We start from the raw sequence: 72,089 nt of genomic DNA on the forward strand, positions 1-72,089 counted from the left end.
AACAGGTGGGTCTCTTGTAAGATCCCTAGGTAGGCAGGACTGCTCCAGGACTATGACTAAAAGGGTCTGGAGATGTATCATAACCTACTTCAGGGTCCACAGTTGGGACTAAGTTTCAATGGCCTCTTACCTAAAGCAGGGGAGTGTCGGGTTCCTCCGGGGTCACTTGGTGAATGGTGCTGGAAGTAGGACCATTGCTAAGAGGGCTGTAGCTGAGTCCACAGGAGGATGGAGCTGTTGTCAGATCTGTTGTCAGGACCATGGCTGGCAAGCCTCTTCTCAGAATTGCCCTCTTCAGTCTTGGGTTCCACTGGGGTTTTGAAACCTCCTTCCTGGATCCTAAAGCTCCTACAAAGGCAATTTTGTCCATTAATTGCTGCCAAATTATTGTTTCTTTGTGGAGATATGAATGAGAAATCTTCTATTCTATCATCTTGCTGATGTCTGGTGACAGCTTTCTAAATACAACACAAAAGGTACAATTCATGAAAAAAAAAGAATTGATAAATTGGACTTCATTAAAATTAAAAATTTCTGCCCTATGAAAGACACTATCAAGAGAATGTAAACACAAGCCACGGGTTGAGAGAAAATAGTTTCAAAAGACATATCAGATAAGAACTGTTATACAAAATATACAAAGAGCTCTTAAAATTCAACAATAAGAACCCAATTGAAAAATGGGCAAAAAGTCTGAGAGACACCTTACCAAAGAAGATATACAGATGGTAAATACATATGTGAAAAGATATTCAATATCATACATTATTAGGAATTGCAAATTTAACCAACAATGAAATATTGATACGCAACTGTAGAATGGCTAAATTTTAAAAACATTGACAACACCAAATGTTGGCAAGATGTGGAACAAGAAGAACTCTCATCCATTGCTTGTGGGAATGGGTATGGCCAGTTTGAAAAACAGTGTGGCAGTTTTTAAAAAACTAAATATAGCTTTACTATAAAATCCAGCAATCGCACTCCTTGGTATTAGCTGAATTAGTTGAAAACTTACGTCACACGAAAACCTGCACATGAACTTTTGTTGCAGCTTCATGCATAATGGATAAAGCTTGAAAGCAACCAAGATATCCCTCAGTAGGTGAATAGATAAATAAACCCTGGTACTATTATACAATGGAATCTTATTCAGTACTAAAAAGAAATTACCTCTTTAGTCATTAAAAGGCACACAGGAAACTTTAATGTGTATTACTAAGTGAAAGAAGCCAATCTGAAAAGACATATATTGTATGATTCCAAAAATATACCACATTCAGGAAAAGCAAAAACTATAGAGAGAGTAAAAGGATCAGTGGTTGTCAAGCATTTGAGGGAGGGAGGAATGAATAAGTATAGCTCAGGGGATGTGATTTTTAAGGTAGTAAAATTATTCTGTATAATGCTACAAAGGTTGATGCATGTTAGTATACATTTTTCAGAATCCATAGAATGTAGAACACAAAGAGCAACCCAAATGTAAACTGTCCTCTTTTGTTAATAATGATGTGCCAATGATGATTCATCAATTGTAAAAAATGTACCACTCTGGTATGGGATGTTGATGGTGGGAGAGCCAATGTGTGAGTGTGGGAAGGAGTATGTGGGAACTCTCTGTGCTTTCTATTTAATCTGCCATGAACTCAAAACTGCTCTAAAAATAAGGTCTATTAATTTAAAAAAATCACAGTCTAATCCACAACTCAAGCCAAGCCAAAGTTTGCATTACTTTGTGACTGTGGAGGACTTCACACTGATGCTCTCCTGTCCATCTATTTGGTCAGCAATGGGAAATCTCTTCAACGGGAGAAGTCACTGAACTGGGAGTGGGGAAACCTGGACTCTAACATAACGTCTTGAACAGATGCATTGGTGACACTTCACTTCACTGTCATAAATTTTTCATTTCTAAAATTAAAGATTAGACTAACTGACCTCAGAGATATCTTCTATCTCCAAATTATCTATTATTCTTTCATTCTAGTAAAGAAAAGGCCAGGAAGGACCCTGAGGAGAAGGAAGGAGGAGCAGGGAAGACATACTTGTCTCTCTGGGAGTAAAAAAATTAAAGAGAGAGACTGAACTTATCTTATCTAAAATAAGCTGGTGAATATCTCTTAGAGTTTACATCCAAGTGAGTCAAGCAGCAAATTACTGCTTCTCTTTGTCATATATACAAGGTTCACAGAGACCTGGACTCACTCAAGTTCTAAAGGTTACAAAACTAAACTTTTCTGAACCCCATTTTAATCAACAGTTGCTGTAATCATTAACCAAATTAATGTTTATTTTTAACGTCACTTTTCAGGGTGAATCATGGAATATTGAGTCAGAGTACACACTCAGTAAATTTGGAGAACTTACTTGAACTCAATGTTTTTCTTGGACGTAGCATGCAGGACTCAGGGGATGTGAGGTCTGAGCTCTACCACCCGCAGTCTGTGTACCTAGTCAAGATGCTGAAACTCCAAGGTCAGCTTCCTCATCATTAAAATGGGAATAATTTTGCCTTAGGCAAAGATAATTTAGAGAACTGAAAGGATTATGATGGGTGCGAAAACTTCTATTTGTCAGCCTCCCTGTAAACATGAGAACTAAAACAGTTTGTAACAGAGGTCTTGACACATTTTAATTTTTCCCTTCCTAAAAGAGGTTAGAAATAACTGCTCTAATCAATTTGGAACACTACAATGATATCTTTACAGAGCATGTCTTTGTTCAAGCTTTCCCATTAGTTATCTACTAACGTATATCATTACAGTAATATTTAGATCCTCACCACCACTAAATGTCATCTCTTATCAGGTCTGCACGTTGTGGTGGTTCTGTGCTGTGGGTCTGTTTAATGAAGTCCCTGCCTTTCATCCTTCACTGAAGCCACACCACACCTATTGTTCTGTCTACAATCTCCATCTGCTTACTACATACTACAGTATTTCATTATTTCTGACAATGACAGGCCAAAAAAGCACAGAAGCAGCTGTCTCTGGAGGCAACTGGGAGATGGAGGGAGCCATAGTTCTCAAGCTCTCCTTGCCTAAATTCTCTGAGATTCACTCTTCCCTCAGTTACACTGAGCAAGTTTCACCTCTGTAGTGACAGAGAGAGTGGAGAACCTATGGTCTTTTTATCCTTGGAATCAAATAAGGGACATCTATTTAATGTGAATCCTGTTATTTCATGAACAGGGTCAATGGGGTGTAAATTCAGAGTAAATACTATTTTGTTTTGTTTTGTTTTTCTAAAATTGTTCTTGAGGCAGAGTAGTGTAAGCAATAGTGCACCACAGTGGTCATCAGAAGTCTCAGTTCTAATCTCAGTCCTCCCACCTGTGACCTGTCTGATCCCGGTGTCTCCCTTTATCCATTTTAAAAATAAAAGATAACAAACTCTATTTTTCTGTGATTTTTAGGGGGGTTAATAGTAAAAGATGTGTATATTTACTTAGCACTTTACTTGATATATATATATATATATATATATAGTTATACAAGATGTGAGTTATGGTAGCTATTTTATGTTTAGGTGTCTATAATGTTAGTACAGTACAGTAAAATATTTAAAAGGCTTACATTTTTAAGGAGAAAGTATCTTAATGTTTGATAAAACATTACAAGATAAATATTTTTTATATTTAAGAAATAGGATTCACTGATTTCCCCTAAAGTCATAAATTCTCAACTGGTCATCAATCTGAGAATCCAGAATATTGCACAATATTTTGGACCAAATCGCTTACTTCAGTGGTTCTTTATCTCGGCTGCACTTGAAACTACGTGAGGGTTTTTGTTTATTTGTTTTTTAATTGCTACTTCTTGGCCCATTCCAGGCAAACTAAACCTGAATCTCAAGGATAAGAGATCGGAAAGAAGAAGAGCAAGACCAAAGAACACCTTATTTCCATCTTTATCGGTGGGTCAAAAGTCCACTCAAAAGAGAATATAAAGAGGATTTAACTGGTTAGTCTTTTTATACGTCAGAGGGGGCACTTGCTGAATTAACAGAGAGTGTCATAAAAGATTTGGATTTCAGGCTCACAGCTGTCTAAGCAAGAAGAGACAATGGATCCAGTTGTGGTCCTGGGGCTCTGTCTCTCCTGTTTGCTTTTCCTTTCACTCTGGAAACAAAGCTCCAGGAAAGGGAAGCTGCCACCTGGTCCCACTCCTCTCCCTATTATTGGAAATATCCTGCGGTTAGATGTTAAGGACATAAGCAAATCCTTACTCAATGTAAGTATGTTTTGTGCTCCTTCTGTGGCTTGCAAAGGGTAAGCAAATTAACCTTTACTTTTAAATAAAATGCATTCCTAGTGGCAAATGATTAAAATAGATCATTGTACAGAAAATACTGCACACGTCGATGTTTCCATTGATTTTTTTCTTTGTCATTGTCAGATAGTGGAATGAAGTAATGCATTTTGGAAGAAGAGAAAAATTTAAGTAATCCTAAAATAGGATCAAAATAATAAAGTGGCAAAAGTCTGGAATGCCACTGGTCTAAATTGTTTTATAGTCATTTGTTGAGATATTTTGCCTGAAGGAGAAAAAGATTAGAGAGTCTATTCAAGAAGTTACCTTCTTTATGAGCTATGGGTTTTGTTCAGATTAGTCATGAAAATTAAAGTTCTCTGAAGAAGCAAATTATGTCTAATCTCAAGAAATAGCTATGGGCTCATAATCAGCAAAATTGAGTGAAAGAAATAATCATTCAGGATCCATTGGGTGGTAAGAGTGCTCTTTTGGATTCTGCACAAAGCTGCTGTCTATGCCCTATGAGTGATGCAGGATAGAAGAAATTGTTCTTCCATGAGATGCTATATGTTCATGCATTGCCTCTGTGATGCTTCCTCTCTTTCCGTGTTAGTAATACCAGTGCTTTCAAAGTGGAGTAGGTGTTAGATCATCTGTGCTCATTTTTAAAAATATAGATTTCTAGTATTCATTACAGGCTACTAAAACAGAATTCCCATGAGAAGTTCCACAGGTGATACTGAAGCAATTAGCCTCATATTGTTCCAAAGATGGGAGACATTGGGGACTGAGAAATTGCTCAAGCATCAGAAGTTGACAAAACGTAAGTTCAAATTTGGATCTTCTATTTATTAGCCAATGTGCACTGCAAAAGAATTTGTACTTCTCTGACATTAATTTCTTTATTTGTGAAACACAGCAAATAAACTTGCTGAATGCGTTGATGTGAGGATTATATGTAAGTTGTGTACCAATTGCCCAGATCATGGCACAACATAGGCCTTCCATATGTGGCAGCTATAATAATCAACATGTTTAGGAATAAAATTCAGAAGTATTTAAAGCTGTGATGGCAGAATAAACATATAAAATACAAGATGATAATATCATGTACAAAATGTAGACCAATTTGTGACTTCTTTTGTTATTACTGGTATTATCTTTCCATTTCCAGCTTTCAAAAGTCTATGGTCCTGTGTTCACTCTGTATTTGGGCTTGGAGCCCACTGTGGTGCTGCATGGATATGAAGCAGTGAAGGAAGCCCTGATTGATCAGGGAGAGGAGTTTTCTGGAAGAGGCAGTTTCCCAATAATTGAAAGAACTAATAATAAAAGACATGGTAGGTGTGTGTGTGCATGTTCAGCAGTGGTAATGGGAATGAGAAAATAGAAAACAGAGACTTGAAAATCTCCTCAGCAGAGTTTGGCCCATCCACAAGGGTGCCAAGTGTCAGCTTCCTTTTCCTTGTAGAGAACCTCCCTTCCAGTTTCTGTTTCCCCTCTGATAGGAATAGTGCTCAGCAATGGGAAGAGATGGAAGGAGATGCGGCGCTTTTCCCTCATGACCTTGAGGAATTTTGGCATGGGAAAGAGGAGCATTGAAGATCATGTTCAACAGGAAGCCAGCTGCCTTGTGGAGGAGTTGAGAAAAACTGGTGGTGAGTGATTTCATACTCTCTACCTCTGACCTTAACAGACAGCTAGCTCTCTTTTCTAATAACGTCCTTGAAAATTTTTCAGGGGAAGGAAAATCTTTCATTATGGGTAGTGGCTATGAGGTCTCAGATGGAAGAAGGAGAGTGTAAAGCAGAGAGCCAAGGGAGATTTTGTGTATGTCTGCTTGTTGTGAGTGTACTCTCATGATTGTGCATACAGTGTGGGCATAAAAGGTCATTTAATCCTGTCCTGTCCCAGCTTTGTTTGTTTATTTTCAAATCATTAGATTGTAAAAGTAGAAGGTTTTGAGTCATTTTTTAAAAGTTAAAGAGCATTGTTTTTCCCATAGCATAATCGTGAGTTACCTATTCCAGAACATCTCACTAGGGAACACTTGTCAAGTGTGAATAAAATTTCACACCCTTATGTTGCTGAACCAACTGACATGTGCTCTCATTTAATTGGACTGTGTTTGTATGGTCATCCTCACTGATGTGTCTGATGGTTTTTTCCAACGTACCTTCCTCCAGTCCCACCAGAAATAATGCTATATATGGTTTATGATTTAATTATATGGTTTTAATTGCTTTGGCATATCTTTGTGGAATTCTCACCAATTATAATTTTCATATAAACAAAGCATGATTTAAAAACTATCAGCATGAATTATTTCATATTAGCCACCACTTACTATATTGTCTTGAGTTACATGTTTCATGAATGTATATGCTACAGCATAATTCTGCAAAATATACAAATACCAAGTATTATAAGGATTCATTTAACTAAACTTCAACTGCTACTAATCCCTCTCCCTAACTATAATTGGTTCTGTTTTCAATGTTACTTATTTTCCCCCCTCTTTATTGGATTTTGGATTAGAATTAAATGGTAATTATTTACCTTCCTCTGCCAACTCTACAAACCTATCACATGCTTTTCACAATGACTGATTTTCTGCTTTGATTCCAATTTGCCCTATTTTAAAATGTATCTCCCAAAAGAAGTGAAAGGAAAAACTACAAATCTGATTTTACCTGTGAATCTCTCTCACATACACACATCCCTTAGTTGTTGCAAATTATTGTCCACCTTCTTAGCTAAAATAAAACTTTTTTTGAAATTTCAGAACCCTAGAATGTGTAAAGGAGCCTGGCATAGAAGCAGATAACTCAACAGGTTTCCTAGTATTCAATGCCCTATTGTTTCTTTATATCATTTATTATTCAAGTTACCTTTAAGTAAAGCTATAAAAGTTAATTTGGGAGCATTTTGCATATAAAGTTTATTGGTCATTTGATTATGATTTCATTTTAAAGTTCCCCACCAAAAAGAAAACCTTTCCTCTACTTTAATTTCTTCACCTATAAAATGATAGAATTGACAAAATGATGGTCAAATTTTAAAATTTATTAAAATACACTGTACTGTTGATGACTATGCAGAATAATATCCCACAGGTCTACAAAGGGTAGTTTTACCCAAATAAATTAAATTTAGGGGCTAATTAGTGATGGTGGAGGACTGTATTTCCTAATTGCAGAAAACTGCTTTTGTTTTCTATATATGAAATGAGGAAGTAAAAGGACTCCATTTATCAACTTTAACTTTTTTGTTTGCCTTACCCTGGATTCAGTTTGAAATAAAAATTTCTCATTTTACTTTTATTTTAGATAAACAAATCTACCTTCTTATTTTTTAATTATTTTATTGAGGTCTTAATGGCTTATAACATTGTGTAAATATCAGGTGTACATTTCAGTTACTGTATGGAGTGAAATGTTCACTACCAATCATCTGGTTGTTATCCATCACATACAAATGTGCCCCTTTACCTCTTTTACCCTGCCCCAACCCACTTCTCCTCTGGTAACTAGCAATCTGTTCTCCTTATCCACATGTGTGTTTGTTTATCTTCCACATATGAGTGAATTCATATGGCATCTGTCTTTCTCTGATTTATTTTGCTTATCATAATACCCTCAAAGTCCATCCATGTTGTCACAAATGACACCCTTTTGTCTTTTTCTGTGGCTCAGTAGTCTTCCATTGCTTATATCTACCACGTCTTCTTTATCCATTCATCCATCGATGGTCACTTGGCTTGCCTCGAAGTCTTGGCTATTGTGAATAATGCTACAACAAACATAAGGATGTGTAAATCTCTTTGAATTGTTGATTCCCTGTTCTTTGGATAAATACTTCATAGTAGGATAGCTGGGTCATATGGTATTTCCATTTTTAATTTTTCAAGACCCCTCCATACTCTTTTTCCATAGTGGCTTCACCAGTTCCCAATCCTACCAGCAGTGCATGATGGTTCCCTTTCCTCTACATCCTCTCCAACACTTGTTATTTCTTGTCTTGTTAATTATTGCCATTCTGACCAGTGTAAGTTGATATTTCGCTGGAGTTTTGATTAGCATTTTCCTAATAATTAGTGATGTTGAACATTTTTTCATGTACCTTTTGGACATCCGTATATCTTTTTTAAAAAGAATTTTATATGCTTTATCCAGAATTCTTTTGCCATACAAAATATGTCTGTGTTTTATAAAGTTCTTTTGAGGAAAGCAAATGTAAGATGCAAGAAAGTATACAATTTTAATATACTCAATAAGGGTATTGTAAATTTCCAGTCTATTTTGCATAATATCTACTGTGATAATTAGTAGTGGTCAAATAACGTTATGATGTAAAATGTTTACTCTTCAATGATTCCTTAAAAATGAAATTGTCTTGTTTTCATTGTCCATTCTTTTCTTTTGATTAAGGAATTTTATTTTATTTTTAATTTGGCTAACTCTTTTATTGAGGTAACATTGGTTTATAACATTATATAAATTCACATATACATCATTATATTTTGATTTCTGTGTACACTACATCCTCTTCACCACCCAAAGACCAATTATCATCCATCACTATATACACATACCTTGTCACTCCTTTTGCCTTCCTCTCCCCTTCTCCTCTGGTAACCACCAATCTAATTTCTGTATCTATGTGTTTGTTTATTGTTGTTGATTTTATCTTCTACTTATGAGTGAGATTATAACAAATTTGACTTTCTGCATCTGACTTATTTCACTTAGCATAATACCCTCAAGTTCCGTCCATGTAGTTGCAAATGGCAAGAATTCACCCTTTTTATAGCTCAGTAGTATTCTGTTGTAGATATATACACCACATTTTCTTTATCCGTCCATCTCTTGATGGACACTAAGCTTGTTTCGAAGTCTTGACTATTGTGAAAAATGAGGCAATGAACATAAGGGTGAATATATCTTTACACATTAATGTTTTGTATATCTTCTTTGGAAAAATGTCTGTCTATATCCTTTGCCATTTTTTGATTAGATTGTTCATTTTTTGTTGTTGAGTTGTCTGAGTTCGTAATAAATTTTGGAAATTAATGCCTCATCGAATATATGATTTGCACATATTTTCTCCCAGTTGGTGGGTTGTCTTTTTGTTTTGTTGATGGTTTTGTTTGCCTCACAGAAGCTTTTCAGTCTGATGTAGTCCAATTTGTTTGTTTTTTCTTTTGTTTCCCTTCACTGAGTAGAAATGGAACTCAAAAAGATACTGCTAAGACCATTGACAAAGAGTATACTGCCCATATTTTCTTCTAGGAGTTTTATGATTTCAAGTCTTACATTCAAGGCTTTAATACACTTTCAGTTAATTTTTGTGTATAGTGTAAGGTGGTGTCTACTTTCGATCGTTTGCACCTAGTTGTCCAATTCTCCCAACAGCAATTATTTAAGAGATTTCCTTTCTCCGTTGTATGCCCCTGGCTCCTTTGTCAAAAAATAACTAAGTATAAATGCGTGATTTTCTTTCTAGGCTCTCAATTCTGTTCCACTGATTTATGTGTCTGTTTTTCTGCCAGTACCATGCTGTTTTGATTGCTATAGCTTTGTGGTATAATTTAATTCAGGGAATGTTATACCTCCAACTTTGTTATTTCTTCTCAGGATTGCTTTGGCTATTTGGGGTCTTTTGTTGTTCCATATGAATTTTAAGATTCTTTTTTCTATTTCTATGAAGAATGTCATTGGGATTCTGATTGGGATTGCATTGAATCTGTAGATTTCTTTAGACAATATAGACAGTTTAACTATATTTATTCTTCCTATCCATGAGCATGGAATATCTTTCCATTTATTTATGTCTTATTCAATTTATTTCAATAATATCTTAGGGATTTCTGTGTTTAGGACTTTCACTTTCTTGGTTAAATTTATTCCTAAGTATTTTATTCTTTTTTATGAGTGTAAATGGGATTGTATTCCTGATTTCTCTTTCTGTTAGTTTGTTATTAGTGTATAGAAATGCAACTGATTTTGTATGTTGATTTTGTACCCTGCAACTGCACTGCATTGGTGGATTATTTCTAATAATTTTTGGTGGATTCTTTAGGGTTTTCTATATATAGAATCATGTCATCTGCAAATTGTCACAGTTTTACTTCTTCCTTTTCAATTTGGATCACATTTAATTTTTTCCTTGTATTATTGCTCTGGCTGCAACTTCTAGTACGATGTTGAATAAGAGTGGATGGAGTGGGCTTCCATGTCTTGTTTCTGTTCTCAGAGAAACAGCTGTCAGTTTTTTACCATTGAGTATGATGTTTGCTGCAGTTTTGGCATAAATGGCCATTATTATGTTAAAGTACTTTCCTTCCATACCATTTTATTGAGAGTTTTTATCATAAATGAATGTTGGATCTTGCCAAATGCTTTCTCTGCATCTGTTGAGATGATCATGTGATTTTCTGTTTGTTTGTTTTGAGGTTGAACAATGTTTATTTTTTAATTTTCAGATGTAAATCATAATATATTTCGAATTCTGTGTAGATTACATATGTTCACCACCCAAAAACTAATTATAGTCCATACTCTCACATGTGAGCTTAATTACCCCTTTTGCGCTCCTCCTTCCTGCTTCCCCTATGGTAACCACCAATCCAATCTCTGTTGCATTGTGTTTCTTTGTCATTATTTTTATCTTCTACTTATGAGTGAGATCATATGGTATTTGACTTTTTCCCTCTGACTTATTTCACTCATCATAATACCCTCAAGGTCCATCCATGTTGTCATAAATGGCCGGATTTCATCATTTCTTATGGCTGAGTGGTAGTCCATCATGTATAAATACCGCATCTTCTTTATCCATTGGTCTCTTGATGGGCATCTAGGTTGCTTCCAAGTCTTGGTTATTGTGTATAATGCTGCAGTGAACATAGAGGTGCAAGTATCTTTATGCCTTTGTGTTTTCAAGTTCTTTGGATAAATTCCCAGCAGTGGAATAGCTGGATCATATGGTAGATCTATCTTTAATTTTCTGAGGATACTCCATACTGCTCTCCATAATTATTGCACCAGTTTGCACTCTCACCAGCAGTGAACAAGGGTTCCCTTCTCTCCACATCCTCTCCAACATTTGTTGTTTCCTGTCTTGTTAATTATAGCCATTCTGACCGCAGTGAGGTGATACCTCATTTTTACTTTTGATTTGCATTTCCCTGATAGCTAATGATGTTGAGCATCTTTTCATATGCCTGTTGGCCATCCGTATATCTTCTGTGGAGAAATCTCTGTTCATATCTTTTGCTCATTTTATAATTGGATTGTTGGTTTTTTTGTTGTTGAGCTGTATTAGTTCTTTGTATATTTTGGATATTAAACCCTTATCTGATATATGGTTTGCAGATATCTTCTCCCAATTGTTAGGTTACCTTTTCGTTTTGTTGATGGTTTCCTTTGCTGTGCAGAAGCTTTTTAGTTTAATGTAGTCCCATTTGTTCATTTTTTCTTTCATTTCCCTTGCCTGGTTAGACATGGGATTGAAAATATGCTGATCAGGCTGATGTCAAAGAGTGTACTGCCTATATTTTCTTCTAGAAGTTTCATGGTTTCGGATCTAACATTCAAGTCTTTAATCCATTTTGAGTTGATTTTTGTGCATGGTGTAAGGGAATGGTCTACTTTCATTCTTTTGCATGTGGCTATCCAGTTTTCCCAACACCATTTATTGAACAGACTCTCCTTTCTCCATCGTATGCTCTTGGCTCCCTTGTCGAATATTAGCTGTCCATAAATACATGGGTTTACTTCTGGGCTCTCAATTCTGTTCCATTGATCTGTGTGTCTGTTTTTGTGCCAGTACCATGCTATTTTGGTTACTATGGCTTTGTAGCATATTTTGAAATCCCGGAGTGTGATACCTCCAGCTTTGTTCTTTTTTCTCAGGAATCCTTCAGCTATTCGGGGTCTTTTCTTGTTCCATATACATTTTAGGATTCTTTGTTCTATTTCTGTGAAAAATGTCGTTGGAACTTTGATAGGGATTGCATTGAATCTATAGATTGCTTTAGGAAGTACGGACATTTTAACGATGGTAATTCTTCCAATCCAAGAGCACGGAATATCTTTCCATTTCTTCGTGTCTTTTTTGATTTCTTTCAACACTGTTTTATAGTTTTCGGTGTACAGATCTTTCACTTCTTTGGTTAAGTTTATTCCTAGTTATTTTATTCTTTTTGTTGCAATTGTAAATGGGATTGTATTCTTAATTTCTATTTCTGCTACTTCATTGTTAGTGTATAGACATGCAACAGATTTTTGCATGTCGATTTTGTATCCCGTGACTTGACTGTATTCCTTTATTATTTCTAACAGTTTTTTTTTTTTTAACAATACTGGTACACCTCCCAGTATTGTTTTTTTTTTATTTTTTTATTTTATTTTTATTTTTATTTTTTTATTATTTCCTTTTTCCCCCCAAAGCCCCCCGGTACATAGTTGTATATTCTTCGTTGTGGGTTCTTCTAGTTGTGGCATGTGGGACGCTGCCTCAGCGTGGTCTGATGAGCAGTGCCATGTCCGCGCCCAGGATTCGAACTAACGAAACACTGGGTCGCCTGCAGCGGAGCGCGCGAACTTAACCACTCGGCCACGGGGCCAGCCCCCTCTAACAGTTTTTTAGTGGAATCTTTAGAGTTTTCTAGATATAAAATCATGTCGTCTGCAAAGAGTGACAATTTCACTTCTTCTTTTCCAATGTGGATCCCTTTTATTTCTTTTTCTTGCCTGATAGCTCTGGCTAGGACTTCCAATACTATGTTAAATAAGAGTGGTGAGAGTGGGCATCCTTGTCTGGTTCCTGTTCTTAGAGGGATAGCTTTCAGTTTTTCTCCATTGAGAATGATATTTGCTGTGGGTTTCTCATATATGACCTTTATTATGTTGAGGTATTTTCCTTCTATACCCATTTTATTTAGAGTTTTTATCATAAATGGATGCTGTATCTTGTCAAATGCTTTCTCTGCATCTATTGAGATGATCATGTGATTTTTATTCCTCATTTTGTTAATGTGGTGTATCACATTGATAGATTTGCACACGTTGAACCATCCCTGCATCCCTGGAATGAAACCCACTTGATCATGATGTATGATCTTTTTAACGTATTGTTGTATTCAATTTGCTAGTATTTTGTTGAGGATTTTTGCATCGATGTTCATCAGTGATATTGGCCTGTAATTTTCTTTTTTTGTGTTGTCCTTGTCTGGTTTTGGTATCAGGATGATGTTGGCTTTGTAAAAGGAGTTAGGAAGCCTCCCCACCTCTTCAATTTTTTGGAAGAGTTTGAGAAGGATAGGTATTAAGTCTTCTTTGAATGTTTGGTAGAATTCACCAGGGAAGCCATCTGGTCCTGGACTTTTATTTTTTTGGGAGGTTTTTGATTGCTGTATCAATCTCCTTTCTGGTGATCGGTCTATTCAAATTTTCTACATCTTCTTGGTCCAATTTTGGAAGGTTGTATGTTTCTAAGAATTTATCCATTTCTTCTAGATTATCCAATTTGTTGGCGTATAGCTTTTCATAGCATTCTCTTATTATCTTTTGTATTTCTGAGGTGTCCGTTGTAATCTCTCCTCTTTCATTTCTGATTTCATTTATTTGAGCCTTCCCCTTGTTTTGTTGGTGAGTCTAGCTAAGGGTTTGGCAATTTTGTCTATCTTTTTGAAGAACCAGCTCTTGGTTTCATTAATTTTTTCTATTTTTTTTTTTTTTAGTCTCTATTTGTTTATTTCTGCTCTGATTTTTATTATTTCCTTCCTTCTGCTGATTTTGGGCTTTGCTTGTTGTTCTTTTTCCAGTACCTTTAGGTGCACTTTTAGATTGTCTATTTGGGATTTTTCTTCTTTGTTGAGGTAGGCCTGAATTGCTATAAACTTCCCTTGCAGAACCGCTTTTGCTGTATCCCACAGATTTTGGCATGTCGTCACACTGCCATCTTGACAAGATCCGATCATGTGATTTTTATTCCTCATTTTTTTTAATGTGATTTGTCACATTCATTGATGTGCAGATATTCAACCATCCCTACGTCCCTGGAACAAATACCATTTGATCATGGTGTATGATCTTTTTAATGTACCGTTGTTTTCAATTTGCTAATATTTTGTTGTGCACTTTCAGATCTATGTTCATCAGGGATATTGGCCTTAATTTTTTGTATGTGCCTTGCACTCATCTGGTTTGGTGTCAGAGTAATGTTGGCCTTATAGAATGAGTTAGGAAGATTCCCTTCCTCTTCAGTTCTTTGAAGAGTTCGACAGGAATAGGTATTAAGTCTTCTTTGAATGTTTGGTAGAATTCACCAGGAAAGCCATCTGGTCCTGGACTTTTGTTTTTTGGGAAGTTTTTGATTACCGTTTCAATCTCTTTGCTTGTGATTGGTCTATTCAGATTCTCTGTTTCTTCTTGGTTCAGTTTAGAGAGGTTCTATGATTTTAAGAATTTATCCATTTCTTCTAGGTTATCCAGTTTCTTTGCATATAGCTTTTCATAGTATTCTCTTATAATCCTTTGTATTTCTATGACATCCGTTGAAATCTCTTCTCTTTCATTTCTGACTTTATTTATTTGAGTCTTATCTCTTTTTTCCTTAGTGAGGCTTGCTACGGGTTTATCAATTTTGTTTATCTTTTCAAAGAATCAATCTTATCTTTATTGACTTTTTAGATTCAATTTCATTTTTTTCTGGTCTGATTTTTATTAGTTCTTTCCTTCTACTGATTATGGGCTTTGTTATTCTTTTTCTAATTCTTTTAAGCATTGTGCAAGATTGTTTACTTGAGATTTTCCTCATTTCTTGAGGTTATTGTTGTTCATATACATTAGTTTTTTTTTTCAAGAAATCTGATGCATTCTTCTGTTATACATTTATTCCTTCAAATACATAAATTCACCCATAATCTCTGTCTCTTTAGTCTCCCCTTATGTTTTACAATTATTTCAACTATTCATTAAATATAAAAAGTTGGAAGTCTCTATCAATTTTTTCTTCCTATATCAGTCCTTAATTGTTTACAGTCTTTGAAAATAGAAGTTATTCTGCACACATAAATTAAGAAATGGACTTTTTAAATGTGTTCTAGTTCCCTCCAAAATAAGAGGTATGTTGGGTTAGAATGATGTAAAAAAAGGTGGTGGATGTGAATAGAGTATAGGGAAAACCATTATTTAACTGGCTAGTATGTAATGGTCAACTCAGGTTTAATATAGAAGTGATATGTTGATTTAATGCATGATCAATTTTTCCTGTTAAGTGAATATCTAGGGAGATATTGCTTTAAAGTTTCTAAAATTGCTTTTCTCTGTTATCTCAAATGCAAACACTTTTATATGTGCATTTTAATTTTTTTTTAATGTTTCCGATTCTTTAGCCTCACCTTGCAATCCCACTTTTATCCTGGGCTGTGCTCCCTGCAATGTGATCTGCTCCATTATTTTCCAGAATCGTTTTGATTATACAGATCAGAATTTTCTTAACTTGTTGAAATTATTGAATGAAGCCGTCAGTATTATGAGCTCCCTATGGGTGCAGGTGAGACCAAGATCCTTTCTTTCTGAGAAACCATTGATACTCCTTTCTCTGACAAGACCAAAATTCTCTATGGACAAAACTGTGAAGTGGATATTTGAATACCACAGTCCTGCCCAGAGCTTAGTGTCATAGAGTAAACTTCTGGGAAAGATGGCTGAGCCCTTTATTTTACAGACAAGAAAATGAATGCCCAAATACAGATCTTGAATTTGAGTCCGTTTGCTCCCTGTCCAGTAGTTTTTCCACTGAATTTCAAAGACTAATTTCCATAAGTCATTTTGTTGACTGTCCACTAAATATGGCCATAGCATTCAATGGGCACCCAAACTCTTGCTGAAAGACTTCCATTACCCACAAGGATTGCCTTTCAATCAACACTTAGAGACTTCCCCATCGCATTCCTTGTCAGTAATATCCTAATTTAGGATATCAAGGAAGGAGAATATTTGAGAGCATAGATGCTGCTAAGAAACTCTGAACTGGGAGGGGATGTTTGATGCTTCAGTTGGGATCCTAGCTGAAAAGATAACTGGGTTAGGAATGACAAAATGATTGGGCTTTGTGGTGTAAGAACCCTAAACAAACACAATATCACCCTATGCTGAGCTGCCATGTCTTATATTCCGTCTAAGAGATAATTGTGTGATCTTAGAGAACTCACTTAACTGCTCTTGTGCACAGTTATTTTATACATAAAATGCTCAATTGGATTTCTTGTTATTTTCAAGACATTCTCCATAATAACGTACTGATTCTGTTTGTGAGGTTGTTTGATGCAAGTGAGAAACAGCAGACACTAGCTTATGCTCTTTATCAGGTTACTCAAACTCTCTTAACCTCTGTCCTCATCTACAAAATGTGAATCATATCAATTAATGTCACCCTATATTTCCAGTTGGTAGGATAAATTGATGTAACACATGAGAGATTTGATATAAACATGTTATTTATTTTTGACAATGATCTATAAGTCTAAGAAATGATTATCATTTTATTCTTTGGTCATATTCTCTTCCTGAAGTTTTTGTAAGCATAGAGAATTACTATATGCACAGTGAAATTCCTCCCTTAAGGGAAAGACCATAGTTTATTGGTTGTATATTAACAGTCTCTAGCCAGGACTTTGCATATGATTTACATGTCTTCACTGAGTGTTTTTTACTTAATAAACATTTTTTTTATCTTTTAGATCTGCAATGCTTTTCCTGCTTTAATGGAGTATTTCCCAGGGAGTCATAACAAATTATCTAAAAATTTTACTTATACAAAAAGTTATCTTTCGGAGAAAATAAAAGAACACCAAGAATCTCTAGACATTAACAATCCTCGGGACTTCATTGATTGTTTCCTGATCAAAATGGAACAGGTAAATGTTAACAACAGTTCAATTACTTGACTGCTTGTGCATTTTGTGGTTCATTGATTAATACTGTAGTTACTAGGGATGTTTAAATGGTCAGACGAGAAATACTTTCCAAGCACTTTAAGTACTTATTGTGAGGGTGGATCTGCATTAGGCATCAGGGAAAATTTAAAATTGAATTGTTAGATGACTAGAATAAATGGACCTTGTTCTTAGGTACTGATAATATATTCGAGGAAGAACAGGATGCACAACTCAGGTGATATGGGTACAATTACAAAAAGTAACAAAATACAAAGTATTGAGCAATAAAGTGAAGATGGAAATGATCATTTGTACTCAGTATATGGATGAATGGGAAGGAACAGCTTGACCAATGTAGGCTTCTTGAATATTCTGAGGTTTGAGTAGATCTTAAAATGTTTTCAATGAGGGACAGGGAAGGGAATTTCTGGTGGATTGACTGGTGAATGCAAAAGTTCAGAGGTGTGTGTTGGCAAAAAGATTAGGTAGATGAAAAAGGGAAGCCGTAACTGAGTGTAACTGAAAATGAATTTGGAATGATAAAGAGTTGGAAGTTGATATTCTCAAGTAATGTGTAAGCATGAATGCTGTCATGGAAAATTTTGATTTGTTCAGGAAGAAATATGAGACAAAACAAGAATGCAATTCAGATAATTATTAAGAAAAGTTATCCTATGGAGGGATCTGTATGATGAGAATGGATTTCAAGGACTAGCTTGGAGATTTTTCATCTCTTTAAACTTAGACTTGATGGCGGTCTGGGCCATAGAAGTGCAGAGGAATCTCAAATAATATCAGGTTTATCCATCATATCAAATTTCAGAGATCTAGGGAGAGAATTAATTAGACTGTACCATAGAAGTCAAAGTAGAAGCAACATTTTAGAAGAAATGGAACAGATAACATTGGGAAATAAAGAATGCCATCCCTGGGAAGGTCCTTGGATTTTATTAGATTTTGTGCCAGAGGAATTCTACAGAGAGTGCTTTAGTAGAGAGGAAAGGATGGAAGGCAAATTACAGGTACTTGTATAGGAAACTTCAAGGATGAGATCAAATGTCCCATTTGGGAAGTTCGACTAAGGTGGGAAAGATTTGAATGGTGAATTTCAATAGTGGTAGCATCAAGTTGAAAAACTAGGTAAAGAAGTTAATAGATACCATTACCAGGAAGACACTTGTGTTGGAACAAGGTTCTCATTGATGTGAGCTGAGGTAGACTCCAGCATAATTTGTAAAAAGCTAACTTCAGAGAAGAAAATTCTTTCCCCTGGGGCTACCATTATTTTACTCAATCACTTTGTAGCACTGAGCAGATATGAAAAATCACTTATTAGGGCAAGATGTGAAGTGAGTCACAGATGCTGAAGGAGATGATATTCAACGAATCACCCTTAGAATTTGAGCTAGACCTTAAGATCATGTGTTATAACCGTAATAAAGTAACAAGATGAAATGGTTTGAAGAAACTAGAAGAGGGAAAAAGCAAATTACTTTGCCTCTCTGCCTTCTTTTCTGTTAAAGCAATGACATTCTTTTTGGGGTGTGTTAATTTGAAAAACTGATTAAATGTGTGGAGAATTTCCCAGAAAAATGCACCTACATGACTTCACCATATTTTTCTTACAATTATTGGACTTTCCTTGATGCTGTGAAGCCTCTTCATTAATCTCAGGTCAGGGAGAGCTGTAAGATCTCTGATGTTTCTATTTCAAGTTGTTATTTCCTGAGTACTACATTTAAAAACAACATTGTTTTGGGGCCAGCCCAGTGGCACAGTGATTAAGTTCACATGTTCTGCTTCAGTGGCCTGGGGTTCACCAGTTTGGATCCCAGGTGCGGGCCTACCCACCAATTGTCAAGCCATGCTGTGGCAGGCATCCCACATATAAAGTAGAGGAGGATGGGCACAAATGTTAGCTCAAGGCCAGTCTTCCTCATCAAAAAGAGGAGGATTGGCGGCAGCCGTTAGGTCAGGGCTAATCTTCCTCAAAAAAAGAAAAATATTGTTTCTTTGGTCTCATAATGTATTTAAGATCTTGATTAAATTTTTTTGTAACAGCTTTGTTGAGATAGCATTCACATATCATACAACTTGCCCACTTGAAGTGCACAATTTAATGGTTTTCAGTATTTTCACAGTTCTGAAACCATCATCATCATCATTTGAGAACATTTTCATCACTCTAAAAAGAAATCTCCTTTCTTTAGCAGTCATTCCCCAATTTTCCCCAAACATCCCAGCCCTAGGCAACAACTAGTCTACTTTCTGTTACTGTAGATCTGCCTATCCTGGATATTTTAGAGAAACTGAATTTATAACGTGTGGACTTTTGTGATTGCCTTCTTTCACTTGACATAACTGAAAGCACTACTTTCACTTAGCCTGTTTCCAAGGTTTATCGTCATTGTAGCATGTGTCAGGACTTCATTCCTTTTTACGGATGAATAATATTCCATTGTATGGGTATACTATGTTTATTTATTCACTCATCAATTGATGGATATTTCAGTTCTTCCATTTTTTGGCTATTATGAATAATACTTCTATAAACATTTCTGTAGAACTGTTTGTGTGGACCTATGGTTTTATATCTCTTGGATATATACCTGGGAGTGGAAATCCTGGGTCGTGTTGTAACTCTATGTTTCATCTTTTGATGAACTGAGGCTGGATCAAAAATCCAAATGGAAGAGATAAAACTATAAAACTCTTAGAAGAAAACACAGGCAGAATAGTAGCTGAGCCATTTCATACTCCCACTAGAAGCATATGAGGGTCCCAATTTCTCCATATCCCCATTACATTTGCTATTTTCTGTAGTTTTGATGATAGCAATCTTAATGGATGTGAAATGGTCTCTCATTGTATTTTGACTTGCATTTTGCTGATGCTTAATGATGTTGAGCATCTTTTCCATGGTTTTATTAGCCATTTATATAGATAGATAGATAGATAGATAGATAATCTTGGAATTATTTCCCCTTTTACTCTCAGGTTATTTGTTTTTATTTATTATCAAGTTGTAAAGGTTCTTACGTATTCTAGATAGAAATTCCTTATCAGATAATTTACCAATGTTTTATCCATTCTGTGAGTTATCTTTTTATTGCTTGATGTCCTTTAAAGTGGAAAACTTTTTAGTTTTGATGAAATTCACTTTATCTGTTTTTCTTTGGTTGCTTGAGCTTTTGGTGTCATATTGAAGAAAAATTACCTAATAGAAGGTCACAAAGATTTATGCCTCTGTTTCTTCCTAACAGTGGTATAAGTTTAGCTTGGTCATGTAGGTCTACAATTCATTTTAGATTCATTACGTAAATAGAAGGAAGCTCAAGATCGTGGCATAGGAAGATCTTGAACTCACCTCCTCCCACAAACACCAAATCTACAACGGTTTGCAATAATTTCTTCTGAAATGGACCTGAAGATTGGATGAACAGAGCCTCCACAATGAGTGATAAAGGGGCAGCATCAAAACAATTTTAAAAAAAAGTAGAGTTATGGGCCCACCAAAGAAAAAACACACCGCAGCCACTGCAATTCACAATCTAGAGAGATCTCAAAGGTATGAATTGCTCCCCTTAGGAACAAGGGATTTGAGCTCCACATCAGCCACCACAAACTTTAGATCTTGCATAAGAGAGACAAGCCCCTCAAACACTGGGCTTCAAAAATCAATGGGGATATGTCCAGGAAAACTATAAAACAATAGGAAATGGAAAACCCACTCTTAAAAGTGCTTGCCTGCTGATTCACTCAACCTGTAAACCAGCCCAAAGACAGCAGTTTGGAAAATGCATAAAATATAGGTAAAGGAGAGTCATTACTGACTTTAAAGGATTGGCCAGAGAGGCACGAATCAGCAGAAACTTCCCCCAGGCACTGAGACAGTAACAGGAGCCATTCTTGTGATTTCAGTCTACCTTGCTAATGCCAGCACTGATGGGTACCATTTTGAAATTCTCCCTCTAATCTGTTAGTGCCAGTGGGTGCACCCCAGTGAAAACCCCACCCACAAAATCACTGCAGCAGTCACAGACATGCCTTTCAGACGGACGAGGGACCAGTCTTGCCCACCAATGTGTCACAGCAGTCACAGACATACCTAGAAGACAGCCTTTGACTTGCTCCATCAACTAATGTGTGAAAGTGGTTCAAAGATGCACCTAGCAGCAAGCCCAGGGCAAACCCCACTCGCCAATGTGCTTGTGGCAGGTATGGATGAAACCAGAAACTGGGCCTGGGGCCTGCCTCCTCTACCAATGCACCACAGTGGTCATGACTGCACCTTGCAGCGGGCTGAAAGCCAGCCCCGATCAACATTCCACAGTTACAGCCTGGCTGCAACAGGATGTCTCATGCAGATCACATAGGGGATGCCTCTTGAGTGCTTGGCTCAGGTGGCCAGAAAAGACTGAGCTTCTGGGTCCCATAGGAATTCTCCTATACAAGCCTACTCCTTCAAGACTGTGAGAAGTAGCTGATTTAGGTAATATATAGAAACAAACACAGAGAGTTAGTCAAAATGAGGAGACAGGGGAATATGAGTCAAATGAAAGAACAAGACAAAATATCAGAAAAAAGAACTAAACAAAATGGAGATAAGCAACCTATCTGATAAAAAGTTCAAAATAATGGTCATAAAAATGCTCACTGAACTTGGAAGAAGAATGAATGAGCACAGTGAAAGCTTCAACAAAGAGATAGAAAATATAAGAAAGAATCAATAAGAGCTGAAAAACATAATAACTGAAAGGAAAATTTATGAACTTCTTTCTCATCAAGCACTCCCCTGGATGCTCTAAGTGTTCAGCTAGACTCCAGAGTTCCAAAATAGTTGCTTCAGAAGCTCATACCAGGTCAATAGTTCTTTCTGTAGAGGGAGTCATTTCTGAAACTTTCTACTCTGCCGTCTTTGTGCCACTTTAACAATATTAAGTGTTTTGATTCATGACATGGAATTTGTTTCTATTTATTTAGGTCTTCTTTGATTTCATTCAACATTGCTCTATATAGTCTAGCTTAATTTTGTTTGAATATATGCACATTGCCACTAAATATCCAAATTCATGTCAACAGATAAAATATTAATATTAGTTTATGAGTATACTGCTCTTCTTACTGACTTTAAGGTAATTTTGATTTGAAAAGCTTAGAAAATCATGGAAAGCCAATGTTAATAAGGGCTATAACTGTCTCTGTCTAGGAAGTACATCTGTTCAGAGGGTTAAATCTGTCTTAATGTTGTTGATTACATAATATTAGACATGCCACAGGTCACCTGGAGATTATAAGAGCACCGTTAAATTAATGCTGGCCTAAGGACTGGTTCACTTATATATATATATAAACATATATTTTTTGACTGTCTAGTCAACATTAAAAATTAACCTCTTGTTGTCACTTTTGTGTCACATAATCCCCTCAGTCCTAAATCAACCTTAGTTGTCCTTATCAAGTGCTTTCCCTCTTCCAATCACCAAGTGTTGAGAGTTCCATTTATTCAGTCCCTTATCTTTAGCATCTGCACTACCCTTACCCTCAACTTTATCTCTTCTGGGGAATTAATGCCTGAACTCTCTGTCTTCATGTTTGTGGTGTCCCTCATATTTATAATTTCTATTCATCCCTGCACTTGTTTCCTAGACCAAGTTGCCTATTGCCTTACATCTGGAATACAATAGTGGTCAGCCTCATCTTGTTTTTGTGAATCCATTCTCTTTCTCTATAACCTGTTCTAGGATGTACTGCCATCTTAGCTGTTGTACAATTTCAATTTCATAATGAATCTTTAGGTAATAGTGAATCCAGCTAAGCTCTTTAAAAGAAAAGAGAACTGGGGCCCGCCCAGTGGTGCAGCAGTTAAGTTCGCACCTTCCGCTTCGGCGGTCCAGGGTTCGCCAGTTCCAATCCTGGGTGCGGACATGGCACTACTTGTCAAGCCATGCTGTGGTAGGTGTCCCACATATAAAAAAAGTAGAGGAAGATGGGCACGGATGTTAGCTCAGGGCCAGTCTTCCTCAGCAAAAAGAGGAAGATTGGTAGCAGATGTTAGCTCAGGGCTAATCTTCCTCAAAAAAATAAAAAAAGAGAACTGCATACTCTTGATTTAGGCTTATTACATCTTCCATGATATGGCTCTAATTTACTCATTAGAATCAATTAAGATTATATTTGCTTACAAATAAGAGAAAATCCAATTAACAATGTCTTAAACAAATAGTTTGCTGATTTATCTTACATACGTAGAGTCTTGTAGTGAACCATTCTAGGGTTAGTACAGTAGCCCTGACTCATCACAGGGTCAAGCACCTTCCATTTTCCTTCACCATACTTAGTATACAGGCCTTTATCTTCATGCTTAAATATTGCTGTCCCAAAATGATGTCTACCTCCCCTCCACTTTCACCTCTGTGTTTTGAGTAAGAAGAAGGAAAGAGAAGTGGCACCAATAAGATTTTGCTTGATCTCATTTGCCAAAAATATATTATATGGCCCATATAACTGCAAAAATAATGGTAAATGTGGGGCTGGCCCCGTGGCCGAGTGGTTAAGTTCTCGTGCTCTGCTGCAGGCAGCCCAGTGTTTCATTGGTTCGAATCCTGGGCGCGGACATGGCACTGCTCATCAAACCACGCTGAGGCAGCGTCCCACATGCCACAACTAGAGGGATCCACAACGAAGAATATACAACTATGTACTGGGGGGCTTTGGGGAGAAAAAGGAAAAAAAATAAAATCTTAAAAAAAAATAATCGTAAATGAAATTTTTAGGCAAGCAAGGAGTCATGGAGTAGGAAATGAAGATTGGGCCAAGTATTCCGCAATCTACCATACCATACAGTGGGTTTTTCTAATACTGCACTATTCAGTTTCAATGATGGCTTAACTTTATAACAATCTATGTTATTTTGCATTTATTGTAATTAAATATGCTGGCAAACTAATTTGCAAATAATTGCAATAAATCATTCCTAGGACAAGCACAATCTACAGTCTGAATTTACTACTGAAAATTTGATAAACGCTGTATTTGATTTATTTTCTGCTGGGACAGAGACAACAAGCACCACCTTGAGATATGGACTCCTGCTTCTGATAAAGCACCCAGAGGTCACAGGTATGACTACAGATTGTGAACAGGGTGAATTTAATAATAGAAATCTGGCAAGACACTGTTAGTGTTCTGCATCTTATGTCTCTTTAGAAGCCTCATTATTGAAATTTCTGTACCACGAGCTGTAATTTGTCAAAACTTAATGAATGGATAAAAATGACACAGCTTTGCACAATAGAGGTTAGTGACTGAGAGAAGTGAATGACAGTGTGGGTCATAGGAAAGCAATAAAGTTTTGGTGCAGTGTCTGGATTCCATTGGGAGGTGATTAGTGTCAGGCAACAGCCATTGTGAATTGACCAAAGATTGCTTATTGGTTTTCTTAAGAAGAGGCCACTTTGAATGGCAGTTATGTTCTTGCAGAAATCTTTCCTTATTCTGAAAATAAAGCAGCATTCTAACGATGGGGTAGGGAATATGGAAACTATTTTTACAGAAACATAAGTGGAAATTCTAGAAATTTAGTGAGGCAGCCTGGGAAAATTTCCACAGTCTGAGAAATATTTCAAAAGGCTAGATTCAAAGAATGGTGTTGCTATTTAAGCAGAAGACATGCTTAATGGCATTTTATTATTTCAGAAGTCTGTTTCCAGGAAACTGAGTTTGCCAAAATAAGAATTTTGGTGGGCAAATAATTTTATCTTTTATGAACAATTTTATTTTACCAATTTACCTCAAAAGAGTTCCAGTTGTGCATAGTAGATTAGAAACATACATTGCCTTTCTTTGTGTCAGGATCTCATTGAAATGATTATAAAATAATTACAAATGAGAATTAATTAGTCCTTTGAAGTTTGAGAAGAGGAGTACAGGAAGCAGCCAACAAGTCTTTAACAAATTTATGAAACACAGAGAGCAGAAGGAAGGGTGATAATTACCTCAGCAGAGAGGATGAAGTTAGAACCTAAATGTCAGAAGATTTGTCCACATGGAAAAGCTAATTTGTGTCCCTAAATCTCCACAATTCTCTCTATTTGGAAGTACCAAGTGTCTGATAAGTTAGGGGAGAATGAGGCAGAAGACAGGAGGCTCCCTCTACAATGTGTACAGGTTTGTATAATTGTACAGATTCTCTCTGTAATTTTTTGGAGCAGGTAATTGTTTTTCTCTCACAGGAAAGAGAGTTTTCCCAAATGAATTGCCTGTATATTCCAGCATCAAGATACAACATTCTCTCCAAGTATCTAGCAGAGTAAATGAAATAAAGGCATGCACCTGGAGCACAGCATCACGAAATTTCAGAACATCAGGGAAAAGTTAAAACCACAAAAACACTCAGAGATAAATCAGGTCGTATATATAAAAGATTAGGAATAGAATGGTATCAGCATTCTCAAGAGTAACTATCATCTTGTGTATTAGTAGAAAAAACATATTTTCACATGTGCATGTTAACTAAAAATTTTACTTCCTCTTTCCACTTTCTCAGAGGGATACTGGAGGATATAAGCCATCCAAATACTTGACACCAGGTCAGACAGGGTCATGGACTCCAGGAATTGGAAGACCTCCTGTAGGAGGATGGAAGTTTCAGGGAGGGTACTTGAGCCCAGGCCTGGGAAACAACCAGTTTACATTGTACTAGATAGATAAAGCAAGTGTGAAGGAAGTTAAGAAAAATAAGAGAGAAATGATTGACAATCTGAGGTTTGAGCATTTGAAAAAATTGTTACTAGGAGTTTAAAGCATCTGCCTGATCATTTGGGAACAATTCTAAATAGGCAACGAGAAATTTAGGAATTGATATAAATTGTTTAAAAATAACTTCAAAATATGCAAAGTGAAAAATAATCATAGTTATCTTACCAGTGAACAATATTTATGTGGTTATAATGGAGTAAACAATGTGTATTGATATACTCAAAATTATGATCAAAACGTATAGGTGAAAGTGGAATGAGGTGAAGTGTGTGTATATGTTTGTGTGTGTGTCTCTTCATGTGTATTTTGTATGGAGTGGAAATGGAGATGTAAATCTTCATCTCTCATACCATGACTTCATTAGATAAGGCCTAAAGTTGGATAAATGAATAAGTACAATCAGAAAGAGTCACTATTTAGAAATATGAATATACATTTCAGAAGAAACTGCTAGAGTGATTCAGAGGCTGTATCTGGGGAGTGGGGGGTTGAAAGGGATCCATTGCAAGTTGCATGTGCACACATGCAAACACACACACAAAGACTTACATCCATACAGATCTAAAACATTGTGTATTATTTTTATGTAAATTAATATTTATTCCTGTTTTTCTTTCTGCAGTGACAATAATTTCTTGAGTTAATTATGTGATAATGGTTCATATTTTGAAAAATTTCATCATTTCTATTTGTATTAATTATCCATAATGGTAATGTATAGGTATGTACAGATACATCTAATGCCTACCTTGTAGGAGAGTTATATGTTATAGTATAGCGATTCTCCAAATCTAGGTGTACTTACAGGCATACAAATTACATTTGTAGTGACATTGGAAAACCTTCATAATTGTTAATGTAACCCCAAATTGCTGTGGCAAATGAGCCATTTTACTTCTTATCCATTAATCTTACTTGTGTCTTATCAGCCAAAATCCAGGAAGAGATTGACCGCGTGATTGGCAGACACCGAAGCCCCTGCATGCAGGACAGGAGCCACATGCCCTACATGGATGCTGTGGTGCACAAGATTCAGAGATACATTGACCTCATTCCCACCAACTTGCCTCACGCAGTGACACATGATATAAAGTTCAGAAACTACCTCATCCCCAAGGTAAGATTTGTTTCTCTTATAGTGACCTGAACATTTTTGAAGTTCCCATATTCACAATACAGTTCCACTCTTCTACCAACACAAGAAGAGAGAAATGCAAAAATCATGCATTTGGCAGCTTTAAAGGACTTTGTATTGTATGTAATTTGGGCTATCAAGCTTTATAACAGCTCTTGATACCTGGCAGTGTAAGTCTTGCAGATTTCTTCTGCTTCTTCAAGATTATTTTGACCAACCATAGCTATTTACATTTCCAAATAAATTTTAGTATTAGTTTGTTAATTTCCTAAAACACTCTCCTGGGATTTTATCAGGGTGACATTAAATTTACAGATCATTTTGAAAAGAATTGGCATCACGAAAAACTGACATGTTACACTTTGAATTCATGAATATGGCATATGCTTCCAAGTTATTTGAGCTTTCTTTATTTTTTAAATAATGTTTTCTTTCATTGCAACAGCTTGCATATCTTTTATTAGTTTTTTCCTAGGAATTAATATTTTTGACCCTATTATAAATTGTATAATTTTAAAAATGTCTTTTCCATTTCTTTGCATCTGGTATATGGAAATGTAATTAATTTTATTATTTTGATGACCTTTTATGTAGCAACCTTGATAAATTTACTAATCATTGCTAATAGTTTGTGTGTAGATTCATTTGGAGTTTCATTGTGCACAATCCTGCTGTATGGGTTAATGTTTATTGTGTTTCTTTTTTATTGAAATATAATTGACATACAATATTATATTAGTTTCAGGTGTACAACATAACGATTCTATATTTATTACAGTGTGAAATGATCACCAAAATAAGTCTAGTTACCGTCTGTCACCATACAAAGTGAACAAATTTTATTTTCTTGTGATGAGAACTTTTAAGATCTACTCTCTTAGCAACTTTCAAATATGCAATACAATATTGACTATAGTCACCATGTTGTGCATTATATCCCCATGACTTATTTATTTTATAACTGGAAGTTTGTACCTCTTGACCCCCTTTACCCATTTTACCCAACTCCCAACCCCCCTTCCCTTTGCCGGCCACTAATCTATTCTCTGTATCTATTAGTTTTGTTTGGTCATTTGTTTTATTTCTTGTTTGCCAATACTCATGATTTTAATTTCTCTTTATTGAATTATTGCATTGGCTAGAATTTTCAAGATAGTGTTCAAAAAATGGTACTAATGGACCTCCTTGTTTCATTTTTGATTTCCAGGAGGTGTTGGAGGTTTAACACTACACTATTGATAATGATTTATTACGTATATTTTGGTAGATATTCTTTATAGATTAGGGAAGTTCACTTTCTATTATTTTTGTATGATATTTTGTCATGAATGTGTATACAATTCTGTCAGAAAGATTCTCTGCATCTATTGATATAATCGTATACGTTGGCCCTCCTTTATCCACTAAATATACACATTATAAGTACACAGCTGGATGTGATTTGCTATGTTTTGTTCTTGGCTTTTATTCTTACATTCATAAGATAGATTGATCTGCAATATTTCTTTCTCAAAATTTTCTTGACGGTTTTCTGATATCAAAATATTGCTGGCATCATAAAATGAGGTGGGAAATGTTACCTAGTTTATGTCTATTTTTACTGCCTTCTCCTCTCACTCTTTCTGGCCGCATAGTAGTGTCTTTGAATGCCTAATCAATTTTGGTTAAATACAAGATATTACATATGAAAAACGAGAGTGTTTCAGAGAAGTTTATATTCCTCTAGAAGGAATTCTGCTGTTCTCCACTAGGCAGTCAGAATAATGTAATGCTTCCTGCTCTCATTCAGAATTGGAAATGAAGACAGTCTAAAATTGACTGTAGGTGTCAGCTGACCTCTCTGAGATTCTCTCATCTTTAGAATCTTGAGAAAAGTTTTTGTTTTAGCAGATTTCCAATGCTTTCTAACACATTATTTTTATATTTATTCAGATTTTATAGTTGCTATGCTGCAAGCTGCTTCATTCCACTTGAAACTAACACATATTACTAGCAAAATAAGAAATAATTTAACTAAAAATTCTATTTCTATGAGGGAAAAAGAGTTGTAAGCTTGGTAAGGTTGCAATTACCATCACCATCCTCTGGGGAAGAGGGAATTGAGGACTTTACCAACAAGTAATGGGGCTTGCCCTGATGACCACAGATCAGATGCAAAGGTTAGGACTTCAAGTCCACTGTTTTTTCAACAAAAAAACGCTACCAGGCAAAGGCTTTTCTGTTTTAATTTTGGAGCATGAGGGTAATATTAATAAAACTTGCTTCTCCTCCTGTTACTAACTAAATTGGAAGTAGACTGAGGAATCAGATAAGGATTGCCAGTCTCCTCCATCTGCTACATCAGATTTGAGTACCTGCTTGAGGGCAGCATTGCATCTACCGAACACACCCATAAATTTCTCTGCATGGCAGATCATGTTGTTCCTGGTGACTTTTGAGTATGGTGAACCAAGAGCCCAAGGGAATGACCCATTCTCTCTGCATGGGACAGCCTAGTATAGAAATAAGCAAGACTGAGTGGCTGATTCTATCTACCCTCTTCCTAAGCAAATAAATGATTTCTCTACCACAGGGTGGAGCCACTGAGCTATGTGGAGATACTGATCTAAGACAGGAGTTGGCAAACATTTTCTGTAATGGGCCATATAGTAAATATTGGGGCAATGGGGGTCTCTGTCGCGACTACTTAACTCTGCCATTGTAACACAAAAGCAGTCATAGACCGTACGTAAATTAAATTAGATTTTGTTCCAATATTTATGGATGACGATGTTTAAGTTTCATATAATTTACCCGTCACAAAATATTATTTTTCTTTTGATTTTTTCAATTTTAAAATTCTTAGCTTATGGGCTATACAAAAACAAGTGTCAGACTGGATTTGCACAAGCTGTGCTTTGCTGACAACTGATTTAAGACAGCCCTGTACAATAGAACTTCCTGCAGTGATGGAAATGTTCTCTATCTGTGCTGTACAATACAGTAGCCACTTGTCCCATATGCTTATTGAGCTCCAGTTTCTAATTTTATTTACTCTTAATTAATTTAATTTAAATAAAAATAATCATGTGTGGCATGTGGCTACTGTGTTGGGTAGTGTGGATCTAAATTTTTTTTTTAATACAGAGTTAGAAATCCCTCATCCTCAACTTTGCAATACTGAAAGTCCTGAAAATACAAATAAATATAAGTTTCGTATAGTTTCATTGGTGGTCAAAACCTGACTTGGACTGAAGTGAACCATTTATATTCCTCCTTATCCTACTTTGTGTGAATATTTATATTTTGCTAAAAAGTATCAATGTATTTTATGATATGGTATAACTCTACAATCTTTTGCAAGTATCATAAATTCTACAGTGTATACAACATAATCCGTTCTAAAATATTAAACAACTCTGAAAATGGGAATACATTAGGATCCAGAGATTTCACTTAAGGGATTGTATATTTATACCTTGAAGAGACAAATGTTCAAATTTAATAAGCTGATGCAGAAAAGTAGGAAGAGGGTAAAATTGTTTGCCTAGTGATAATCTTGTGATGGCTGAGAAAACACTTTTAGGGAAGGATGACTTCCTCTGAGTGCAGATTGGCGATTAGTATTTCATGTGCCCAGATTATGCCTTCATGTTTTTAAGTTTTTATTTCGAAGCTGGGAAAACACTTGATCAGAATCATTGCTTTCTTACATGTAGCAGTAGTTCATTCCCTTTTATTTCTGAGTTATATTCCGTGATGTGGAACACCACAAATTGAAGATCTGTTCTCCAGTAGTGGATATTTTAGTTGTTTCCAGTTTTTGGCTATTTGAATAAAAGTGCTATGAACATTCACATACAGATATTTGTTTGGACATATGTTTTCATTTCTATTCAGTAAATTCCTAAAGAGTGGGGTTGTTGCAGAAGTGTTTACATTTATACATAACTGACAAACTGTTTTATGATGCAGTTGTGCCATTTTGCATTCCCACCAGCAATGCATGAGAGTTCCATTTGTGCCATGTATCCTCCATCACTTGCCATGTTTAGTCTTTTTAAATATCAGCTACTATACGGGTGGTGTAATGATATCACATTTTGTTTGAACAATCATTTCCTTCATGAGTAATAATGTATGGCTTCTTTTCACGTCCTTACTGGCCATCAAGTATATTCTTTGTCAAAGTGTCTGCTCAAATTATATGCCTATTTTCTATGATATCATTTTTATTATGATCGAATTGCTCTAGCTCTTTATGTATGTTGAATATGAGTTGTTTATCAGATACATGCTTTATAATATTTATTCCCGGTCTGTGGCTTCTTCTTTTAGTTTCTTAAGAACAGCCTACAAAGAACAGAAGTTTTTAATTTTAATGGAGTCCAATTTATCAATTATTTCTTTTATTATTTGTGCTTTTGTGTCCTATCTAAAACATACTTTCCAGCACAAGTTCCCAGGCACTTATTTGTACCATTTTCTAGAATTTTTATACTTTTAGCTCTTACATTTACATCAGTGATCCATTTCAAGTTAATTTTTATTTGTAGTGTGAGGTTACGGTCATACATCATTTCTTTTTTTTTAATGAATGTCCAAGTGTTCCAGCACTATTTGTTTAAAATATATCTACTTTTGCATCTTCAAGAAATGTTTTGACATATTAATTGTGTAAAAACATTCAAGGGAAAACTTTTAAAATCAAAATTATAGACTTTATATATGATAAATTCAGAAGATGGAATTTCCCCCAACTTTATATTTAAAAAAACCTTTTAAATCTAAATAACATTTAAAAACAATTGTATACATTTATATATGTATTATATATGAAAGTGTGTATATATGTACTTGTATATCTAAATATCTATCTATCACATTTAATACCTCAATACTTCAGTATGTATCTACTAAAAACAAGGATTTTCTCCTTCATAACAATAATAGCATTCACATTCAAGGAATTATCTCTGACATAATAATATCAATTCAAACTTTCCCAGTTTTTAAAAAACATACTTTAGGGGCCAGCCCCATGGCTAAGTGGTCAAAGTGCCACATACTCTGCTTCAGCAGCCATGGTTCGCGGGTTTGGATCCTGGGTGCAGACGTACTCCACTCATCAGCTATGCTGTGGAGGTATCCCGCATACAAAACAGAGGAAGATTGGCACAGATGTGAGCTCAGGGTGAATCTTACCGAAAAATGAAAAAATATACCCTTTATAGTTTTTTTTTCCTTTGCAATTGAATTTTCAATCAAGGAACAAGCTTATAATTTGATTTTCTTATCCTTTTAGTTCCCTGTGATCAAGAATGGCTCTCTTCCCTTTGTTTGTTACTTCCATTTCAATCCAATGACATTTTGAAGAATCCAGGCCAGTTGTCATATAAAATGTTCCTCAGTCTAGTTCTGTGTCATTGTCTTCTAGAGATTATATTCCAGTTACAATTTTGACAAGAAAACTACATAGTTCTTGGTGTGTATGTGCCATTGAATTACACAGAGGAGGCAGGAGCCCATAATGTCACTTATTCCATTGTTTTTGATGCTGTGTTCCTCACTTAATAGGATGATGGCTGCCAGATCTCTCCATTGCAAAGGTTCTGTTTTTCATATGTAATTAATACAAAATTACAGCATGGTATTTTAAGACCTTGTGAATATCCAGTTTCCCAAATCGTTCTCCCAACAGTTTTAGCATTAATTGAAGACCTTTGTTTTTGAAAAATGACAATTTTTTTCTAATTTATCATCCCTTCTACGTTTTATTTTATTTTGTTTTTCCGGGATTCATCTGTAGAGAAGAGCTCCTCCACATTTTTAAATTAAGAGAAACAAATTTCATGTCAATGATAAACACTCCATAGTTGTTACAGTGCTTGTTGTTCTCATCCCAGAAGAGATAATTTCTACTTAGATCAGACCTCTATTTTAGAACTCCCTCTGAACAGATACTCTGGACATTTCAAGAGCCTAAAGAGACATCCATTTTAAACCATAGTTCACGTATAAGATGCATGAAAATGGAAAAGATGCACTAGAGCAGCAGGTGAGGAAATACACCAGTGTCCAAATGTGATGCTAAGGAAGAGAGGTAAGTTTCAGAAGGCTTGCCATTCAAGTACCCAAGTACTTAGTACTTCAAATGTAATTAGAGGCTACTTTTAGTAAGATCGCTGACACTGGCCTTAAAATCATCCTTGTTTATTACTTGGTATAGCTGTCTGGAAATGTCATTGCTCTTCTTTGGACCTGAATCTCCTCATCTATAGGTTATATGTTGGAGTAAGTAATTTCTAGCATTTCTTCCAGCTCCATGACTTCTTTATAACTCAGTTTACTTTCACCTATTCATTCCAGGGAACTACCATATTAACATCCCTGACTTCTGTGCTGCATGATGAGAAAGAATTCCCCAACCCAAAGGTGTTTGATCCTGGCCACTTCCTGGATGAGAGTGGCAACTTTAAGAAGAGTGACTACTTCATGGCTTTCTCAGCAGGTAATAAAAATTTATTTCCATCGATACTTCAGAGAACAGGTTACCTTCACAGGATCAGTTAAACTTGAAGTGTCTACTCTCAGGTTCATAGAATTTACCTTTGTACATGATCAAGAACACCAGTTCCCAATGTCCATGCACTTTCCTACTTCATGATACATCTCATTATTGGTCCACATTAGTGGGATTTGAAGAGCTGACCTAGTTCTTCCAAAGTAAGAAAGCTAGAGAGTGGTTTGATTTATTTCTGCCTCTTACCCCCAGGTTTAGCTCTGAAGATACGAGTATCCACAAACACAGAATGGGCACTCAAAGGGCTCACATCTCAGGGAGTGAAGCAGATGAATAAACAGATGATTATAATCCAGTATGACTGGTGCTGTCAGAAAGGGAAGCACAATTTGTCTGCTGGGGGTGGGGGGGAGGGGGGTGGGCGGTGGTGGGGAGAAAGAGCTGCCTCCTTCCTGGTCTCTCATACCACACTCAAAGTGAGGCCTAAAATGAATTAAAACTGTTGGGAGAACGATTTGGGAAACACTATACTAGAAGAAAGGAATTTTGAGCTGCCTCATAAAAGGCACAGAAAAAGGAAAGAATAGAGGCAGGACATTTTAACAGAGGTAATGGACCATAGAAGCAGGACATGTGCTTTAGTTCAAGAATGTCAGAAAATCCTGCCAATACCTGTGGGTCAAGGAAAACTTGGGAATGTAAAAGATTACCCTTTAATGATTCCCTGGCATCTAGACCTTCCTAGGATAAAGATCTCATTTTTTAACATTGGGGCCTCTGCACCTGAGCTGTGCACTGAGTTTCTGGCCATAGTGTTGCCTGCATTCATTCTTTGGCTTTTGATGCCTGCTTTTGGATCTGGCATTGCACATACTAAGATGACAAGGACTGAATCCTCCTTTCAAGAACTCATTTTTTAACAGGCTAGAAAAGTAGAGAATTATGATTCAAGGTGATCTATGTTTTGTTGGTAGCATAAAGATGATGCTGAGGAAACCCAGAGAGAGTAAGACTCTACTGCCTGAAGGGATTGCAAAGATTATAAGGAGGAGAGTAGATTTGACCTGGTTTCTAAGAGAAGTATAAGAGCATCTTAGCCAGAGGGAAAAATATCAGATATATCTTGAAACTGTATGGCATGTTGAAGATTAATGAAGAGTATGTGTATAGAGAACTGAGAGTGAAAAAAGTATGAAGAATGCAAGGAAGATCATGGACCATCAGGCTGGAAACAGGGAATACAAGCAACATGGATGTGTTTCTGGGAAGAGATTGATAGAACCCCTAATGTCAAAATAGCAGTTATAAAGTGGGAATATTTAATGAAATGCTTGATATAGAGCTGATACTCAGTAAAATTTGTTGCGTGAAGTGTACCTGTTAAAAGAAGATGTGAGTCCATCTTTTGTCCATCTGTCTGTCCATTTACCATTCCAGCTGTCCTGTCTTCCATTCATCCGTCCGTCCTTCAATCCACCCACCCAATCAATCATAGCTCAGATAGCTGCTGTGTATTCTTTGTTCTTTTTGTGCCAATCAGAAACATACTGTCCTAGGAGTATCCACATTCTGTGTTTGCTATTTTCAGGAAAACGGATTTGTGTGGGAGAGAGCCTGGCCCGCATGGAGCTGTTTTTATTCCTGACCACTATTTTACAAAAATTTACTCTGAAATCCGTGGTTGATCCAAAGGACATTGACACCACTCCAGTTGTCAATGGGTTTGCTTCTGTGCCACCTTCTTATCAGCTTTGCTTCGTTCCTGTATGAAGAAGGGCAGACCATTTGGCTGCTGATGGGCTGTCATCTGCAACTCCTGAAGGAGGGGTCCTTCAAGATATTGTTCACCTCCTTCCCACTTCATCCCTTTCCCTGAAATGCCTTCTCTATCCCCTCCTCTCTCCATTAACCTCTTCCCTCAACATTAAGTGAACATTCAAACTCTATTAAGGAAAATTTCTTTATTTTAATGGCAAAAACATATGCCTTCTATTCATCATACTGTGTAACACTTGTATTGACCACCACAGTCATTAATACTTATTTGAGTTGTTACTATGCTATCAATACTAAACAGCAAAACAGTTTCAGCCAGTTTTATGGAAATTTATTTGACATATTACACTGTGTAAGTTTAAGGTGTACAACATGATGATTTGATATATTGCAAATAGTTTACCACAATAAAATTGGTTAATGTATCTATCACTTCTCATAGTTGCCTTTTTTTGTGGTGAGAATGTTTAAGATCTACTATCAGCAACTTTCCTGTATACAATATAGTATTGTTAACTATAGTTACTCTGCTATACATTAAATCCACAAAAACTATGCATCTTACAACTTGAAGTTTGGACCTTTTGACCAACATCTCCCCATTTCCTCCACTTCTAATCTCTGGCAACCACCAGTCTAATCTCTGTTTCTGTGAGTTTGGCTTTTTTAACATTCCACATTTAAGTGTGAACATATAGGATTTACCTTTCTCTGTCTGACTTATTTAACTTAGCATAATGCCCTCAGGGTTCATCTATGTGGTTGAAAATGGCAGGATTTCCTTTTCTTTTAGGACTGAATAATATTCCATTGTTTGTGTATATGTATATACATTTTCTTTATCCATTCATCCATGGATGTCCATCCTTAAGTTGCCTCCATGTCTTGACTATTGTGAATAATACTGCAATGACATTGGGGTGTAGATATCTCTTCCAGAGAGTGATTTCAATTCCTTTAGATATATTCCCAGAGGTGAAATTGCTATATCATATGGTAGTTCTGTCTTTATTTTTTTGAGGAGCATCCATTCTGTTTTTCAAAGTGGCTGTACCAATTTACAATCCTACCTCAGTGCACAAAGGTTCTCTTTTTCTACAACTCTACCAGCACTTGTTATCTCTTTTCCTTTTGGTGATAGCCGCTCTAAAAGACATGAAGAGATGTTTCATTGTGAATTTAATTTGCATTTCCCTGATGATTACTTATATTGATCACCTGTTGGCCATTTGTATGTCTTCCTAAGAAAAATGTCTATTCATGTCCATTGCCCATTTTTAATTAGATTACAGTAGTCCCCTCTTATCTACATGGGATATTTTCCAAGACCCTCAGTTGATGCCTGAAGCTGCATAAAGTACCAAACTCTATATATACTATGTATTTTCCTAGGTGTGCCTATGGTAAAGTTTAGTTAATAAAGTAGGAAGAGTGAGAGATTAACAACTGTAACTAATAATAAGATAGAACAATTATAATAAGAAACTGTTATGTGAATTTGTTATCTTTCTATCTCAAAATACCTTACTGTACAAAGTTAATGCCTTTCCTTCTTAACTAAGCACTTATCACACACTGTGGCTGTAACTTTTGCAGTTTGAAGTGCAACAGCAAAAGTAGGATCAATTTCTTTTTCCTTCTTCACAATTTCATGGATAGAAGATTCGTTCTTACCATAAATCTTAGGGAGCTCTGCATAAGATTTTTTTTCTTTCCTTAATTCAAGAACTTTCACCTTTTCACTTAAATGAAGCATTTTATGGCTTCTCTTTAGCATATCCAAATTGCCAGCATGACTACTCTTATATATTGGGGCCATTATTTAGTAAAATAAGGGTTACCTGATCACAAGCACTGCAATACCACAACAATAGACCTGATAACCAAGACAGCTGTTAATTGAGTAATGGGCAGGTTAGTAATGCATGTTCTGTATACAGAGTGGTACACTGGACAAAGGGATGACTTACATGCCAAACGAGATAGAGCAAGATGGCACAAGACTTTATCATGCTACTCAAAAGAGTGTAGAATTTAAAGTTTATGAATTGTTTATTTATAGAATTTTCCACTTAATATTCCTGGCCTGCAAGTGATTGCAGGTAACTGAAACTGCAGAAAGTGAAACCTTAGTAAAGGGGAGAACTACCGTTTTTGTTCTATTGCTACTGAGTTGTATGACTTCCTTGTATATTTTGGATATTAACTTCTTATCAGATTTATGGTTTGCAAATATTTTCTCCCATTTCATAGGTTGCCGTTTCATTTTGTGTATCATTTTCTTTGCTGTGCAGAAAATTTCTAGTTTGATTTAGTACTATTGAGGCAGGTCATCAAGAAGACATGACCACCAGTTTGGCTTGTGAGTTGGACTCAGGCAATTGGAGGCTCCTCTCCCCCTCCCCTGTCCTTGGAATGCATCCTTTGCTTGCCTTCCCCAGGAGGCATCTGCCCAGGGGCACAGCCTTGAGACAATAATGTAGTGTTGAGCCCATACGGACTGGGTATATGATTGAGCCCAGTAAAGGCTCCATGTGCACATGACTAAATCCAGTTAAGGCCTCTCTATATAAACTTATAAGATTTGGAGGAGGAGGGAAGAAATTATTCATCTTGTGGCTGCCCTAGACAAACCTCACAAGTAAGTTCCCTTGATTATCCTTGATTATTAAACCTGCCACCTACCAATCTGAAATGGTCTGCTATTTTCTTCAGTCTCTCCTTGTCCTCCACGTACAGAGGCCAGTTTCAGATTACATTCAGGAAGCTTCCAGGCAGGTTGTGTACCAACAAGTCTCGGCTGTTTACTTTTGCTTTTGTTGCTTGTGCTTTTGGTGTCATGTCCAAAAAGTCATTGCCAAGACCAACATGAAGGCATTTTTTCCCCTATGTTTGCTTCTAGGAGTTTTATGGTTTCAGTTCTTAGATTTAAGTTTTTAATCCATTTTTAATTAATTTTTGTGAGTGGTATAAAATAGAGGTTCAGTTTCATTCTTTTGCATGTATCTAGTTTTTCCAACATCATTTATTGAAGATTTATCCTGTTCATATTGAGTGTTCTCAGCTCCCTTGTCAAATAATAATTGACTACATATGTGTGGGTTTATTTCTGGGATCTCAATTATGTGCCATGAGTCTTTGCATCTGTTTTCATGCCAGCACCACAACATTTTTATTACTATAGCTTTGTAGTATACTTTGAAATCAGGGAGTGTGAGACCTCTAATTTTGTTCTTCTTTCTCAGGGTATCTATGATATCTGGGGTCTTTTATGGTTCCCAACAAATTTTAGGGCTTTTTTCCTGAAAAAAATGCCATTGGAATTTTGATAGGGTTTGCATTTAACCTCTAGATTACACTGGATAGTATAGCTATTTTAACAATATCGTTCTTCCAAACCATGAACATGGGATATCTTTTCATTTATTTGTGTCTTCAATTTCTTTCCTCACTGTCTTGTGGTTTTCCACATAAAGATCTTTCACCTCCTTGGTTAAATTTACTCCCAAGTATTTCATTGTTTTGATGCTATTTTAAATGAGATTGTTTTCTTCATTTCTTTTCCAGACATTTCATTGTTAGTAATTAGAAATCCAATTGATTTCTGTATGTTGATTTTGTATCTACAGGTGTACTGAATTCGTTGATTCATTCTAACAGTTTCCTTGTAGAGTCTTTAGGATTTTCTCTATATAAGATTAGGTTGTCTACAGAGAAAATTTTACTTCTTCATTTCTGATTTGGATGCCTTTTATTTCTTTTTATTGCCAAATTGCTCTTGCTAGCACTCCACTACTGTTTTGAATGGGAGTGGTGAGAGTTGGCACTCTTGTCCTGTTCTTGATCTTTCACCGACTATGATGTTAGCTGTGCATTTGTCACATACAGTCTTTGTTATATTGAGATATAATCCTTCTATGTTGAATTTGTTGAGAGTTTTTATCATGAAAGGGTATTAAATTTTGTCAAATGCTTTTTCTGCATCTATTGAGAGATTCATACAATTTTTATCTTTATTTCTGTCAATGTGATGTTATCATGTTTATTGATTTGTGCCTATCCTGGCAACCCAAGGATAAATCCCACTTGATAATGGTTGGTGTATGGTCCTTTTAATGTGCTATTGAAGTCAGTTTTCTAATATTTTGCTGTGAATTGTTGCATGTATATTCACCATAGATAATGGCCTTAGTTTTCTTTTCTCATAGTGTCCTTATATCTCTTTGGTACCAGGACAATGTTGTCCTTGTAAAATGAGTTTGGGAGTGTTTCTTCCTTTTCAATTTTTTGGGAAGATTTGGAGAAGGATTGACATTAATTCTCTCTTTAAGTTTTGGTAGAATTCACCAGTGACACCATCTGGTCCTGGATTTTGTTGTTGTTTGGAGATTTTGATTATTGCTCAATCTCCTTTGTTGTTATTGGTATGTTCAGATTTTCTATTTCTTCATGATTCAGTCATGGTATATTGTGTGATTCTAGGAATTTATCTGTTTCTTCTAGGTTACCCAACTTGCTGGCATGTAATTATTCATATGAGTCTCTTATGATGCTTTATGTTTCTATAGTATCAGTGTAATGCCTCTCTTTATTTCTACATGCTTGAGTTCTATCTCTTTTTTAATAGTTAATCAAGCTAAAAGTTTATCAATATTGTTTATCTTTTCCAAAAACCAACCCTTAGTTTCACTGATATTTTTGTATTGTTCTCTGGTCTCCATTTATTTATGCTTAAATCTTTATTATTTCCTTCCTTCTGCTAACTTTGGACTTTATTCTTTTTTCACCCAGTTATTTGAGGTACAGAATTAGCTTGTTTATTTTAGATCTTTCATTTATCATTTTAAACTTCTCTCTTAGGAGTGCTTGTGCTGCATGCCTTAAGTTTTGCTATGTTGTGTTTTTGTTTTCAATTTCTGTAGATATTTTATGATTTCCTTTTGATTTCTTCCTTGACCTATTCATTGTTCATGAATGTGTTGTTTAATTTCCACAATTTGAGAATTTTCCTGCTTTCCTCTTGTTATTGACTTCTAATTTCATACCATTGTGGTCGTAAAGGATACTTGATATGTTTTCAGTGCTTTAATTCTTTATCATTGGTGTGTATACTATAGGTTTTTTCTCTGTGGTTACCATGAAGCTCACATAAAACCTATCTTAGTTATAACAGTCTATTTTAAGCTGATAAGAACTTACCTTCAACGGCATGCAGAAGCTTTATACTTTTACTTCTTATTCCCCCACATTTTATGCTACTGATGTCACATTCTACATCATTTATATTGTGAATTCATTTGTAAATTATTGTAGCTACACTTATTTTATTACTATTGTCTTTAAAATTTTAAATTAGAGATAAAATTGATTTACACACCACCAATAGTATTAGGGCACTTTTTACTTTAACTATATATTAAGCTTTGCCAGTGAAATTCATACTTTTATATGTTTTCATGTTGTTAAGTTCCATATTTTCATTTCAACTTTAATAATTGTCTTTAGCATTTCTTGTAAAGCAGGTCTAGTTCTGATGAACTCTCTTAGCTTTTGATTGTGTGAAAATATCTTTATCTCTCATTCATTCTGTAGGATAGTTTTGTTGGGTATAGTATGCTTGGTTGGCCGGGTTTTTTTCCCCTCTCAGCACATTGAATATATCATCACACTCCCTCCTGGCTTACACATCTCTGCAGAGAAATCCATTGACAACAGTGAGAAGATTCCCTTGTATGTGCTAAGTCAGTTTTCTCTTACTTCTTTCAAAATCCTTTCTCTATTTGTGAATTTTAGCATTTTGATTATAATATGTCTCAGGGTAATCTTCTTTGGGTTGATCTTGCCTGAGGTCCTTTAAGCTTACATACCTAGGTGTCCATATCTCTCCCATGATTTAGGAAGTCTTCAGGCATTATTTCTTTAAATAAACTTCTTGCCCCTTTCTCTCTCTCATCTCTTTATGAGACTCCCATAATGCATATATTAGCTCCTTTAATATTGTCTTGTAATTCATATAGGCTTTTTTCACTCTTTTTCATTCTATTTTTGATCCTCTAACTGGCTGCCTTCAAATAAGTTGTCCTCATGTTCACCGATTCTTTATTCTGCATGATTACGTCTTCTGTTGAAGCTCTGAATTGAATTTTTCAATTCCAGTCTTTACAGTCTGGTTTCCACAGGCAAATACCTTCTCCTGTAGGTTCCTCATGCTCATGGGATTATCTCTGGAATCACAGTTCTATGGGTTGGAGGAGTCTGGTTATGAGCCTGTTGCTGGGTCTGCGGTGGGTTCTGTGGTAGGTGGCCTGTTATCAGGGTCTCAGGCAGGCATGGATTCTGTCTGGTCAGCAGGTGGATGGGGACCACCTCCAGGACATTGTTCAGTATGGTGGTGATGGAACAAGGATCTACTTCAGGGTCCACAATCAGGTCCTCTGACAGCAGGCTTCTTACCAGGTGTGTGAGTGGGTGCGGGTCCTGCCAAGTCACTGGGAAGAGTTCTGCCACATCCCTGGGAGGGTCCCTGGGTTGTTCCCTGAGTGGGCAGGACTAATCATGGACTGTGACTGACAGAGGCTGGAACTGAGTCTCAGGGCTGATTTAGGGTCTATAGACAAAATTGAGGTATGCAGATGTGGTTCTGGAGGCATGGATGGGCGTCTCTCCCTCTAGGTCCCTGGGTAAGTTGGACTGCGTCTTCACCATTGCTGGAGCAGTTTAAGCCTGCTATAGGGCCCTTTTAGGATCTCTAGGGGGAAAAATGGGAGTATCTCCTGCTGGGTCCTTGGTCAGGTTGGACTGCTCTCTAACCATAGCTGGAAGGACTGAAGCTGAGTATAGGGCACTTTCAGGATCTCTGTGGGCACAGGCAGGAGTTTCTTCTTCTTATTTCTATTCTGAAGGACTGGGCTGGGAGGGGCTAGAGACCATTTATAGGACCCTTTCATAATCTACAGTCAGACTGACTTTTATGGGCTTAACTCCAGGGTTTTCCAGTTTGGAGCCAAGATGGCCTAAAGCTGTTTCATGGGCCACTTCAGGATTCACAGCCAGTACCAGTGTCTGTGTGCCTATTACTTAAGGTATGGGTAGCATGACTCTTGCCAGGTCCTTTGCATACGGTGCTGGTGACAGAATCTAGGCCAAATAGGGCTATAGCCAAGTTCTTAAGGTATGGAGTTGTGTCTTGGTCTCTAGCTATGGACCACGGTCAGGCAGTTGGACTCCTAGGTGTGGAATTGCCTTCTCAAAATGATTCTTGGAATCATCTTGGAATCCACCAGGTATGTATATTTTATTAACGTATGCTAATTCACAGGCACTTTTCCTCTGCATGTTCCAAAGAAAAATTCTTCTCATTTTCTGAGTCAGCTCTCAGATTGTCCTCTTTTGTAAATAATGCAGGTTAAAAAATTAAAAGACATAGAATTCAAAGAGGTCATGCTGGTTCTCATAATGATAAGCACAGACATTCCATTGTGCAGCATCCACTGAGTTCAGGCAACAGCTTTTTGCAGACTTAAAAAGGATCTATTGGGGCTGGCCCCGTGGCCGAGTGGTTGAGTTCGCGCGCTCCGCTGCAGGCGGCCCAGTGTTTCGTTGGTTCGAATCCTGGGCGCGGACATGGCACTGCTCATCAAACCACGCTGAGGCAGCGTCCCACATGCCACAACTAGAAGGACCCACAACGAAGAATACACAACTATGTACCGGGGGGCTTTGGGGAGAAAAAGGAAAAAAAAATAAAATCTTTAAAAAGGATCTATTATCATCCAGAGGCCCTCACTGAAAAATTCTTTTGTTCGCTTATGTCTATTGTGCATACTTATCTGCTTTCTTGACACCGGGTGTAATTTGCTTCTCAGAGAACCTTAATTTTCATGGTTAATCTGAACAAGCATATATGTAAAATATATGTACACAGCATATACAGTAGTTGACTTCTTGAATAAAATCTCTAATCACAAAACACTTCCATTATCATTTATCTTCAGGCAAAAAATCACGGCTAATGACTAGCAAAAAAAATGAAAGGCAGCAACATTCCCTTTTTCTTACTTTATTATTTCGATTCTACCTTAAAATGGGTAAATGTTTCTCCTTTCCCAAAATGCATTCTTTCATTCCACTATTTCCGACACTGACCAACAAAAAAAGTAGCACAAACATCAAAATATTGGTCAGTTCATATTTTTGATTTCTTCCTGATTTGGTCTTGGTGCATTGTATGTTTCTAGGAATTTATCCATTTCTTCTAGGCTATCCAATTTATTGGCATATATTTGTTTATAGTAGTCTCTTATGATCTTATGTATTTATGCTGTATCAGTTGAACAGGGCTGGAAACCACTGCCTGGAAAGCAAAGAGGCAGAGCAGCACTTGGATGGATGTGTCCTTTCTCAATCGTCTTCTTCTTCCTGAGATCATTCCATGTCTAGGACCTTTGCAGCCTTGGCTCCATTTGATTCCTGGTTTGATTGTGAGCTATGCAGAGATCACAGCTCCACTTTTCAGGAATCCAGTTACAAGGGTTCGACTGTCCTGAAGCCTGGCTCACCCCTAATTCTGTGCTTTTCCTAGCCTCTGCCACTGAGGTCTACAGGTGTGTGGGAGAGGTGAGATAAAGAGTGAGGCATAGGCTAAAGAGGTGGGACTCATGGGTAGGAGGTCAGTCTAGTATTACAGGAGAGCTTTGAAGGGACACTGATGCCATTTGTCTATTTCATCCATAGGAATGAAGTTCTTGTGATAACTGCAGATAATAAAAAGACAGAGCTGAATTGGATACTGTAGCTGAAATAAGGCAGACGACATCGAGATGTTATCTGTAACCTCTAATATAAAACTTTTTTGTTCATTAGATCAGCCCAAGTCTTCCCCCTAATTATCTATAAATCTGTAAATTTGAATTTAGGATTAATCAATTACATAGGATATACCACTTTCAGTGATTTTTAAAGTTTTTCCTGATGTGTCTAATATACTGTTTAATATATTGTATTAATTGCTAAATATACAGAATGGAAATACTGCAACACAATAGATCCTCATAAAGAAGATATTCATCCCAAGCATGCTCACTGTCAACAAGGAGCTTACCACGTAAGAGAGCAGTTCAGTTTTCTGACTCTTCTAATCATAAGGCTTTCAAAGATGGAACTCCTGTCCTCTGCGCATGCTCCAACCCCATCAGGCACTACTGCTTCCTGGCATAGGTGCTGTCCTCCAAACTAACGGGAATTTTATAAGGAGCATTTTTCCATAACAACACAATGCTCAACACTAGATTGTGTCGACATGAAGAGAGACACAAGGGGTTTCATGGAGACCATGATTACACAGAATGTAACATGCAAAGTGTGTTTTTGTGTATGTGTGTGTGAATGTGTGATGGTATACACAAATGTAAGTGTCTAAGTGTGAGGGTTTGCATGCAGGAGTATGTGAGTGTGAGTGTGTGTGCATGTGTTTATAAGAGGTTAAGTTCATTTCAACCCCTATCCCAGAAAGCCACTGCTCCATTAAAGAGTATGGTCCATTTTTTCTTCCCATGCTTCCCATTCAACTGAACCCCCTTAGAGAAAGATCACTAGAGATGCTTAGTCAGCATGTGTTCGGAGAGAAGCCACTACTTGGGGGTGAAGAGTTCACAATCAATGTGCAACAGTAATTAAAGAGGAAACTTGACCATGGACATATAGAAATGTGTCCATTAAATGATTAAGAGGCCATTATCTAGAAGGTTACATCTTAGGGCAGACAGGAGTGGGGAGAAGACTCTGAAGGACACAGAGGAAAAGCAGCTAGGCACAGGTCCCCTGGGAGAAAAGGATTCCAGTGTTCAGGAACTCAAGACTCCTTCCCTCATAGATCTTGAGAGGGGAGGAGCTGAAGTTTACCATAGAACCTAGAGGCAGCTTCTAGAACGTACTGTTCCTGCTGTTGAAGCCACTGTGTAGACTGCCAGAGAGGGGCCTCAGGCATCTTCTGGAACTCTGTGACACCCTCACTTAGTCCTGAGGTAATGTCCCACAGGTCCTAGTTATGCCCAGGTGCTGAGCCTGGGCGGATCCTTCCTGACCATCATTATATAGGTGTTGGTGACCTCAGCGGGGGCCTAAGTGAGCAGCCCATGCCCAGGACCAAATATTAAATACCATGCCATGTGAAGATGGAGACCGAGATTGGTGTCACGTATATACAAGTCAGAGGAAACCGGGCACAAGCTTCCAAGTGTACTCTCCTAGTGGACTCCCTTACCTCATCTTACCATATTACCACACAAACTGAGCATGACCCACTGCCCTCCCAGATCCTCCCAATAGAGCTGTAACACAATTTTGATTAGGTCAGTATTCAGTGCTTACATTTTCATGACTGAAAGAGCTTAGCAGTGTATATGATAGTTACTCTTCTTTCACTTTTACAACATTTTGTTTTCTCTGGAAGTAGTCTGTTTATTCCCACATGCTTAATTCTCTAGACGAGTCTAGATACTTATCATTGGCTCAATTCTAAACTCTCGCTGAGTTGTAAAATTTAACTATCAGTGCAATCAAATACATGATAAATTCTATCAATTTTATCTTCTCGAAGAAAAATATCCCAATCTTCTTATTTACTCTTAACTGCTTTAGTTGCTCTTGAAATCTAGAGCAAAGCTCACCTCTTAGAGTCTACCTTCAGCATTGTCTGAAGTTTTCTCTTCAACTATATGTTTTCATCTTCTATGTCAACATCAAGTCTTCCTTTTTCTGGTTTACTCTCTTGTTTGGCAGAGCACACTTTTTTCCTTAGGAAAGGTGCATGGAAGGTAAATTTTCAGACATTTTCCTTGTCATTTACTTTAAAGTTGGCAAGGCATAGGTTTCTACATTGTAAATAATATCTCTTTGAATGTTTAATGCCTTTTATTTAATGAATTATAGTTTGTTGTGTTGATTTGGAGAAGTTGCATTCCTTCCTGAATCTTGACCCTTTCTTTGAAGCCAAACTGGTGAACCCTGGGCTGCCAAAGAAGAGCGTGCAAACTTAACCACTATACCACCAGGCCATCCCCTCATTATGGTTTCAATTTTCATTTCTCTGATAATACATGATGTGGAGGATCTTTTCATATGCTTCTTCGGCATTCATATATCTTCTTTGATGAGGTGTCCGTTAAGATCTTTGGTGTATTTTTTAATCAGCTTGTTTTCTTACTGTTGAGTTTTGAGAGTCCTTTGTATGTTTTGGATACACTTTCTTTATCAGATATGTTTTTTGCAAATATTTTTCTCCCAGTTTGTCTCCTGACTTGTCTTCTAATTCTCTTGACATTACCTTTTTCATAGCAGAAGTTTGAATTCTGATGAAGTTCAGTCTATCATTTATATCTTTCATGGATTTTGACTTTTGTGTTATATCTAAAAAGGTATCACCATACTCAAAGTCATCTATGTTTTTTCCTATGCTGTCTTCTAGGAGTTTTGTAGTTTTCTGTTTTACATTTAGGTCTATGATCCATTTTGAGTTAATTTTTGTGAAGTGTGGAAAGTCTGTGCTTAGATTCAGGTTTTGCATGTAGGTGTCCAGTTGTTCCAGTACCATTTGTTGAAGAGACTATCTTTTCTCCATCACATTGCCTTTACCCCTCTGTCAAAGATTTGTTGGCTGTATGTATGGGGGTCTATTTCTAGGCTCTCTGTTCTAGTCCATTGATCCATTTGTCTGTTATTTCACATATATCTCACTGTCTTGATTTCTGTAGCTTTATAGTAACTCTTGAAGTTGGGTAGTATAAACCCTCCAACTTTGTTTTTCTCCTTCAAAGTTGTGTTGCCTATTCTGGGTCTTTGCCTCTCCGTATAAACTTTAGAATCAGTTTGTCAATGTCCATAAAATAACTTTCCTGGATTTTGGGGGGATTGCATTGAATCTATCAATCAAGTTGAGAATTGACATTTTAACAATATTGAGTCTTCCTATCCATGAACATGGAATCCCTCTCCATTTATTTAGTTCTTTGATTTTGCTCATTGGTTTTATAATTTCCCTCATATAGATTTTGTACATATTCTGTTACATTTATACGTATTTCATTTTTGGGAGTGATAATGTAAATTGTATTGTGCTTTTAATCTGAAATCCCACTTGTTCATTGTTAGAACAGGAAAGCAATTCACTTTTTTATATTAATCTTGTATCCTGTAAATTTAAGAGCTTACTAGTTCCAGGAGTTTTTTGTTGATTTTTTCAGATTTTTGACAGAGATGATTGTTCTCTGAAAACAAAGGCGATTTTATATCTTCCTTCCCAATATGAATAACTTTTATTGCCTTATTGCATTAGTAGAGACTTCCAGTGTGGTGTTGTAACAAGGGGTGAGATGGGACATCTTTGCTTGGTTCCTGATCTTAATGGGAAAGCTTCGAGTTTCTTACCATTGAGTATGATGTTTGCTGTAGGTTTTTTGTAGATAGTCTTTATCAAGTTGAGAAAGTTCCCCTCTATTCATAGTTTACTGGTATTGTTTTAATCCTGAATGGGTGTTGGATTTTTGTCAAATACTTTTTCTAAATGTATTGATACGATCATGTGATTTTTTTTCTTTTTTAGTCTTTGATGTGGTGGATTACATTAGTTGATTTTTTTAAATATTGAACCAGTCTTGCATACCTGGGATAAATCCAACTTGGTCATAGTGTATAACTGTTTTTATATATTGTTGGATTTGACTTGCTTGCTAATATTTTATTGAGGAAATTTTCATCTATGTTTATGAGAGAGATTGTTCTGTAGTTTTCTTTTTTTTGCAATTTCCTTGTCTGGTTTTGGTATTAGAGTAATGCTGGCTTCATGGAATGACTTAGGAAGTGTTCCCTTTTCTTCTGTCTTCTGACAGATGTTGTAGAGATTTGATATGATTTCTTCCTTAAATCATTGCTAGAATTCACCAGTGAACCCATCTGGGCCTGATGATTCCTGTTTTAAAAGATTATTAATTATTGATTCGATTTCCTTAATAGATATAGCCCTATTCAGATCATGTATTTCTTCTTGTGTGAATTTTGGCAGATGGTGTCTTTCAGGGAATTAGTCCATTTCATGTAGGTTATCAAATCTGTGGGCACAGTGATGTTCATAATGTTCCTTTATTATTTTAATCTGCATGGGATCTGTAGTGGTATTTTCTCTTTCATTTCTGATATGAGTAACTTGTATCCTATATCTTTTCTTCTTAGTTAACGTGGCTAGAGGCTTATTGATTTTACTTATCTTTTCAAAGAACCAGCTCTTGGTTTAATTTGTTTTTGTTATTGATTTCCTATCATAATTGCAATGATTTCTCCTCTAATTTTTATTTTTTATTTTGCTTCATTTGGATTTAATTTACTGCATTTTTTCTAGTTTACTAAGTTGGGAACTTAGATTATTGATTTTAGATTTCTTATTTTCTAATATACACATTCAATGCTGTAAACTTCCCTTTAAGCACTGCTTTGCTACATCCAACAAATTTTGACAAATTGTGTTTGATTTTTATTCAGTTAAAAAGATTTTTAAATTTCTCTTGAGGCTTCTCCTTTGAACCATGTGTTATTTAGAAGTATGTTGTTTAATCTCCATGTATTTTTGTATTTTCTAGTTATCTTTCTGTTGTTGATTTCTAGTATAATTCCATTGTGATCTGAAAGCAGACACTGTATGGTATCTATTCTTTCAAACTTTTTAAACTGTGTTTTATGGCCCAGAATGTTGTCTAATTTGGTGACTGTCCATTCGAGCTTGAGAAAAATGTGTATTCTGCTGTCATTGGGTGAAGTAGTCTATGGATGTCAATTATATCCAGTTGGTTGATTGTGTTGTTGAGTTCAACTATGTCCTTATTGATTTTCTGCCAGTTGAATCTTTCCATTTCTGAGAAAGTGGTATTAAAGTCTCCAACTATGATAGTGAATTTATCTATTTCTCCCTGAAGTTCTATTAATTTCTGCCTCGCTTATTTTGATCCTCTGTGATGAGCATATATACATTAAGAATTGTTATGTCTTCTTGGAGAATTGATCATTACTTGATAATTTTATCACACACAATGCTGTTTTTTATCTCTGATAACTTTCCTTACTTTGAAGTCTGCTATATATGAAATTAATATAGCTACTCATGCTTTCTTCTGTTTAATGTTAGCATGGTATATTTTTCTGCATCCATTTACTTTTAATCTATGTGTGTCTTTATATTTAAAGTGGGATTCTTGTTGACAAAATACAGTTGCATAGTGTTTTTTGATCACCAGTAGGTAGTGCTTGGAATTTTCTTCGCAGCTGGTTTGGCTTACCGGTTAGGGACCCATATCAAATGAATCTGCCCACCCAGGTCCCTGGCCTGACAGAAGCATCAGCTCTGCTCTGCAGATGGGTAGATCTACTGGCTGGGCTCTCTGCTTGTGTGTCACTGTAAGCATGGTTTAGGATGAGCTATGCAGTTCCTTAGGTGTTCTGTTTAGTTTCCAGTTGGGTTGGATTGGGGACTATATTCAGCAGTAAATGGAGCTTTGGATTTGCTTTCCTGCCTGGTTGGAGGAGTAGAACAGGCTCCAAGGATACTACTGTTACTGCACAAAAATGGGGATCTCCCACCTGAGGTGCATAAACAAACCAATTAATTATGGCATCAGCTTTTGGGAGAGAGATCAGCTTTAATCTGCAAAATCAGTCTCCAGGGAGACAGGGGGCATGCCTCCCAATTCAGGATTTGGGGTGAAATTAAAGAGGTTAGGGAGAACAGGCTGGTATGTGGAGATGAAGGCAGGATACGTTTTGATTGGTGGGCTCCAAGCATTTATGGTAAGGTTCTAAACATTTATGATAAGATTCTAAACATTTATGATGAGGTTCTTAACCTTTATGGTAAGTTGAGAAAGGAATTTTAATACAGGATCTTCCTGAATGAAATTTGCTTTCTTTCAGTGGAACAGCCTTCATAACCTCTATGGCTTTTTGACTGGGCACCTGAGTCAGTCAGAACTGCTTACCAAGATCCCTGGCCAGATCAGGTCACCATCTCAGCTCTGAAGATGGGTAGATCTGGTGGCTGGGATCTCTACTTGGGCACTACTGCAGAGGGAAATGTGGTCTTCCAAGGTCTGAGCACTGGTTGCTGTAAGTCCCACCCCCTTCTCCATCTTAATCTGATCTCCAGTGGCCAAAGTCTGCAGATTCCCTCTGTGATCCCTATGAGGCTAGACCCAAGTAGGCTTCCAGGAAGCATCCCACAATGCTGGGGGAGCTATCTGTCATCTTTGGATTTTTTCCCACTTGATAAAAATGGTAGTCCCAGGGTGGGGTGGGCCCATTGTGCAGTGCTGTGCTGGCCAGTGAATGGGGTGAAGCAATCAGAGTGTAGCTGTTCCCCTTATGTTTCTAATGCAGTCCTCAGTGTGTATGGTCCAGGGGGAACCTTATGAATCACCCTTGTGTTCTGGAATTTTCACAATAGTGTCTGTTCTATGTATAGCTGTGAGTTGGTCATTTTGTGAGGAGGACTTAAATTGGTAACAACCTATATCACCATCTTGATGTGATATAGTTCTATTTCTATTCTATACTTCTATACCTATTCTATAGTTCTATTAAAAATAGCTCTATTTTTAATTTTTTTGAGAAACCTCCACACTGTTTTCCATAGCTGCTGCAACATTTTACATTCCCATCAATGGTGTACAAGGCTTCCCTCTTCTCCATATCCCCACCAACACTTTTTTTTAAATAACAGCCATTCTAACAGGTGTAAGGGGGTATCTCGTTGTAGTTTTGATTTGCATTTCCCTTATTATTAACGATGCTGAGCATCTTTTCGCATACCTGTTGGACATTCATATGTCCTCTTTGGAGAAATATCTGTTCAAGTGCTTCACCCATTTTTAAATTGGGTTGTATTTCTGCTATTGAGTTGTAGGCATTACTTATATAGTTTGGAAGTTAACCTCTTATTATATATATGATATGTAAATATTTTCTCCTCTTCTGTATGTTGCCTTTTCAATCTGTTTATTGTTTGCTTTGCTGGGGAGAAGATTTTTAGTTTCATGTGGTCCGATTTGCCTATTTTTTTCTTTTGTTCTCTATGCCTTTGATGTCACATCCAAGAAATCATTGCAAAGACCAATGTCAAGAAAGTTTTCCCCTATGTTTTCTTCTTGGAGTTTCATAATTTCAGGTCTTACATTTAAGGCTTTAATCCATTTTGAATTTATTTTTATGTATGGTGTAAGATAAAGTTCTAACTTCATTCTTTTGCGTGTGGATATCCTGTTTCCCAACATAATTTGTTGAAGAGACTACTATTTTTCCATTGTGTATTTGGCACCCTTGTTGAAGATCAGTTGACCACATATTCGTGGGTTTATTTATGGGCTCTCTTATCTGTTCCATTGCTCTATAAGTCTGTCTTTATGCCAGTTCCATTCCTTTATAATTACTGTAGCTTTGAAATATATTTTGAAACCAGAGGTGTGATGACTTCAGCTTTGTTCTTCTTTCTCAAGATCACTTTGGTTAACATGCATCTTTTATGGTTACATATGATTTTGGTATTGTTTTTCCATTCCTGTAAAGAATGCAATTAGAATTTTGAAGAGGATAGTGGTGAATCTGTAAATCGCCTTGGGGTAATACGGTCTTTTTAATAATATTAATTCTTTCAAACCATGAACATAGGATCTCTTTCCATTTATATGTATTTTTTTTTCATTTCTTTCCTCAATGTTTCGCATTTTTACAGGTAAAGATGCTTCACTTTCTTGGTTAAGTTCATTGCTAAGAATTTTATTCTTTTTGATGCTATTATAAATGGAATTGTTTCCTTAATTTCATTTTGTGATGGTTCATTATTAGTGTATAGAAATGTAACTAATTTTTATGTTGATTTTCTATCCTGCAACTTTACTGAATTTCTTTATCATTTATAACAGTTTTTTTGTGGAGTCTTTAGGATGTTTTATGTAAACATCATGTCAACTGTGAACAGATATAATTTACTGTTTCTTTTCCAATTTGGATTCCTTTTATTTCTTTTTCTTCCCTACTTGCTCTGGCTAGAACTTCAGTATTATGTGGAATAGAAGTGGTGGGAGTGTGCATGCTTTTCTTGTTCCTGATCTTAGAAGAGAAATTTTCAACTTTTCACCATTGAGTATAGTATTAGCTATGGGCTTGACAGATATGGAAGGCCTCTGAATTTTTGTTGACTTTTTCTCCCACCCTCTCACAAACAAAAGTCTTGTCAATAAGTAATTGGTACTTTTGTTCACTAGGTCCAATCAACATAATACCATCAATTTAATGGACCAATGTGATGTCTTGTGAAAGAGCAAGGCAATCAGTTCCCTGTGGACATAATTATGACATTGGAGCAGGAAAGTTGATATACCTTTGAGGTGAAACTGTGAAGTGCTATTAGTCACCTTGCCAGCTCAAAGGAAACTGCTTCCTGTATCTTTATGACGAGGCATCAAGTAAAAAACATTTGCCAGATCAGTAAATATATACTAGATATCAGGGTATTTGTTAATTTGCTGAAGAAGTGAAACATCTGAAACAGCAGCTGCAATTGGAGTCACTACCTGGTTAATTTATGATAATCCACTATTGTTCTTAAAGATCAATCTGTGTTCTACACAGGTTAAATAGGCAAGCAGAGTAGAGATGTTGTGGGAATCAAAACCCCTGCATCCTTCAAGTTTTTGATGGTAGCACTTATCTCTGTAATCCCTCTAGGATTGCAGAATTACTTTTGATTTACTGTTTTCCTGGTAAAGTTAGTTCTAGTACTTTCATTTGACCATTACTACCCACTCCTAATGTGGGATCCAATATGCGGCACTTACCTGTTGCAAAGTATGTTTATTCTAGTTATGAATTCTGGACTAGGGAAATTACCATAGGATGAGTTTGTGGACACACTTAATTCTGCAAGATGGATCTGAGATAAACTCCATTGATCACATGACCCCCATAAGCACCTACTCAGCCTCTATTCTGACATCATGCCAGTGACATTTTGGGTCTCGTGGATTAATGTCAGTTCAGAGCCAGTGTCCCCAGAAGGTCTGACTATTTCCTTTTCCCCAATGTATAGTTATCGTGATAAAAGGCCATAGGCCCCTTTGAGGAAGGTTGGGAGGATGATTATCAGTATTAATTTTCAGTAGTGTACTGGAGACCTTCATCAAAGGGACTCAGTTTCCCCTTCATTCAAGGGGTTTGGGTATATAAACTGGCTCAAGTTGGAGAATTAATTGAAAGGCCATGACTCTATGTTTGGGTGATTCAAGTTAGATTTCTGTTCACTTGACCTAGAAGTTTCCTATTTATGCAGATCAAGTAGAATTTAGTAGACTGGCGATCTGTTTCTCTTCTAGGGGCACCAGGATTGACCAGCCAATACTATAGGTCTCTGTGAGTGAGATTATTATGATTATTGCTTTGGCTTCACTTTACATTATGGTGACCAAGCCTACCTTGTCTTTGGTGATTAAATGCCATTATTTGACCCCTGCCACATCAGGTCCAATTGTCTTCATTTGTATTTAAAGATCCCAGTTCCATGGCAGCAGTTCCCACTGTAATGCCTGACCTGCAGAGAAGAATGGTCACAGAGTTATTCAAGGATGCTGGGGTCCCCCCACAAATTTATTCCTCAGTCATAGCATAAGTTATTTCCTCTGGACCTTCTCAGAGTGGGTGATAAAATCTTAATTATAAATTCAATCTAATATTTCAATCTCTTTAGGTCTTTGGGTGCCTTTCTTTACAGTATGCCAAGGCAATTCTGGAAATTAAGCTTAATTTAGTGTAGGCCACTATATTAGTCAGGATTTTCTGGAGAAACAGAATCACTAGGATATATATATGAAGTGGCTCATGTTATTAAGGAAATGGGCATGTCCAAAATCTGCAGAGTAGGGCAACTGGTGGGAGAAGCCTAGGGAAGAGTCAACATTGCAGTTCAAGGCTGAAGGCCATTTGCTGGCAGAATTCCTCATTGCCTGAGGGAGGCCAATCCTTATCCTATTAAAGTTTTTAACTGATTAGATGAGGCCCACCCACATTATGGAGGGCAATCTGCTCTACTCAAAATTGATCAACTTAAATGTTAAACTCATTTTTAAATGTTAAAAAAAAAACACCTTCACAGAATTATTCAGAATAGTGACTGACCAAATATCTTGGAACCATGGCCCAACCAACTTGACAAATTAATCATCACAGCCACTTTTTGGTTGATGTTTCACCCAAACAACCAAACATCTTGTTAAGCCCTTTCTAACCTCTCAGACTATAACATTGAATGCAGAATCTCTGCTTACTGGACTCATATCAATGATTTGGCTTGATCCAACTTTGTGTTTCTTCCACCATTATCCCATACCTCTAATATTCATTGTCAGACATATTCCCTGGATTTCTATCTGTATATATTTGAAAAGCATGCAGCTATTTTGGAGTGTATTGAACCTCCTCATGGAGCACACTCTGTACTTTACCATTTGTGACCTGCTAGGAATTGAGTCTAGTTATAAGTAAAGAAACAAAGAGGGTTAGTAGAGAATCACCAGGATCTTGCAAGACAAATACATCAGTGGAAGCCATTATAAACAGATTCTTCAGGCAAAGCAGAGTTAATCTCTTCAGACAGGGGTGGAAGTTTGTTTCTGTTGACAAAGAAGACTCAGCAGAACTTTTGGGTTCTACGTCCTCAGCATCATCAGAATCTGTATGTCAACATGACCCCATTACAGTTTTCAGGGTTCCATTCATTCCCATTCAGTGCCATCATTTTAACAGCAGACACACTGCAAGTTGGGGGAATTCAATTTGTTTTGTAATTCAGCTACTCTCAAGGTGAGAATTGGGACTTGGTTTTCATCAACCTCAGCACTACACCTACAGAAGATAATTGTTTATTGTAGGCTGCATATAAAAACTGTCAGGTCATTTATGCAGACGTTGAACTGCAAACTTGAAACCTTGAGTTCATCCTTTTCTTTACTTTCTCCAGCATGGTTAGGATCTACATTCAATCTCATACTCATTAGTTTGAAAAGCGTGTTCTAAGGTGTCAAATACATCATCTCTCAGACCCTGCCTCTTAGAAGTCTTTCATTATGAGTATTTAATGGTGATATTCTGCATCTCTATTGCCACATCATGCTATGGACTACCAGTGTCCTCTTTACTGCTGGAAACAGAGTTATTAGTAACCTTTAAATCTAATCACATTAGGAAAACAATTCAAAATCTTTCCTTCAAAAGTGAAGGAGAAATTTAAACAAAAGCTCAAAGCATCCATTATCACTAGTCTTATACTACAACAAATGCTAAAAGGGGTCCTTCAGGTTGAAATGAATGGATGCCAGACAGTAACTTAAAACCACATGAAAGCCGATAAAGATAAATACATGGGCTACTATAAATGCTGATATTTTTGTAAATTTGGTTTGTAACTCCACTTTTTATTTTACACAAGATTTAAATGACAAAAGCATAAAAATAAATTTATGTTAATAGGCACAAAATATATAAAGATGTAATTTGTGATCTTGATAATGGAAAGGGAATTGCTATAGCCAAAACAACTTTGGAAAAAAGATTAAAGTTAGAAAACTGACAATTTCAGGCTTTGAAACATACTCCAAAGCTACAGTAATTAAAATAGTAAAGGACTGGCATATAGACCAATGGAGTAGAATAGAAAGCCTAGAAATAAACCATCCCCTATATGGTCAAATTATTCTTGGCAAAGGTGCCAAGACCATTCACTGGGGTAAGGACAGTCTTTTCAACAAAGAGCTCTGGGAAAACTGGGTGTCCACATGGAAAAGAATGAAGTTTGCCCCTTACCTTAAACCACATACAAAAATTCACTCAAAATGGATCAAAACCTATAGTTGAGTTAAAACCATAAAACTCTTGGAAGAAAACATTACAGAAAATCTTCATGGCATTGGATTTGGCAAAAATCTCTTGGATATGACACCAAACGCGTGGGAATAAAATTTAAAAATAGATAAATAGACTTCATCAAAATTAAGAAATTTTGAGCATTGAAGGACACTATCAATAAAGCAAAAGGACAACTTACAGAATATTTGCAAAGCATATATATGATGAGAGATTAATCTCCAGAATATATAAAGAGCTCCTACAACTCAAAAACAAACAAATAAACAGCACAATTACAAAATGAGCAATGGTCTTGTTAGACAGTTCTCCAAAGAAGATATGCAAACATCCAAAAAGCACACAAAAGGTACTCAACATCATTAGTCATTAGGGAAATGGAAATTAAAGCCACAATGAGATGCCACTTCACACCTACTAGGAGGGCTATAGTAAAACAAAAGCAAACAACAAAACAGGAAATAAGAGTGGGTGAGGTTGTGGATAAATTAGAATCCTCATGCATTACTGGTAGTAATGTAAGATAGTCCAGCCATTGTGGAAAGCAAGATGGCAGTTCCTCAAATATTTAAACATGTTTCTACTATATGATTCAGAAATTTTACCTCTAGGTATGAATCCAAAAGTAAAGCACTTGAACAAATATGTGTACACCAGTGTGCACAGGAGCATTATTCACAGTAACCAAAAAGTGGAAACAACCTAAGCGTCCATCAACCCAAGAATGGAAAAACTAAATGTAGTTAATACATACAATGGAATACTATTCAGGCGTAAAGAGAAATTTTGATATATGCTACAATGTGGAAGGACCATTAAGTTTATGCTGAATAAAACGTCAGATACAGAAAGACAAATATTGTATGATTTCACACATATGAGGTTCCTAGAATAGGCAAATTCATAGAGAAAGTAGGATAGTGGTTATCACTGGCAGGGGGAAGAAGGGTATAGAGTTTATGCTGGGATGATAAAAAAAGTTTTTGGTATTGATAGTGGTGATGGTTACACAACATTGTGAAGATACATAATGCTGCTATATTTTACATTTACAAATGGTTGAAATGATAACTATGTTATGTATATTTTACCAGAATAAAAAAAAGGAAAAAATAATTAAGGAACTGGCTTACATTATCGTGGGGTTGGAAATCCTAAAATATGTAGGACAGGCCAGCAGGCAGGACACTCAGGCAGGAACTGATGTTTCTTGAGAAAGAATTTCTTCTTTTCTGGGAAACCTTAATTTTTCTCTCAAGGCCTCAAGTGATTGGATGAGATCCATCCACATTACTGCAGATAATCTCCTTTGCTTAAAGTTAACTGGTTGTAAATGTTAACCACATATACAAATGCTTTCACAGCAACACCTAGATTAGTGTTTGATTAAGTACCTGGGAACTATAGCCTAGCCATATTGACACACAAAATTAACCCTCACAGTAGGTATATTTATCTCACAGACAAGGAATCCTGTTTGGGGCAGATTAGAACTATTACAGTAGCCCTGAAGCATCATGGAATTAGAGGTCTTCCATTTCCCTTCACCATACTTAGTATACAGGCCTTAATTTCATGTTTAAACCCTCATGTCCCAAGATAATGTCTGCCCCACCTACACTTTCTCCTCAGTGTTTTGAGTAAGAAGGAAAGAAATGAAGTAGCACCAATAGCACCTGCTTATATTTCATTGGCAAGAACTGCATTTTATGGCCAATCTAGCTGCAAAAGATGTAAGAAAATAAAAATTGAGGTAAGCAAATAGAAAGGGGCTAAGTAATTTAAACAATCTGCAATATGTGCCATATCATACAATAGTTGTTACTAACACTGCAATCTCCAGTTTCTAAGTTTGCTTAACTTGCCAATAGCCGGAGTTGTTTTGGAGCCATTAAATTACATGTGCTGGGAAATTAATTTGTCAAATAATTGCATCAACTCATTCGTAGGAGAACCACAGTCAAGAGTCTGAATTTACTATTGAAAACTTGATGACCAATGTATTTGGTGTGTTTGGTGCTGGAACACACTCAATAAGTATCAGCCTGAGATATGGACTCCTACTTCCTATGAAGCACCCAGAGGTCACAGGTGTGATCACACTTGTTGGGCAGGGTGAGTGTCAGAATATAATTTGGTGAGACACTGCTAGTATACTCCGTCTTGTTTCTCTTAGAGAAGTTTCATTATTGAACTTTCTGTGCCAATAGTTGTAATTTGTACAAATTTGATGAAGGGATAAAAATGACATATTTTCACACAATAGGAGAGGGTGACTGAGAAAAATGAAGACAGCATGGCAGTAGGAAAAGCAATTAAGCTTTACTGCAGTGTCTAGATTTCATGGCCCGTCATTTGCAGCAGACATCATCAGCATGAGTTGGCTAAGGACTGCATATTGGGTTTCTTAAGATAAGGCCACTTTGAACAACAGGTATGTTCTTGCAGAAATCTTTCCTTATTCTGTAAATACAGTGTTTTTATTCTGGAGTAGAAAAGATGAGACTGTGCCTATTGAGACATAAGTGGAAATTCTTGAAATTTAATGAGGCAGCCTGAGACAATTTCCACAGTCTGGGAAGTATTCTCAAAGATTACATCCAAAAAAAAGGTATTCCTGTCTATGCAGAAGATATGACTAAAGAAAATTTATTTTTCTTGGATTCTGTGTACAAAAACTGTTTTTTGCCAAGATAAAAAATTCTCTGTGGGTCAATAGTTTTATCTGCTGTGAACAACTATTTTTTTTTAATTTACATTTAAGGAGATCATGATTACACATAACAGATTAGCCACACACACACATTATATTTTTTCTGTGTCAGCATCTCACTCAAGAACTGTAAACTAATTATAAATGAGAATTATACCTGTTTAAATTTGGGGAGAGTTGTACAAGAAACAGCAAACAGTCTTCAACAAATTTCTCAAATATGGAGAGTAGGTTGAAAAGTGGTAACTAATTCAGTAAAGAGGACAAAGCTGTGACAAAAATGTATTAACAGGAAGATTTATCAACGAGGAGAAGCTAATTTGTGTCCCTAAAATCCTCATAAAGCTCGCTATTTGGAAGTACCAAGTTCAAAGGAACACTGGGAGAATGAGGCTGAAAATGGAGGCTGTCCCTGCCAAGCCTCCCTCCAGACTTCTGTGAGAAGGTGACTCTTTCTCTCACAGGAAAAGGGAGGTCTACTGTCTAGAGAAACTGAACATAAGAATCTCTGCACTCAGGGACAGTGACAGAGAAAGGGTGAGGTGCAGGACCGAAAAGAAAGGGTGGTAAGACTTCTTAAATTCTGAGACCCTAAGCTCCTTTCTCCATCCTGCTTTCTGAAATTCAGCAGCCAGATAAGAACTGCAGAGAATAAACAGCCGCAGTGCAAAAGTCACCATATTCTGCCATCCAAATAGAAAAGAGAGTTTTTTCAGAATTGAAAGTTTGAAAAAAAGTTTTACCCTCTATTAAAACTTACTCAGAAAGATAGTGGAGAATGTGCTCCATCTGAATGACTGAAACCAAGTCAGAGGAACTCATGGGCTCCAGAAATCAGGAGACCTCATGAAGGAGACTGGGTGTGTCAGGAAGGGTGTTGAGCACCAGGCCTAGAAAATGTCCATTTCAAAGTGGTCCAGGTGGATAAAGCAGGCGTGAGGGGAGACACCAAGAGCAAGAGAGAAGTGGTTGGTAATGTGAAATTTAAGCATTTGAAAAATTATTACTAGGCGTTTGAAACATCTATCTGAACATTTAGAAAAAATCTCAAATCTGCATCTGGAAATTAGAAGTAAAATAGACACTTTCAACTCCAAATCTGTAAAAAAAGGAAACATAATCATAGTTATTTCACCAATGAACAGTATTTATATAGTCACAATATTGTAAACATTTATTATTGATATATCCAAATATTGTGATGTAAATCTATTGGGGAAAATTGAGTGAGGGGAATATGTGTGTCTGTGAGTGTGTGTATGTGTGTGTGTGGGTGTGTGTGTGTATTTGTTGGTTTGGGGTATGTCTGTGTGTATTTTGTATGAGTGGGGGTGGACAAGTAATTCCTCATTTCTGATACCAGAAAGTCATTAGATATTGCCTTAAGATAGATGACTCAATAAATAGAAATAGAATCATTACTTTAAAATATGAACATAAATTTTAGAAGGATCTGCTAAAATGGATAAAAGTGGCCTCCTTTGGGGCATGGGAAGTATGAAAACATTGCTATTACAGGTTACACATACACATACACACACACGCGTCCACACATACCTATACAACAATTAATAAAATTTAGTTTTTCAAATACTACATATTATTTTGATATAAAATTAATTTTTCCTTCTGAAAATGGTCATTATGATTTAACATAATATGTGGGAAGAGGTCAGCTAGAGCTCTCTCTAACAAAGAAAGAGGTGATCACAGCCAGCAGTTAGCATGAGTGAGAGACCATTACACCAAGATCACCAAAAACTCAAGCAGTCAAAAAGGCAGCCTAGTGTAAATTTTTTTTTCCTCTTGACTTTCTCCAGTGGAAGGCAGTAATTTCTCATTCTAGCTTTACTTACATTGTCACAATCAAGAACCCTCTGTAATATCCAATGATGCCCATGATCCTGCATGGAACACAGACTGAGATTAGTCATTTCTGACTTTCATATTGATATGAAGGAAAAGTTGAATTTTTGTGTTTCTTGTGAAAAAGACATAAATGTGACTACTTCAAATATATTTAGCTTAAAAGAAAGCTGATGAAACTATTACCTCTCTTTCCTGCCAAAAAAATCCATCCATCCCATTTGTTTCCCTAATTTTAAGGTCAGAAAGATCTCAAAGGTATTTTCCGAGGTTTTCTGTACCATAGTCCCCTCACTCTGGAGTTGAATGGCCAAAGTGGAAAAGAGGAAGAAAACACTTTTATCTTCACATGATCATGGATACACGACCCTGGCCACCAGCATGACTCTAACAGAGAAGAAGCCTCTGAGGTGGAAGAGATAGTAGACAGCAAGGATGAGAAATACAAGGTATGTGTCCATCAGCATGGAGCCCCCAAACTACTTCAGGGAACAGAAAACCAAGAGGCACAGCCAGTGGGTGCCCATCTTGCCCAACATTTCTCACCATCTGGATACTGTGCCATGCTCTACTACCATTAACAGCAGCCTCACAGGCTGGGACAAGAAGAGAACGTTCCCTCTCTGCTTTGATGATCACGACCCACCTGTGATCCATGACAACATGACCCAGCCTGTGGTGTTAGTCCCCATCTCACTGGAAATGGAGACCAAGGGGCAGAAGGTGCCAGACCCTTTACCTGAAACAAGAATGAGAAGCCAATGACCCCTGAGACATCTTCGGAAATCTTCTGTGACCACCTAGATTTGAACTTGCAGACATTGTTTCAGCTATCACCTCTGCCATCACACAGAAGATCAAGTCCTACCCACCCACAGAATCCTGGAGGACCAGTTGGAGCAGTGCGTCATCATTAAGCTGAACAACCCTTTGGGAAATGTTGCCGTAGTGGATCAGTAGAGTGGGACATGTCAGAGAAGGAGAACTCCCTAGAGAACCTTGCCCTGAAGCTGTCTTCAGAGCTGGGGCTGGGCATGGAGGAGGTTGTCACCACCGCTGCATACAACATTCAGGGACAGTCTAGCTGGCATAGGAAGACCTACACCTTCAGGGAGAATGCCCTGCCTATGGTGAAGATTGCCATCGGAACACAGGCGGTGCTAATTAGTGGTGCCCACTACTGGAGACATTGATGATGCCAAGATGAAAAATAAGATCTGTGACCAGGACAAGAACACGAGGCATTTGAGATATCTCCACCAACACTTCCTGGGGTCATGGTAATTGGCCTTTGGCTCCCACAGAGCATTCAGAAGATGATACAGCCTCTCCTTCATCTTCAGGCAATGAGGGAAGCAAGGGGGCAGCTGGGTGGCATTTTGAGGAACATGGCACAGCAGGGAGACAGGGGAACTTCCATGTCACCCTCCCCCTGGGCACACATTACATTGGCTGAGCCCCAGTTCCCACCACCCTGCTGTAGGAAGAAGCCTCATTTTGGAGTGTGTGTATGTTTTAGTAGGAACCCCAGGCAGGGTTAGCAATACTTTTTAAACAAAAGACAACAGGTGAAAAAAGAAGTAGCATAAGTGTGTATAAGTTTATCTATGTGATCTGCTTAGAATATATATGGAAGATGTATTTTCTGGAATGGCATATGACTAGTAAGTGAGAATGGTTGTTTCTGAAAGTTTAAATAAAGTTCTGTGATTAGACAGGAGAGAGACTTGCTTTCTACCATATTTGTTTTGTGACAATGTAATATTATTTTTGTAAATTGAGATATAATTTATGTAAAATAAAACTTACTCTATTAAGTGTACAGTTCAAATAAGTGCAGTAATGTAACCACCACCACTCAAGATATAAAACATTTCCATGACACCCCAAAGTTCCCTTATGCGCTTATTGCAACCTACCCATTTTTTCCACTTATCTGTCTGCTTTCACTACAGTTTTGACTTTCAAAAAGTCATACAATAGAATGTGACATAGATGGAATAATTTATAATCAGTTATATGCCTATTATTTCTGGCTGTTTTATTTAGCAGAATGCCTTAAGATTCATCCTTATTGCAATTATCAGTAGGTTTTTTTTTTCCATTGGTTAGTTAGTTTTTCTTATTTATTACTCAGTACTGTTACAAATTGTTTATCCGTTCACCAATTGATGGATATTTTGATTGTTTTCAGTTTTTGTCTTTTGAATAAAGGTACTACAAATATTTGTATAGAGATCTTTATTTGAACATATATTTTCATCTTATTAGGTAAACACCTAAGGGTGGGATTGTTACATAAGTGTATGCTTAACTTTATGCAAAACTTTTTAATTGTGTCCTAATGTGGCTGTGCCATTTTACATTCATACTAGTAATGGATACAAGTTCCAGTTGGTCCATGTAGCCTTCACCACTTGGCATAATCAGTCTTTTTAAATTCTAGCTCTGTAGTGGATGTGCAGTGATATATATATCCCATTATGTTAACTTCTATTTCCTTGATGAATACTGAGGTTTGGCTTTTCATGCTCTGATTTATAATCTTTGTTGTAAAGTGTCTATTCAAATTTTTATTTAGTTTTCCCCCTCTTTTTATTGAATTGTATATGTTTACATATTCTAGGTACAAATCCACTATCATATATGTGTTTTGCAAATATTTATACACCTTCTAGGGCTTTTTATATTTTCAGTTTCTTAAGAGCATCTTTCAAAGAGTAGAATTTTTAATTTTAATGGAGTCCACTTAATCAATTATTTCTATTATGATATGTGCTTTTGTGTTATATATAAAAATATTTGCAACACAAGTTACCAAAGATGTACCCTTATTTTTCTTCTAAAATTTTTAGTTTTACCTCTTATATTTAGGTATATAATCCATCAAAGTTAATTTTTGTTTATAGTGTGAAGTAATGGTCATTCTTTATTTCTTTTCTATATGGATATCCAACTTTCCAGCACCATATGTTGAAAATATATCTTCAATTTACCTTAAAGAAGCATTTTCATATGTTACTTGTTTAAAAACATAAAAGGAATGGTTTTAAAAACAAAATCACATATGCAATATGTGATAAATAGTGGTTGGAATTTTTTCCCCACTTTGGATTTTAAAACTTAGGAAAAATTCTAACAACATACATATAATTACAGAAAACAAATATGAAGCATGTGTATATCTACTTTGTATATCTATTTATCTACGTATCTATTATATTTAACACCTAAATGTTTCAGTATGTCTTTTCCAAGAACAATGAATTTCTTCTACATAACAATAATTGCATTTATACTGAAGGAATTATCTTAGATTCAATAATATCTCATACATAGCCTTATTTAAATTTTCTTAACTCTCCTAACATACCCTTTATAGCTTTTTTCTAAATTAAATCTAGTATCCAGCCAAGGAACAAACATTAAATTTGGTTATCTTGTCCTTTTAGTCTCTTGTGATCAAGAACAGTTCCCTTTCCTTTGCTGTTTGTTTCCTTTAAGTACGCTACCGTTTTTGAAGATTTCAGCCAGTTGTCATGTACACCGTTTCTTAGTCTTGTTTTTGTGTGATTATTTTCTTGAGATTAGATTCTAGTTACATGTTTTGGCAAGAAAATCACATAGGTGATGTTGCATATCTGCCATTGCATGAGATTGTGTGGCGGGGGAACATAATATCAGGTTATCCCCACACTGGTGATGTTGAGTTCCTCGCTTAGTAAAGAGGGTCCTCCAGAAGCCACCATTGCAGGGATGTGGTTTTCCATAGGTAATCAATTTTAAAATTTATGGCATGATACTTTAAGCCTTGTGAATATCTTGATTCCCAAATAATTAACCCAGCAGTTTTAGCACTAAATGATGAAGTTGCCTAAATTTGTGATCTTTGCCAGAACTATTTTAAAATGATAATTTTTCTAATTTTACCATTCCTTATTTTTTAATCTTTAATTCATCTGTAAAGAAGAGCTCACACATGTTTTTAAATTAAGAAAAATATGTTGCACAGCAATTTTAAACATTTAAAAGCTATTACTGTACTTTTTTTTTAATCATCCCAGAAGAGGTCATTCTTTTTTATTGAGGTCATAATAGTTTACAACATTGTGAAATTTCAGTTGTACATTATTATTTGTCTGTCACCATATAAGTGCTTCCTGTCACCCTTTCTGCCCACCCTTCAGTCCCCTTCCCCCTGGTAACAACTGAACTGTTCTCTTTGTCCATGTGTTTGTTTATCTTTCACATATGAGTGAAATCACATGGTGTTTGTCTTTCTCTGTCTGGCTTACTTCGCTTAACATAACACCCCGAAGTTCCATCCATGTTTTTGTAAATTGGAGGATTTTGGTTTTTTTAATGGCTGAGTAGCATTCTATTGTGTGTATATATATATATAATACCACACCTTCTTTATCCAATCATCAGTTGATGGGCACTTGGGTTGCTTCCATGTCTTGGCTATTGTGAATAATTCAGTAAGAAATGTAGGGGTGCGTAAGTCTCTTTGAATTGTTGATTACAAGTTCTTTGGATACATACCACGTATTGGGGTAGCTGGGTCATACGGTATTTCTTTTTCTAGTTTTTAAGAAATCTCCATGTTGTTTTTCATAGTGGCTGCACCATTTTGCATTCCAACCAGCAGAGTGAGGATGGTTCCCTTTTCTCCACAACCTCATGAACTTTTGTTATTTTTTGTCTTGGTGATTATAGCCATTTTAACAACTGTAAGCTGATATCTTAGTGTAGTTCTGATTTGCATTTCTGTGATGATTAGTGATGTTGAACATCTTTTCAAGTGCCTATTGACCATCTGTATATCTTATCTGGATAAATGTTTGTTCATATCCTCTGCCCATTATTTGATTGGGTTATTCTTTTGTTGTTCAATTGTAGGACTTCTTTATATATCATGGAGATTAACCCCTTGTTGGATATATGATTCACAAATATTTTCTCTCAATTAGTAGGTTGTCTTTTTGTTTTGTTCCTGGTTTCCTTTGCCTTGCAGAAGCTCTTTAGTCTGATGAAGTCCCGCTTGTTTATTTTTTCTTTTGCGTCCCTTGTCTGAGGAAACATGGTATTTGAAAAGATCCTTTTAAGACCAACGTCAAAGAGCGTACTACGTATTTTTTATTCCAGAAGTTTTATGGGTTCAGGTCTTACTTTCAAGTCTTTGATCCATTTTGAGTTTGTTTTTGTGTATGGTGAAAGATAATGGTCTACTTTCATTCTTTTGCATGTGGCTGTCCTGTGTTCCCAACACCATTTATTGAGGAGACTTTCTTTTCTCGATTGTCTGTTTTTAGCACTTTTGTCAAAGATTAGCTGTCCATTGATGTGTGGTTTTATTTCTTGGCTTTCAATTCTGTTCCACTGATCTGTGTGCCTGTTTTGTACCAGTACCAAGCTGTTTTGATTACGATAGCTTTGTAGTACATTTTGAAGTCAGGGATTGTGATTCCTCCAGCTTTCTTCTTTTTTCTCAGGATTGCTTAACTATTCAGGATCTTCTGTTGCTCCACATGAATTTTAGGATTCTTTCTTCTATTTTCATGAAGAATGTCATTGGGATTCTGATGGAGGTTGCATTGAATTTGTAGATTGCTTTGTGTACTATGGCCATTTTAAGTATGTTAATTCCTCCAATCCATGTGCGTGGAATATCTTTCCTTTTTATTTGTCATCACTGATTTCTTTCAGTAACGTCTTATAGTATTCAGTGTATAGGTCTTTCACCTCCTTGGTTAAATTTATTCCTAAATATTTTATTCTTTTTGTTGAGATTGTAAATGGGATTGCATTCTTGAGTTCTCTAGTTATTAGTTCAATATTAAAGTATAGAGATGCAACTGATTTTTGTAAGATGATTTTGTACCATGCAACTTTACTGTAGTTGTGTATCATTTCTAATAGTTTCCTGATGTATTCTTTAGGGTTTTATATATATAAAATCATGTCATCTGCCAACAGCAAGAGTTTTACTTCTTCATTTCCTATTTGGATTCCTTTTACTCATTTTTCTTGGCTAGTTGCTCTAGACAAAACTTCTAGTACAATGTTGAATAACAGTGGTGATAGTGGACATGCTTGTCTTATTTCTGATCTCAGAGGGATGGTGTTTAGTTTTTTCCTGTTGCATATAGTGTTGGCTGTGGGTTTGTCATATACGGCCTTTTTATATTGAGCTTCCTACCTTCTAGCCCCATTTTCTTAAGAATTTTTATCATAAATGGATGTTGGATCTTGTCAAATGCTTTCTTTGAGTCTATTGAGACAATCATGTGGTTTTTATTCCTCTTTTTGTTAATGTGATGTATCACGTTGATTGATTTGCAGATGTTGAGCCATCCCTTTGTCCGTGGTATAAATCCCACTTGATCATGGTGTATGATCTTTTTGATGTATTGCTTATTCGCCTTGCCAATATTTTGTTGAGGATTTTTGCATCTATGTTCATCAGCGATATTGGCCTGTAGTTTTCCTTTTTGGTGTTATCCTGTCAGGCTTTGGTATTAGTGTGATATTCACCTTGCAGAACGTGTTAGGAAGTGTTCCATCTTCTCTAAATTTTTATAATGGTTTGAGAGGGATAGATATTAAATCTTCTTTCAATGTTTGGTAGAATTCTCCAGGGAAGCCATCTGGTCCTGGACTTTTATTTTTTGGAGGGTTTTTGAGCACTATTTCAATCTCTTTACTTGGAATTGGTCTCTTTAGATTATGTATTTTTTTCTTCATTCAGCTTTGGGAGGTTTTAAGAGTCTAAGAATTTATCCATTTCTTCTCGATTGTCCAATTTGTTGGTATATAGCTTTTCGTAGTATTCTCTTATATCTTCTGTATGTCTGTGGTATCCACTGCAATTTCTCCTCTTTCATTTCCAATTTTATTTTTTGAGCTTTCTCTCTTTTTTTCTTTGAGAGTCTGGCTAAGTGTTTGTCAATTTCTTTATCTTCTCAAAGGACCAGCTCTTTGTTTCATTGATCTTTTCTACTGTCTTTTTGTTCTAATTGCATTTCTTTCAGCTCTGGGTTTTATTATTTCCCTCTGTCTGTTAACTTTGGGCTTTGTTTATTCTTCTTTTTTAATTCTGTTAGGTGTATTTTGAGATTGCTTATTTGAGATTTTTCTTGTTTGTTAAGGTGAGCCTCTATTGAGATGAATTTTCCCCTTATGACCACTTTTGCTGCGTCCCATATGAGTTGGTATGGTATGTTTTTGTTTTCATTTGTCTCAAGATTTTTTAAAATTTCTGCTTTAATTTCTCCAATGATCTATTGATCTTTCAGTAGCATGTTGTTTAGTCTCCACATCTTTGTCCGTTTCTCAGTTTTTTCTTGTAGTTTATTTCTAGTTTCATAGCATTATGGTCAGAAAAGATGCTTGTTATTATTCCAATCTTCTTAAATTTATTGAGGCTTGACTTGTTTCCCATATTATGATCTATCCTTGAGAATATGCACACTCCATGTACACTTGAGAAGAATATGTACTCTGCTGTTTTGGGATTGAGTGTTCTTTATCTATCTATAGAGTCCATCTGGTCTAGTTTTTCATGTAATTCCACTGTTTCCTTATTGACTTTCTGTCTGGATGATCTGTCCCTTGATGTGAGTGGATTGTTGAGGTCCCCTACTATTACTGTGTTGTTGTTATTCTCTCCTTTTAGGTTTGTTAATAGTTGCTTTATGTACTTTGCTGTTCCTGTGTTGGGTGCATAGATATTTATGTGTTACGTCTTCTTGGTGGAGTGTCTGTTTTATCATTATATACTGTCCCTCTTTGTCTCTCTTTATCTGTTTTATCTTGAAGTCTACTTTGTCTGCTATAAGTATGGCAACATCTACTTTTTTTGTTTGTCATTAGCTTGGAGTATTATCTTCCATCCCTTCACTCTGAGCCTGTGGTTGTTGTTGGAGCTGAGATGTGTTTCCTGGCATATTTTTGGGTCTTGTTTTTTAGTCCATGTTACCACTCTGTGTATTTTGGTTGGACAATTCAACCCATTTACATTTGGAGTGATTGTTGATAGATGAGGGCTTAATGCTGCCGTTTTTTCACTCATTTTCTGGTTCTCCTGTATTTTCTTTGTTTCTCTTCCCTTGGATTTTGGACTACCAATTTGGTTACATAGTTTGTTTTATTCTGGTTTTCTCCTTATTTATTATTTGTATTTCTGTTCTACTTCTTTGTTTAGAGGTTAACATGGAGTTTGTATGCAAAATCTTGTAGATGAGATAGTCTATTTTCTGATAACCTCTTATTTCCTTAGACTAAGCCATTTTGGTCCCTTTCCTCTTCCCCTTCTAAGTCATTCTTGTCACATCTTATTCCTTGTTGTGTTGTGAGTTTGTGTTTAGAATAACAAAATTATATTTGGTTTTGATGTTTTCCTTCCCTTTATCTTTAAAGTTATGCTTGAGTGCTTGCTAACCTGTTCTGATGTATATCTACAATTTTTTAATTTTGTCTACCTATTAATCTCCTTACTCAGGGCTTTGTAATCCCTTTCTTCTTCTTCTTTTTTTTTCAGGTATGAGGACCTTCTTGAGGATTTCTTCTACTAGGTCAGGTCTTGTGGCAATGAATTCCCTTAGTTTTTGTTTATCTGGGAAAGTTTTTATTTCTCCTTTATATCTGAAGAATATTTTCACTGAATAGAGTATTCTTGGCTAAAACTTTTGTCTTTCAAAGATTTGAATATATATTCCACTCTCTCCTAACCTGTAAGATTTCTGCTGAGAAATCCACTGAAAGCCTGATAGGGGTTCCTTTGTAAGTTATTTTCTTCTGCCTTGCTGCCCCTAGTATTTTTTCTTTGTCATTGACTTTTGCCAACTTCACTGCTATATCCTACTATATACGTTTTATATATACTATATTTGTTTATATTTTATATATACCATATAAAAGTAGGTCTTTTTACCTTGATATAGTTAGGAGATCTGTTGACTTATTTCACTTGCATTTCCATTTTTCCCCCCAGGTTTTGGAACTTCTCTGCTGTTCTTTTTTTGAGCAAGCTTTCTGCTCCATTCTCCTGCTCTTTTCCCTCTGGAATACTTATATTCCTTATTTTGCATTTCCTAATTGAGTCAGACATTTCTTGGAGAATTTCTTCATTTCTGTTTAGTCTTAGTTCTCTCTCCTCCTCCATGTGAAGCATTTCTATATTCTGTCCTCAATATTGCTGATTTGTTCCTCCATAATATCAGCTCTATTGTTCAGAGAATCCATATTTTTCTTTATCTCATCCATTGTATTTTTCACATTTAATATTTCTGATTGGTTCTTTATAGTTCCAATCTCTTTTGAAGTAGGTCCTGAATTCATTGAACTGTATCTGCATCTTCTTGTAAGCTGTTGGATTTTTTTTTATGATAGCTATTTTGAATTCTATGTCATTTAGATTATAGATTTCTGTGCCTTTAGGATTGATTTCTGGGTACTTGTCATTTTCTGTCTGGTCTGGAGATTTAATATTTTTTTTCATAATGGTATAAATCTTGGATTTGAGTTTCCACATTGTGGTAATGTTTGATTGCTGCTTCCACATGGTGCCACAGGGTTGGTGCCAAGAGCTGTGTGTTATGAGCATGCTGAAATCCATGGCACAGCTCCCAGGTGCTGAACTGGGGCCCTGGGGAGGGAGGTGCTTTTTTTCTCCTGTGTGATCTTGGGGCTTCTTCACTCTACCCTCACTGTCTGCTCCCCTCAGGTGTTAGGTTGATGAAGATACCACCACGATAGCTAGTCACCTCTGTGTGGGGCTTTCCCCAAAACCCAAGGCTGTGAGGGATGTCAGAGATTGATGATATTCCCAAGGGGAGCCACCACCCTCTCCCTGCTTTCCTCTCAGAGCTTTTTGTGGTCTCTGGGTCACTGCCCTTTGGGGAGGAAGAGAAGCTTTCTCATACCTCATTCCATTCCAGCACCTCCACCTTCTGACATATGGCTGCCTGAGTCTTGCAGATGTTTTTCATGTTCTGTGGATTTCTTCTGTTGGAATATGAATGTCTTTTTCATTGTATTTTATAGGGGAGATTTTATGGGAAGAGCTTACGCTGCCATGAGGCAATATGATTCTCCCAGAAGAGGTCATTTTTAATTACACTTACTGCTATTTCAAAGAAACTCTATGATCATATTCCAAGAAATCCTAACTTTTTCAAGAACCGTAAGAAACTTCCACATAAAACTATAATCTACATATGAGACATATGAAAGCTTGCATGATGAAATAAAGCAGGAGGTAGGAACAGACCCCAGTGTCCAAACTTGGTGACAAGGAAAAGGGATTCAAAAGTTCTGGCACTTACATACTCGGTTGTATTAATCAGCTCAGGCTGTTGTAACAAAATACCATAGATTGGGTGGCTTAAACAACAAACACTTATTTCTCAAAGTTCTGGAGCCTGGGAAGTCCAAGATCAATGTGCTGGCAGATTCAGTTCTTGGTCACTACCTTCTTTCTGGCTTGCAAGTTGCTGCCTTCTAGTTGTGTCCTCACATGGTGGAATGGGGTGGTTGGCAGAGCATTCTATTCTGTCTCCATATATGTACTAATCCCATCATGAAGGCCTCACCCTCACAAACCTAATTAGTTCCCAAACTCCACACCTCCAAATACCATCACATTAAGGGTTAGGGCTTCAAAATATGAACTTTGAGGGAACACTAACAGTCGTCCTATAACATCACTACTTCAACTGCTGTAGGTGGTCACTTTGCTAAGATCATTGCCACTGACATCAAACACATCCTTGTTTATTACTTTGTCTATCTGGCTGGAAATGTTATTACATTCTTTGGACTTGGGTTTTCTCACATACAGATCAAGAGATTGGACTAAGTGACTTCCAAAGTTTCTTCTAGTTCTATAACTTCTTTATAACTCAGTTTATCTTTGTCTGTTCATGTCAGAGCATGACCATTTGCCATCTCTGACTTCTGTGCTACATGATGACAAATAATTCCCCAAAATAGAGATGCTTGACTCTGACCACTTCCTAGATGAGAGTGGCAATTTTAAGAAGAGCCATTACTTCATGCCTTTCTCAGCAGGTAATAAAAAGTCATTTTCATCTGTACATCAAGGGATAAGATACCATTATGGGATCAGTTGGAACTTGAATACTGCCTAATCTGGGACTGATAAAATTGTTCTTTGTACAAGATCA

At 36.4% G+C, this 72,089-nt stretch overlaps 1 protein-coding gene and 1 pseudogene across 3 annotated transcripts; both read left to right on the plus strand.

Moving 5' to 3' along the window:
• The first annotated feature begins 3,834 nt into the window (after nucleotides 1-3,834).
• On the plus strand, nucleotides 3,835-35,804 carry LOC100061470 (cytochrome P450 2C19). Of its 3 annotated transcripts, none has more exons than XM_070224272.1 (10): nucleotides 3,835-3,962; nucleotides 4,036-4,232; nucleotides 5,428-5,593; nucleotides 5,762-5,911; nucleotides 15,655-15,815; nucleotides 17,005-17,181; nucleotides 24,183-24,324; nucleotides 26,892-27,079; nucleotides 33,446-33,587; nucleotides 35,188-35,804. In XM_070224272.1, the coding sequence occupies exons 2-10, from the start codon at nucleotides 4,065-4,067 to the stop codon at nucleotides 35,367-35,369; spliced, it is 1,476 nt and encodes a 491-aa protein (XP_070080373.1). In that variant the 5' UTR covers nucleotides 3,835-3,962; nucleotides 4,036-4,064; the 3' UTR covers nucleotides 35,370-35,804. The 3 variants fall into 3 exon arrangements, with proteins under 3 accessions (XP_070080373.1, XP_070080363.1, XP_001502157.3); XM_070224262.1 differs by having other exon boundaries at nucleotides 3,835-3,915; XM_001502107.5 differs by having other exon boundaries at nucleotides 3,940-4,232.
• Nucleotides 35,805-42,574: 6,770 nt separating this feature from the next.
• LOC138918006 (SWI/SNF-related matrix-associated actin-dependent regulator of chromatin subfamily B member 1-like) lies at nucleotides 42,575-63,127 on the plus strand (annotated as a pseudogene).
• The last annotated feature ends 8,962 nt before the right edge of the window (nucleotides 63,128-72,089 follow it).

The sequence above is a fragment of the Equus caballus genome, chromosome 1 (genome assembly GCF_041296265.1).
Source record: "Equus caballus isolate H_3958 breed thoroughbred chromosome 1, TB-T2T, whole genome shotgun sequence".
Taxonomy (NCBI): domain Eukaryota; kingdom Metazoa; phylum Chordata; class Mammalia; order Perissodactyla; family Equidae; genus Equus; species Equus caballus.

Coding starts and splice junctions, on each gene's coding strand:
- LOC100061470 (XM_070224272.1), top strand. CDS start 4,065: ATGGATCCAGTTGTGGTCCTGGGGCTCTGTCTCTCCTGTTTGCTTTTC. Junction 5,912..15,654: donor GGAGTTGAGAAAAACTGGTG/GTGAGTGATTTC, acceptor CCGATTCTTTAG/CCTCACCTTGCAATCCCACT. Junction 17,182..24,182: donor TCCTGATCAAAATGGAACAG/GTAAATGTTAAC, acceptor AATCATTCCTAG/GACAAGCACAATCTACAGTC.